Here is a 72,089-nt window from a genome sequence, read left to right as displayed (position 1 = left end):
GTTGGGTCGCGGTGAGAACGTGATGGTCGTAGTAAGGTCGTGATAATGTCGCTGTGAGATCGTAGCGCAATATCTCCGAATAGAATCACGCTTTCGCTACGCTCTCGCTACGATTGTACAGCGACCTTTGCGATCTTACTACGATCTTAGTGCGCTCTCACTACGCTTTTACTACGACCTAATTTCGCCACGACCGCACCACGATTGTTTTGAACATGTTCAAAGTTGGCCACGCTCTTCACGATCTTGAAGACCTCATCACGACCGTGATACGACCTTACTGCGACCTACACGATCGTACCACGATCATCAAAATTTGCATTTTTTTCACAGATCGTAGTGCGATCGTGGCCTAGTGGGACTGGGGTATTAAACTCTTGAACCTGTATTTGAAAGATACAAATCTACTGTTTAACGTGAAGCAAGAAATATACTTGTAGGTTTAATATAAAGCATTTTTTTTTGAGAGTTTATATAACAAGCAAATATTATGTTAATATTCGGGAAAACACGAAACTGAGGTTGCTATAGTGACAAAACTAAGTCGGTGACCCCCAATTTTTTTCATCATATTTTGTACCTCAAATCATGCAACACCTTCACACAAAATTTGAAGGAAAATTCACTGATAGAAATGAATAGGCTGTTTGGTCTTTAAGGGCATACGATACAGTTTTGAACCTGTATTTACAAGTTGATGAAAATTTGCATATAATAGGCTATTTTTTACCTGATTAAATCAAATATGTCATAAAAAATATACCTTCATGTGCTACTTTTTGAGTAAAATGAGGTCGAAATTTTGTATATTTGCTCAAAATTCAGATTTGTGTCCGTATTTTCTTTTTAGAAAGAACGACGTAACTGTTTTGCTTTAAAAGATAAACACAAATTGTTTTTGATAAATAATCGATAATTTCTGTATTTTATAAGTATCATTAAAAATTATGCAATTTTAGAAATAACTCTATATTTATCAAATGTTCATGAATAGAGGAAAAAACGTCATTTTTTGCTGCATGTTTATTAAAATTAAAAAAATTGCGCTATTTACAGTTTTATAAAATTTGGGTCACATAATGTCCTTGCAAAATGAAACAAATTGCTGTTTTAAAAAATAGGGGTCCATGCACTCGTTTTCAAATTAAATCAGTTTGAATGATAAAAATCAGTCGAAAAATGCATCTTTTACCGATATGTCATAGTTTGACGTCGCGAAAATAACATTTTACGTTAGCAACGTAATTACCTTCCCTGTAACTGTATCGTATGCCCTTAACGTCGTCGTCATCTTGTTTACATTGGTTACAAAAATTAGTTCGGTCAACGTCGTCTATCGAAAAATAAACAACGTCAAGAGCCACTACCGGAAGCCCTCTCGACCAATCATATAAACGTATTCCCTAATATGAAAAATCATATAAGAGTTATTAGTTCATATTCGCTTTTGGATATACATACATTTGGACGTTATTAATAAATGAAAAATGCATTCCTTTATTTTAAATCAACTTGCATAATACGCGATTGGTATATGTAATTATTTGATATTTATTTGTTATTTTTAACTATCATATTTTACAATTAGAAAGTATGGGTCTAAAAATGCACTAAATAAAAAATAAATACAACAACACAACTTGGAAGTAAATAGCGTCAACAATGTGTATGTAATTCTTGAAACTTGGTAAATATTACTCAAAAAAGGATATACCAAGAGGTTGTCGATATCCGATCAATGAATAATTTAACTGGTTTAGCCAAATAAACAATGTCGCGTCAAATTCCTAATGTTAAAATGGCTCAATATGTTTAAAGTTCAGACTATTTATGGCGTCCTATTAACACGAAATCCGTTGCATGTGTATTGATTTATGCATTAGTTGTTATTGGTGCTGAACTAGCCTTCAGTAACTACAAGAACTCTTATATTGGTGCTTTGTGTCTATAATTGTTTTTTTTTTTTTTTGTTAGTTGGTTTATTTGTGTTTCGTACCAAGTTACTGAGTTGAGCCATGAGCAACTAATTTTTACAGTTTGGTCTTATGTTGTGCTGTAACAACACTGTCCCAGGTTGGGATATAACATACAAATGGGTAGAAATATATATGCCAATAGGTCAGACATATTCATCTTCTGTTAAGTTGTCTGACCGAGTTTGTAGAAGATTATACTCATCAACGGTTCCTTGTTGAACGAAATTGCATTTTTTTTAAAACTATGCACGATAAAACGGTGATAATTTAAAAATAATTGGTCGACTATATCAACCAACACACGGATTAAAAAAAATAATACAGTAATATTGTTGACCTTGGAACATCCCGATCAATGGACACATACTACTCAGATCAGCGAAGTTTTCTCCTAGTATGTTAGTCCGTACAAACGTAGATCAACGGACCGAGTCCTCGATTAACCGAATTACGCCATTGGATTATTTCATGCATGTCTTTTGACAAAATGATTTCAATGACCATTTTACTACATTTTTTAAGTCATTCTCTACATATAACGGTATTATTTACACTTTTTTGAGGTGAAATGACATTGCCATCGTCTCTTTAATAACATGTATATATGCGTTGGTGTTTTAAATGTGTTAAAGTTTTTTTATGTTAAAATGTGCCTTTGTATTTAACATATTAAAGTAGGATTTTGCGATTGTTGACCTTATCACGTACTACTTTAATGAAGTTTTCACGCTCTGGGCTTTTTAGAGCATAAATGTCGGGGTTAATATCTTACTGATAAACACAAATAGTTCAATTACTAGAAACCATTAAGCTATTCACCTTTTCTCTAGAATTACGGAGTAAAGGAATAAAACAAATGAATAATAAGGATTTGAATAAAATATTCAATTGGACACCATTTTACTAAATGTTGTTAAGACGACAACCAATTAACCAATATTTACATTTTTTTGTATTTTTGTATTTTATCTGGAATAATAACATACTAGAACACACCCGCGAAATCGCGGGCATTTAAAGCTTGGTTGAAAGAATGTAAACTGTTGTTGGGAGATTTTTTTGTCAAAGATATTTGTCAAAAAATTTTACATGTCTGGAAAATTTTGGAAAAGGTATCAAAATTCATAGGTATTTGGAAACAGTTTAAGAAGTCTTCTCCCTTGCTTCCAAAGTGCGTTATTATTTTTTCTGTAAAATTCTATAATTTTCGCGTTTCTATATACTATGAACATACATATACTATAATTAAAGTGTATTTGCTATTAACTATTTAATTCAAGTTTCTTCTCCTAGGCGATCACTGCTTTACTAGAGACGACATCAAAAGTGCAACGAATGATAAAAATCTTCATTCACATAGTTTTTTCACTGACCCCACCCCCTCTTAACTTAATTTGGGAAAAAATGATTGACCGATATATGTAAAAATCAATGTCAGACAAACCATGGAAGTATTATATTAACCGTCAATATAATACTTCTATGGACAAACAAAACTTGCAGCAGTTTAACCCCACCCTATCCCCACCCCCAAACTATTTGATTTTATTTTTTATCCTAGTACATTGATCTTTTGATGTCGTCCCTTATATATATAGAGAATCTATATCAAAGCGACTGATGATAATTATTGTCCTGGCCCCGAGTACAGTTATGAAATTTATGTGCAAGTTTAAATCCGGGAGTACTGTTTCACTTAAAAGCGAAAATCGTGGGAATTTTAAGCTTGGTTGAAAGTATGTTAACTATTTTAGGATGATTTTTTGTAAAAGATTTTATGTCTCGAGAAGTTAAGAAATGATATCAAAAGTCATATATGTACATGGAGACAGGACAATATTTTTAAGCCCTCTCTCTTTTTTTCAAAGTCCGTTATTATTTTGTTTTCTGTTATATTCCATTATTTTCGCGTTTCTGTATGCTATGAACATTCGTATCTATATATTAAATATTAAAATGTATTTAATTTTCTATTAACTATTAATTCTAAGTTTCTTCTCCAAGGCGATCACTGCTATATTATATAGACAGTCTCTATATACTTTAGTAGTATATTAATCAGAAACGCTAAAATAATTGTACTGTCCCCGTCCGAGTAATAATGAAAATTATGAGCAAGTTTAAACCGAGGTATAATAGTACACGGCCGACACTCGGCTAACCGAGAGATTGGTCGGTTAATCTATATTGAGTATGCGGCTATATGGGAGATTGGTCTGTTAATCGGGTTGGTTATACGTCTGTTAAGAGTAAAACGTACAATTTAATGTTAAACTGTATCAAATATACAGATTTTTGGCATATAATAAGAACCAAATCAAAAAAAGAAAAGCGTCTGACAAAATGATATCTATCATAGAACATTTTCCACTTGTAAAAACATTTCATAGTCTACGCAGTTTTCAGTAAAATTAAAAGGCGTCGCGCAAGTATGTAGTATTTATGCTTATACGCATAGGAATTTTTTAATAAAAGTCGAAACAAACAATTTTAGATATCATTTAAAGGACACAAAATAGTACTTTGGGTCTATAAAATGAATTTGCATTGGTGAATATTTCATAATTGTAATATAACGTGAATATTACCACGTTTTAATGAAAACTATGGGAATAAAGTCTGTTAATGGGTTGGACAATTGAAATTGTGTCAGTTAAGAGTTATTTAGCCACAGTTATTTTTGATACCTATATATTTTCCCATAGAAAAAGTTAAGAATGAGATGTTCCTAAGTAATAAAAAAAAAATGATAATACGGTGCAACAGTATCCTACGGAAGCGAATTAGCGCCACACATTTTTTTTAAAATTTTTCTTCCTATATTTGCGTTATAACGCAAACCTCAAATATCTTGATTGCAATTGTTCATTAAGTTTTGTAAAAAATGTCGTCTGTCATTCATTTCGGTTGTGATTTACTAGTAAGAGCATTTTTATTTTTACTTTCTTTGCATTTTATTTAAGGGTGTCACATCAATATAGCGTGATATAAATTTGCCGCTGGAATATGCATGAATTTATTATTAATGTTTTCAATCAGCCTCAATTTTTGTGTCTGTTCAAAGTAGCACGTTCTCAAATCCGACTGAAAGTGTCTTTCTAAGGCAACAACCATTTTCTTATCGGGGGGGGGGGGGGGGGGGGGGGGGGCTGGGATTTTTTGAAAAAAATATTTTGATGGCCTAGCTGACCGAAAAAAAATTTATATTTTGCACTGAAGCTGAAAAAAAATTTATGCTGTCACCTGCTTGAAAATTTTTTTTTTGCACTGCTGAATTTGAGAATGGTGAAACTAACAACAGACGAGACATTGAAACAGCAGATTATAAACATCTGTCCAGTATACAGATTAAGCTAAGATTTCTATTTATAGATCTTTATACCTTATCACTTTTTGTATGTTCCTATAATAGTGTTTGATCCAGAAATATTTATAAGAATTCCAAATCATCCGCATATATATGTTACTACGTACTGTAAGACCATACTTAAAACTGCAACTATTATAAACATGAAATGGTCATTTTATAATTGGAATAGATATGGTATCATAAGCAGTCTTTTAAGATAGCCCTGATTGTGTATGACACAAACTTGTATACTGGTAGTATTTTCCGTTTGTATCATTCTTTATACCACTTTTTTCAATGGAATGTCAATTATCATAGTTGGAAACAGTGGATTTTATAAGTTGGAGCTACTCACTATTTGCCATTACATATGGCAATGGTGGCCACTTCAATTGCAGTATTAAAATTTAAGGATACCTGTATGACGGACTCCGAGAATATCATAATGTACATGTAGAAAGTGGGCTAAAAAAAGCAACTGAGACAACAGCCAATGCCAGGATATAGACAGAGCCATGCACTTTACATTTTACATCAATTAAAAAAATTAAAATGAATTTTATGTTAATTTTATGGTTTTGTGAAAAAAAATTGTATTTCTGTTTCACATTATAGGAAAAAAATTTTGCTTTCCTTCTCATAAGAAAAAAAAAATATTTTGTCGGAGGAAGGTTCTGAAAAAAAAATTATGAACACAATAAAAATCCCAGCCCCCCCCCCCCCCCGATAAGAAAATGGTTGTTGCCTAATACAACACAGGGTACCGGTAAAATAAATATAAACTACATCTGTCCAGTGCATATAACGTGTTGTCATTCTCATATGCACATGATATTTGTCACTGGACGAAAAACCCTAATTCGTAAGCATCCTCCAATTGTTTCGTTATTTCTATTATTTAATCATATGTTGTTTACAAAAAAAAGTAAAATCACAAAAATACTGAACTTAGAGGAAAATCAATTCGGAAAGTCCATAATCACATAGCAAAATCAAATAACAAAACATATCAAAAACGAATGGACAAGAACTGTCATATTCCTGACTTGGTACAGGCATTTTCAAATGTAGACAATGGTGGATTAAACCTGGTTCTATAGCGCTAACCCTCTCACTTTAATGACAGTCTCATAAAATCCCGTTATATTTACATTGATGGCGTTAAATAAACAGACACAATAAATAAAATAGTCAAAATATGGGTACATCTGTCATCATCGTATAACAATTTTAAAAGGAACAATTTAACAGAAAACAAAAACATCTACTATCTACGAACACATTCATTGATTTGAGTGTCTGACATCAGAAAATTTTATACGTCACATAAATTTGTCGTTCAATGTGCATACACACGATTTTAAAATTTTACATAGGCAATGTTAGTCATTCTCAAGAAGTAAATGGAAAGGAGCGAATGCAGCTACATTTGGTCATCTTAAGTTTTAATACATTTTATTCCGTTTAGTTCCTTTCTTCATAAGTGTAGAGGAGAACGGCAGTTGTCCGCATGTAAACTTCTAGCATTTGTCACCAATATGAGTACATCGCAATCCGTTACTGTTTCAACACCCAGGGGTGTTTCATGTGTGTATTCTTAAACAATTATTATTTTTTTCTCTCTTTTTTAGCAATGCATCACTCTCTACTGTCCTTATCTATTATTCTATATTCTGCTACTCCATCCAGATTATCGTGTATACCATGAGGGTTCGGATTGGGGGTGTTGTTTGTTTCTGTATTCTTTAAATTGTTATGTCACGTTTCTTCCGTGACGTTTTTTTCCTTTTACCTTTTATTTATCTTACTCATTATTCTTTCTCTATTCTTTATATTTTAGCATCCCAATATATTTTACTTACTGATGTTTAGTTACATTACGACGTTTATCTCTGACTTATATACTGGTTACCAATGTAGATGACAAGTTGGTGTCATGCATGACAATTAAACAGAATCCACATGACATATGCGACCATTCTTGGATGAAATTAACATTACTTTAATATTACACTTTTTGAAACCGTTTTTATCAATTTTCTATTTCCATTGTTTAAATTGTTCATTGTTCACAGTGGCGGATCCAGCCATTTTAAAAAGGGGGGTTCCCAACCCAGAGTTAAAAGGGGGGGGGGTTCCAACTATATGCTCCCATTCAAATGCATTGATCGGCAAAAAAAGGGGGGTTCCAACCCCCGGAACCCCCCTGGATCCGCAACTGGTTCATGTGTTGTTTCCGTATATTTTATGTTTCATTGCTCATGTGTTGTTTCCGTATATTTTAGCCGCTCGTCTTGAGCCTACCCATTTGATCCAATAACACCCCATATAGCAATAAAATTATACTTTTATTGCCATTCATAACTCTTAACAGACCAATTAACAGACTCGGTTTTATACATCCGACCCATTAACAGACCAGGTCTTAATTAAAGATTGATTTATGTCACCAAAATACAGATTTGCGTGAAGATTTTTCACACAATGATTTCAGTATGGTTAACAAACATAATGCCTGTCTTTTTTCGATGTTTAAAATATTGCATGCACGTAAATTCAACCAACGTGTCATTTTGTGTACAGTTTGTGTGTGTAAAATGTGTATAAATTTATTGATGAGTAACCCGCCTTTTCATTTTATAGATCGTACATTGAAGCTAGAAAAATAATAATTACACCACTGGATTCAGTACATTGAATTGTTTTGTTAGACATGAATATTTTTTATGATAAACATATATTTAAAAAGTTATACAGTGAAACATGCTGAACTTTCAATGATTTTCTCGATAACACCCGATTAACAGACTTTAGCCAACCCGATTAACAGACCAACCGCCGATATAGCCGCATACTCAATATAGATTAACCGACCAAACTCTCGGTTAGCCGAGTGTCGGCCGTGTAGTAGTGGTTCTTACGATTTAAAAACCACGATATGAACAACACCCTGATTGGCTTATTTATTTTTCATTTTTATATTCTAGCATACGTTTGGATCTCAATTTTAAAACCAGAAGTCACATCTGACTTAAAAGTCGGTTTTAATACGGAATCAATATCCGGACGCCTTTATTTTCGTTTTTCTCCCAAAATAACCCACATTGAATAGCCATAAGAATGGATGACAAATGCGACTATGCATGGTACCTATATGACACAGAGTTATGGTGATTAATTTATAAGGGAAGAAGAAGAAGCGACACACAAAATGAGGTCTTTTCGATTAACAGTATAGATGACCGGGTTGAAAAAACACCAATTAACGTAAAACGTTGTACTTTCATTGTACGAGATTCACTTGTTGTTCGAGTATCGAGTTGAGAGTAACGAAAGTCGAGTTGCGAGTTATGAAAGTCGAGTTGCGAGTTACAAAAGTCGAGTTGAGAGTTACAAAAATCGAGTTGCAAGTTACGAAAGTCGAGTTGCAAATTACGAAAGTCGAGATGCGAGTTACAAAAGTCGAGTTGCGTGAAAATGGGGAAAACTATTTTAATTTTTTGGTGTATCTCTTTAACATTTTTGAATGATGATTGCTTATTGAATTGTATACAGTATTGTTGATTTTTTGTTGTTGTTTGAACTTCATCTGAGTCTCGTGTAAAAAAATGAATAGCCTTGCTTACATAATCACTATGCAAAGTATGGTTATTTTCTGAATAAACAGACAGCCTTTTGAAAAACAGCCGATGGCTTGTATTTTTATTATTATTAAATTGCATAGCTATTACCGTCATATTAAACGTTAAGGGATATAGCAACTAAACTATCATAGCACATATATGTAAAAGACCCCTTCTGCAGATTTCGTTAAAAGTTGGCTCTTTGGGGCAGCTGCAGAGGCAGATATTGTTAGGGACCCCAAAATTTGTTCTTTGGCAGTGGCCAGGGTTGGCAAAGTATTACCCGCCCGGGTTTTACTGGGCGGGAAAACCCGGGTTTTCCCGGACTGGGCAATACTCCCTGAAACGGGGAATACTGGGCAATACTGGGCAATATGATTTTTTAAGCTTAATTCAACACAAAATAGTAAAGACTTGTTGTAGTTTCATAGTGTTATAGCTATAAAATATACATTAAATATACATTTTATACATATAACCATTGAGAGTCATTTCTAGAAGATTAAAAATTCAATTTCATTCTCTTCTCCACATAAATTCTATGTAGGCAAAATACAAGATTTATATATAGTTGAAAAAATATTTTTTATCAGAGTTGTAAGAATAATTCTTCTCAGATGTATACACTTGTACTTTTGTACATGAATGTATCATAAGACTCTCAAACAAGTAAACTAATTATTTATAAATAAAAATAGGTTTACATATATCTTAAATGTACTGCATTTGTGTTTGATTACTGAATCCTCTATAAAATTCAATCCAGTATCTTATATAACCCGGTATTGCCCAGTATTACCCAGTAAAACCCAGTAAAACCCGGGTTTTCCCAGTATTTCCCACTGGGCTGGGCAATACTCATAAAACCCGGGTTTTTGCCAACCCTGGCAGTGGCAGTCAAATTTGTGGACGTTTAAGTTATATATGTCTACATTGGCTAGAGGTAAAGGGGGAAGGTTGAGCGCTCATTAAACCTGTTTAACTTCGCCGCATTTTGGCGTCTGTCCTAAGTCAGGAACCTCTAGCCTTTGTTGGTCTTGTATATTTTTTAATTTTGGTTCATCTATATGTTTCGGAGCATAGAATGGCGTCCATTTTCTTGATCTAGTGTACATTGGTGTTTCGAAGCCTGCTCGGGGCTGCCTCTGGGTGTGGGATTTCTCGCTGTGTTGAAGAACCATTGGTAGCCTTAGGTTGACTTGTATATTTTGGTTGGGTAGTTGTCTCTTTGACACATTCCCCGTTTCCATTCTTTATTCTATACCTGTAGCTTTCAAACATGCTTTTGTAAAAGAGACAAAAGACGCAGTTTTGGAGTATGTAACTTCTATCATACCAAGTTAATTTAGGAATAACATGATGACAAATAAGTCTTTTAACTTTTTTTACAGTATATACGAAACTCATTGTGCAGTAGGTGCATGGGAAATTGATTAAATAAAGTTTGAATTGTCTTTATACAACGTCAAAACATTTTTACATCAATATGAAAAAAGTGCAGTTTTAAAAAGTTGTTAGTTATTTGAAAAGTATTTGAAAAACAGAACAATTCAGAGAAACTCAACATTGACCAATGAACCATGAAAATATGGTCAAGGTCAGGTGAAACATGCCAGACATATATATACACCTTACAATCATTCCATAAACCAACTATAGTTCACCTATTTCTTATAGTATCTGAAAAACTGTATACAGACCAAACAAGAAACAAATATTTTTGTAACTCGCAACTCGACCTTCGTAACTCGCAACTCGACTTTCGTAACTCGCAACTCGCAACTCGGCCTTTTCAACTCGCAACTTGCAAATCAACGTTACGAAACCCTCCATTTGTAATACAATATAAAAACTGTGAGACAGGAATGCGATTCATTTGTAAAACGTTTAGTGACATGAAGAAGTATAATACATAATTTGTATATTATTATAACGACTGTTATTACAAATACATGATATTTATTGTTTAATTGAAATTGTTTTTAACTAAGCGATATATAAGGGGAGGTAGCTCAGATAATTTATTTTGTCCATGGAATGGGCAGAGATCATATATATTTTGTTTTTCTAGCAAAAAAACTGGTCTGGTGACCCTAATTTTTCTTTTTTCTTTTTTGGATTCACATTATAAGAGCTATCTTTTCCTTTTTTTAGTTTTTCTTCTACTCATACAAAGATGTTTGTTCTATGTTTAATATATACAAAATCTGACAATTTTGCACAACCTGTTGCTAGAAAAATAGCTCTGTGACCGATACTTCTTAGTATAAGGTTATTGCGAAAAACCAGCTTGATTATCGGTTTAATTGTTTTTGTCAATTTATAAATATGTAAATTTCAATTTCATAGTTTTAGTTTAAAGTATACAACATGTGCAAGGTATTAAGGCAGCAACCATTTGATTTTCTGGGGGGGGGGGGGGGGGGGGGGGGGCTATGGTTTTTTTTTCTGTACAAACTTTTTTTTTCGCCTGCCGCGAAAAACAATCTATTTTTTTCGCGACAAGTCGAAAACAATTTTTTTCTTTCAATTTTAGCATTACATATAGTGGCAGCTGAGGGTGAAACAAACAATTTTTTTTTCTCAGAATCAAAAACAAATTATTTTTTTCTTCAAAAACTGGAAACAAACTTTTTTTTCCAAAAAAAACCATAGCCCCCCCAGAAAATCAAATGGTTGCTGCCTAATATATAGACGTTACGCACGATATTCGGTCTATGTTTCATTTGACCATTACTTGATGCATAAGTATGACAAAAACAAATCAAATCTACGCATTATTGAATAGTAAGTTGTCTTGATTTTTCATTTAAATCGAAGTTAAATAAAACCTGATTTTAATAAATTTAATGTTATTTCTCATTATATGATTAAACAATAATTTTGTGTTCATAATTTGCCGTATTTGCCGTGTAAGACGTAACAACAAGCGCCAACCATCCAAATATAAACCGTTAGCCAGAAATTAGTAGTGGTTTTGCTAATTAATATTCATAATATGTAAATGAGAATTGTACCACGTGATAGTAGTTTGAACTGGACTGGCTTGATATCATTAAAATCATTAAAATCTTTAAAACACGGATATTATAAGTTGCCCGTCACAGAGTCCTTATTTACAATCACTTTGATATTTCCGTAAAGTTGTCAGGCGGTCAAAATCAAAACAATGAACGCGAATTTAGTGAATTTTTCGTGCTTTCGTGAGTTTATTCTTCTTGAAATAGTGACATTTTAACTTTACGTGGGAACCTAGAGTTCAAGGACTACACATACAAGGTTTGGACTTGCTTATTCTTTGGAAATTCAAGTTTCAAATTTCACCCCGGCAACCTGTTTTTGTAATGACCTTAGTTGCCAATTTTCAACGCGAAGTCTGCAAATTTGACGTTTCAGCCATTTTAGCCTGTATTTTACACTGCAATATTAAAAGCCTCTCGCTTCGATTTTTAAAATAGCTCAGGAACCTGTATTGTCATTATGTTTCGTTTAAATGGTGTATATTGTTGTGTATATTCATTTTCTGCCCGGCAACCTGTCTATCACTTAAATTAAAATTAAAACAGACATTTTTTCAAAATTCTCTATCATTTTAATGTAATTTCCGCGACCCGTATCCGATTTCTTTAGTATAATATTCAAATAAGCAAAGTGGCGTTGATTTCTGGATATGCGAAGAAAAAATACTAACTACTGAATGGATTTCGATAAAATTTGTACAGATGGGATATGATATGATCATATTTATTATGTTAAACGGTCACAATAAATATCCTGTCAGTTCGCAATCTAGCAGCCATTTTCGAAATTCCATATAGCTGTAAGATTTGAAAATTCGAGTACACAAAAATGAAAGCTAACACTTCAATATTATAATATTTTTTATAAATAATAGGAAAGGTTCGCCACCTCTACATAAAAATGTGATTTTATTGAATTTTACAAAAACATTTTTATTTTTAACATAGCTTCTCCCATTTTGACACGTTCTATGTGATGATATTATTTTGGGAGATATTTTTTTTTTAATAGCTATTTAAATCAACAAGAAAATTTGACTTCCATCAAAATTTTTAAGCCATTTGCTGATCGTAAAAGCGTCGGATAAATAAAAGTATCATGCAAAAGATTAGGTATTTTAATGCAAAAGAATTGCATTTTAAACCAAATCACATAGAAATTAACAACTGCATGTAGGTCACCGTACGGCCTTCAACAATGAGCAAAGCCCGTACCGCATAGACATAGATTCAATCATGATTTTCTTGATATGATTCAGCGATTTTCATGTGTTAATTTACATGTAAATTTATCAAAATATTACTCTAAATTTTCGGAAGAATATATATATAGCACAAGCTTTAACATGCCGAAGCTTTCGTTTTTGGATTCTAGTAACATAGATGCGTCTGCTAGAACGATTGTATATGTTGTATACACTAAAAGTCATTCCCACGCATCCGACAAACAGACGCATTTGAAATTACTCATTATATTTCAAGGACTGTAGATGACTTTTTAATTTAAAATAAAATCAACAATTCTAAACTGCCGTTTTCATTTTAAAATCTGAGGATGAAACTAGAATTATAGATAAAGCAAACAGAGGATAAATAGTAGCTGTTGCTATGATTGACTTGAAAAAGGATTATTTTTCATTATAATCTTCTTGAAAGACACATATTTAAGATGCTGATACATGTAATACGAATAAAAAGGCCCTGAAATTATATTCGCGAACTGTAGTTAGAAAACTAGTTGAAGGTGAGTTAATAACATTTACACTCTTGAAGCACTAAAAGCTTTGGTACTGGCTGTTTCCAATCGATATAAATGCCTAGTCCTAGATACTTGTGATGACGGAATTCTGAGAATCATGGAGGATATATAAATGCATTTTGCAACAATTGACATGCTTGGGCAGTGACAAGTATTTGAAATATACACTTTCATTTTGTTAAGAATATGATGTCAAAAATATATACTAGTAATCAGTCATGTTAACATGTTGGTTTTTTTAAAATAAATTATAGTTAAACATCAAAATGCAAGCCGTTTTATAAAAAGCTGCAAAGCTTTGACGTTTGGTACATATCTAGAAGTAGGATGAAATAATTGAAAAACGACGTCAACTAACGTTACCATTACTTAACCGAACACCGTGCGTAACATCATAACAATATTATACAAATGCAAATTATAATCAATGTTTTTTCTGATTAGTTGAAATATGATTATATTAATATCGAAAATTGCATGACCTTTGTGTTCATGTGCTTCATTTTCTTTGATATTTTCTACATACAGAATAGCTTTTTATATTGTTAAAGGGGATTTTATATTGATTAGCAATATTCAAATTTTAAAATAACTCATTTTATATAGTGAAAATTACGCATGCCCATTCTGTTACTGTAAAAATGTCTTCGGAAAACCTCTTCTTTCTTAAAATTAAACGCTCTTTTGATGATGTCAATCAAGTAGAATTAGGGAAACATAATAGGGGCGAACTTGAAAAAGTTTAATAATTAACATATACTTCAAGAATAGTAGAAACGTTGCTGAAATAATCGACAAAAACGTAAAAAATCTACAGTTTAAAATAAAGTATAACCTTACGTTACAACGTAAACAGTTGAAAAAAAGTTCGTATTGAAAAATATATTTTGATAATGGAATTTTAACTTGATTGGTAACAGGGTGGACATAACTGGTACCATTACTGTAAATGTTCGTTCTTGTTATAGCAAATTTTAGTTCCTGTTACTGCGAATGTTCGTTCTTGTTACTGTTAATGTTCGTTTCAATTTCTGCGAATGTTCGTTACATTTACTGTGAATGTTAGTTAATATTACTGTGAATGTTTGTTTTCGTTACGTTGAATGTTCGTTCCTGTTACTGTGAATGGTCGTTCCTGTTACTATGAATGTTCGTTCTTGTTACTGCGAATGTTCGTTCTTGTTACTGTTAATGTTCGTTTCTGTTTCTGCGAATGTTCGTCCCTTTAACTGGGAATGTTAGTTAATATTACTGTGAATGTTTGTTTTCGTTACTGTGAATGTTCGTTTCTATTACTGTGATTGTTCGTTTGTAATACTGTGAATGATCGTTCCTGTTAATGCAAATGTTCGTTCGTATTTCTGTGAATGTTCGCTTCTTTTACTGTAAATGTTCGTTCCTGTTACTACGAATGTTCGTTCTTTGTTCCTGTTTCTGTGAATGTTCGCTCCTGTTACGGGGATTGTTTGTTCCTGTTACTGCAAATTGTCATTCCTCGTTCCTGTTACTGCAAATGTTGGTTCCTCGTTCCTGTAACTGCTTTGTGAATGTTCGTTCCTTTTAATTTGAATGTTCGTTCCTATTACTGTGAATGTTCATTCTTGTTACCTTGAATGTTCGTTCCTGTTAATGTGAATGTTCGTTCCTATAACTGTGAATGTTCGTTCCTATAACTGTGAATGTTCGTTCCTGTTACCGTGAATGTTCGTTCCTGTTAATGTGAATGTTCGTTCCTGTTAATGTGGATGTCCGTTCCTGTGATTGCTAATGTTGGTTATCGTTACTGCGGATGTTCGTTCCAGTTGCTGTGAATGTTGGTTCCTGTTATTGCGAATGTGGGTTCCTGTTTTTGCGAATTATGGTTCCTGTTACCGTGAATGTTCGTTCCTATTACTGCGAATATTCGTTCCTGTTACCGTGAATGTTGGTTCCTGTTATTGCGGATGTCCGTTCCTGTTATTGCGAATGTTGGTTCATGTTACCTTGCATGTTGATTCCTATTACTGCGAATATTCGTTCCAGTTGTTGTGAATGTTGGTTCCTGTTATTGCGAATGTGGGTTTCTGTTATTGCGAATGTTGGTTCCTGTTACTGCGAATGTTAGTTCCTGTTATTGCGAATGTGGGTTCCTGTTATTGTGAATGTGGGTTCCTGTTACTGTGAATGTTGGTTCCTGTTATTGCGAATGTTGGTTCCTGTTATTGCGAATGTTGGATCCTGTTATTGTGAATGTTGGTTCCTGTTACTGTTGCGAATGTTGGTTCATGTTACCTTGAATGTTGGTTCCTATTACTGCGAATATTTGTTCCAGTTGCTGTGAATGTTGGTTCCTGTTATTGCGAATGTGGGTTCCAGTTATTGCGAATGTTGATTCCTGTTACTGCGAATGTTGGTTCCTGTTATTGCGAATGTGGGTTCCTGTTATTGCGAATGTTGGTTCCTGTTACTGCTAATGTTGGTTCCTGTTACTGCGAGTGTTGGTTCCTGTTATTACGAATGTGGGTTCCTGTTATTGCAAATGTGGGTTCCTGTTATTTTGACTGTTGGTTCCTGTTACCGTGAATGTTGGTTCCTGTTATTGCGAATGTTGGTTCCTGTTATTGCGAATGTTGGATCATGTTACTGTGAATGTTGGTTCCTGTTATTGCGAATGTTGGTTCTTGTTACTGTGAATGTTGGTTCCTGTTATTGCAAATGTTGGTTCCTGTTACTATCAATGTTTGTTCCTGTTACTGTGAATATTCGTTCGACTATTACGAGTTTTCGTTCATGTTACTATTGTTTCATCAATACAAAAAACATAATTTTTATATTCACTTTTTTTCCCACTGTACTTGTTATCACATAAAAGAAACATAAAAGTAACAGGATAGGCAAAGTTTAACAACATTGGCTTAAAAGCATTAACTTAAAAATCATTTTAAGTGTCGTTAAGATTGTAGACTTGTATTTGGCAATTTAGTGCTTCGATTTCAAAGTAAATTTCTTTTCTTATAAAATCAGTTCCAAAATTTGTACATTTTATACTATAAAAAAACGGGAATTCATACTTTTTTTTATTTTGCATAATACAAACTAGATTTTGGCAGAGTATTAAATTTTTAAAAAGACCTCCCCTTCCATTTACAGTAAAAAAAAAACGGAACTAAACAAAACTCGATAAGTGTAATGAATACTGTGCAAAATTTGTATTAGCTTGAGTCTACCAAAATTGTATTTTGTCTTTGTTTATTTCATTGCTTATCATGTTATGAATCGTGTTATATATTTTACCATACAAGTAGACTTATAATTAGAATGATTCCCCAAACGAAATGCTAACGTGGTACTAAACATCTGTATTCTCTAAAACATTATACATCGTCCAATTTTGTAGCTTTTACTAACTTAGATAACGTTGTATCAGATAATACAATCAGAAAAATTTAATTACTAGGTAAGTACATTTTTGTAGTTACATTATTTTAATTAATATATTCCTACATTATGATTACAATGTAAGAAAACTGTCACAGTGCCAATACGAGCAGCATTTCAAAGTCTAAAAGTCGGTGCATGTGATAAGTTTTATAAAACTTATAAAACTTCCAATAACATGACTTTCTTTCCACAAATCATGTGTTCGGGGAAAACATTGGGCGCTGTCATGATCAGGAATCGCATCTTAAGCTAGGTTTTAGATTTGATGACTCCAACATATTGTTTTGCAGTAAACTGATCAGAGAAATTCCTTGCCTGCACGTCCTCATCATTATTCATTTTCTACTGTAATAGAGACCTCGCATAACTACGGATTCACGTCTGTTATCCCGAAATCCTCATTCAGAAACGTGCATTCAGCCTTTAGGATATCATATTTATCTGCACTGCTCACAACGTTGCTGTATTACATTATTATGTCTTCAATCTGATTAAAATACTGATACTGTGTCCTTACTTTGCGTTATTCAAAATGTTTAAACAAATACAAATATTTCTGTTTTTAGAATCAATTTTTCAACTTGGCCGTTTAAGGAGAGATAACTCTTATAGTAAAAATTGTATACTGGAATGATAGTGATTTTTTTTTTGTTTTACTTGCAGTAAGAAAAGAAGTTAAGTGACACCGTTTTTTCTTTTTATTTTCGTAAAGCATTTTATAAGACCTGTCTTCTCATATTTTATTTCAAAATTCAATCTCATAGATTTCTTTTTATTCACAAAAATTTGTTTTTTCATGAATAATCTATTCAAATTTGGGCTATTTTGAACTACTTGTAGCTTGAAAAATAGCACGGGGACCCATACTTTTTATTATATTTTTGAAAAAAAGCATAGTAAAAGCTTCATTTTCCCAAAGTACATGTGTCAGAAAATTCTATCTGAGGAAATATATACCGATGATCCACCTTTTTCTTTAAAGCATTATCCGACTAATATTAACTTATTATACTCAGCCATTCGCGAGAATGACCGAGTAGTAACATTTGATTCCTGAACACACAAAAGTTTGTATGTTCGATCTTGATTGGGTTAATGTATATAATCAATTCTTCCATGTAGTAGGACTAGTACTCCGAAATGACTACGTTTGTATTTCAAAAATGGTTAATATTTATTAGTAGATTAAATGGGTTCAACAAGAAATAGGCCATGTCAGAGTACCAAGAACTGTGGATACAGAATGGAGTAATCTTTGGTATTTGGTAGGTTCTTAGATTACAAATGTTGCAGAAGAGCTTATCACAGGCAAACTGTTCGTGCAAAACCATTTTTTAAATTAAGATATAAATGCATTTTTGTTTTCTTTTGAAAAAAGTGCAAAAGCCAAACAGTCTTGGCAATGGCATATATACATATTATCATCAAATTTGTATTTGGTACAATGTAGGTTGTAAAACTGTAATTGAATATTTGCCTGTCATGTAAAAAGTCTTTAATAAAAATAAAACAAAGTCTTTCTAAAGTGTAATGACTGTCTCTGGTAATTTGGCCCAACCAATGGTAAGACATCACGTTAAAGGAGATATACAATTACTGTTTTCGAATTATGTGTATCAAAACGATGCAATAACAATTACATTTAAAGTCCTTTCAATAAAAATGAAAGGTGAAAAATATATTAATATACCCTCTGTGTGTCCACAATCATCAATGGGGTATCTTAGCGGTATCTAGAAAAAAAATGTGATCGATGACCCGCTTAAAATAGAACATAGGGATAAAATGCAAGTGTTATAAAAAAGAAGATGTGGTATGATTGCCAATGAGACAACTATCCACAAAAGACCAAAATGACACAGACATTAACAACTATAGGTCACCGTGCGGCCTTCAACAATGAGCAAAGCCCATACCACATAGTTAGCTATAAAAGGCCCCGATAAGACAATGTAAAACAATTCAAACGAGAAAACTAACGGCCTTATTTATGTAAAAAAAAAATGAACGAAAAACAAATATGTAACACATAAACAAACGTGTTGTCTATTATCTTTAAAAATGTCTATAAGCATGATAAGATAAAAAATATATGACAAGGCTAAACATATTCAGATTGTTGAGATCTACCAAATCTTTATTTTAAACATTAAAATTGTCAGACGACTTCTTACAGTAGTCATTGCCCTTAAATGACGAATTTTACTAATTAAAAAAAAAAAAAAAAACACACATGCCTATTGTCTTGAATACTTTTAAAGATAGAGGGAAACCTTGAACACAACACTGATAAACACGGCAAGATCTTCTAATACGATTTATGACAAAAATTGTGTGAAGACTCTTTATTGTTGTTGTCCTTTGTTTTTTTTACCAATTATTTAGCGTTTATGCATTATATTTTGAAACCTACATGTATAATAGTCGATAGACATTTTAAATAGCAAAAATGATAAGCAAGACAAAATCTACCAATAGGCCAACATTGCCGTAATCATCCGACGACTCCTTATTGGAGTTATTGCCTTTTAATGACGACTTATACCATTTTTTGGCGGTTTTGCTTGAAATCTTTAAATCCAGATAATAGATAGATTATTTAATTTAATACTTGAATAAGCAGAACTAAACCCGTTAAATTGAAATCGTGTGGTTTCGATGGCTGTTAATCAATGCCATAAAACCATACAAAAAGACACAGTCTTGCAAACTCTGTACACAAAACAAGTCTAATGGCCAGTTAATCGTCAGTCGACTTCTTATAGGGATCATTGCTCTTTAATGACGATTTCTATCCATTTTTATTGTTTTGATACCTATCATCTTGAAAAACTATAATAGGAAGTTGGACACTTTTGATAGCAAAACATGATCAGCAAGATCTGCACATGTCAAATTTTGCTTAAAGCGATAGAAGACACTTTACAAGGGTGATTGTTCTTAAATGACGATTATTTTACCCTTTAGTGTGTTTTTGGCAGAAACTTAACTAGGTGAGCCTAAACATAGATTCTATCACACTTAATTGTAAAATTTTCAATTTAGATAGTTACATTTTCAAAATTTTATATGTGAAGTTTGCCGAGTATTTTAGAGAATTCATGTATCGAACTATCATTATTATTGAAAGAAAGTGGTTAAAGCACTGTAATCTTATAATTTATTGAAAGCCCCTGAATAATATTCCGAAATTATTTTTCGGAAAATCATATCCGAAATTTAATGAACGTTGACACGTTCTTAAAAAAGATTCCCAAATGTCATCAATAGATAGGCGGGGCTTAAGCTTGTATATACTATACTTAAATGTTGTTGGCTGTTAAGTATAATGCAGAGTATAATGTATACAGGCTGAAGCACCGCCTATCTATTGGTTGCAGATGTCAATCTTAATAACAATGCTTGAGCAAACATTTATACAGACAAAGCAAGCAAGACAACCAAACCTTTAAACAACAAGCTGAAGCATAAAAAAATAGCTCTAAATGCACGAAAAGTTGAAGAAATAAGAATCACAATTATCATTTTTAGAATGACGATGTTACTCCAACAATGAAAGTCGGTAACGCCTGGTCAGCAGGTTACACTGGTGCTGGTATCGTCATTGCAGTATTGGACGATGGATTACAAACAGACCATCCTGATCTTGCTGCAAATGTTGTAAGTATCAAATATGACATTTATTATAACAAAACCAAAAGTCAGTAACGCCTGGTCATCAGGTTACACTGGTTCTGGTATCGTCATTGCAGTATTGGACGACGGATTACAAACAGACCATCCTGATCTAGCTGCAAATGTTGTAAGTATCAAATATGACATTTCTGAATAAAAAAAGTAATAGCTTAGGGCAAAAAATTGAAAAAATATAAATGGAGAATATCAGATATCTTTTTCTATATCACACCAAACCGCAATTTAATACCCGAGAGATCTGCTCGAGGCATTACAGTGGTCGAGGGCTGATACGGGGTGTTTTTGAAAAAAAAAAAGTAATTCTATAAACCTTTATAATACTTGAAACAGACATATTTCTGTTTCGGTGTGATAAAGCCTTTTGAGACCGTGACTGATATCGAGACCGTGACTGATATCGATATCATCACGGATGGCTGATACAGAACGATTGCCATTAATTTTATTAAATATTCAATTAATTTACTTGAATGTATTTACTGCATTGTAATAGGTATATATGAATAATGTATTTCATCCTCAACATTCTCGTGAATTATTAGCCAAGTAAGGGGAAACAATGAAAATTGAATAATTATTGGCGTGCTCGCCCTTTGCTTTTGCTGTAAAAGTAAAGAGAACGATATACATGTACTTATTTAGTTCGGTCATGTGTTAACAACTACAAGTTCATTTACTAATCGCTTTCTTGAACAATGTATTGCAACCAGCACTTTATCATTCATAAGGAGACCAATATTACTCGAACTGAACAATGCCGAAATTCTTATAATATCTTCACCCTCAATAATACACAAACCATTCGATCGTAATAAACTGCATGAAAATCCTTCCCATAATGCAGTGTTTCCTTCACAATTCTACAAAGTCCTGTTCGATCCCGGATTTGTTTTAAAAGAGTCACCCATGAGTTTGCCCTGCAACGCCGGTTTCACGTGGAAAATGAAAGGTCTTTTGAAAAAAAAAACAATTTTGTTACCCTCACTGTTTAGGACTGCAGAATATAACTTAAAAAGTTGGTTAAAAAAATTATTCGAACAATGCCTTTTCCGTAGAAAGAAAGAGAGTACTCAGAATTTTGCTACTCACAAGGTACCCTAGATTTAAACGCTAAAGGGCAACAAATGGTCTTCCACAATAAACAGGTGTTTAAACCGATTAAAACGTTATGATCCTCTGACAGTACTGTCAACAAATTTGTTACATAATAAGTAGAAACATGCCAGATGTTATGAGTATGATGCTTTTCTGAATTAAATACCAGAAAAGTTGTCTGACATGAGAGTCGATGTTTTTTCATATCAATTGGAGATCATGCCAAGAAATTTTCGCTCAAAACTCCGGTCGACCTCCTACGGCACCCATTAGTAGTTAAATATTTGATTTCATTCAACAAATTAATTTATGACCTGCAAGTACAAAAATGTACGTGTCGCTTAGAACACAGCCATATACCAAATGGTCAATATTAATCATCCGTGTAATTTGCTTTATGGGATGTTTGCAAAATTTCAACGAAGGCAATTTCTTGGCATGGGAGAAAGGAAGAAAGACCATTCACAATTTGTCTAACATTTTGTTTCTCTTTAAATTAAATAAAACAAAAATTAAACCTTTCAAATGTAGAGTTCATAAGATAATAATATCCCCCGTGGAACACCCCGATTTTATTTTTGCGCTTTCCATTTTCAAACCTCGAATTAAGCTTTCTAATCCAATTAAAATTAAAACCTTGCATTCTAACCGATCTATTCATGTACAGGACCGGCAACTCTCTTTATTTAAAAAGAAAATATACAGTTCCGTAATACACATGCATGTTGTCTGCTTGAAGTCCCCGACCGAAAAGAAAGATTTAGCCCAAACTCCAAGATAATATATTTCTACATCACGTGATTTTTACCACGTGGAGCTTACATTCGAATAATACAGAACATGGAAAGTGAAACTACAACTAAAAACTAAAAATTCTGAGGCACATAGAAGAAAAAGGAGGGTTTTTTTGGCAAAGGGTGCTGGGGTAACCCTCTCTGTGTCCAAAATATCCATGAAATATTTGCCACTGCACCTTGTCTGTTCCATAAATTCTAACCCTGATGTTCTATCTGTAACATGCTAAGAAATCCTCGCTCAAAACTCCGGTTGACCTCCTACGGCACCCATTAGTAGTTAAAGATTTGATTTCATTCAACAAATTAATTTATGACCTGCAAGTACAAAAATGTACGTGTCGCTTAGAACACAGCCATATACCAAATGGTCAATATTAATCATCCGTGTAATTTGCTCTATGGGATGTTTGCAAAATTTCAACGGAAGTAATTTCTTGGCATGTGTTAAATTAAACATGTTATATTCATTAATAAATACTTTTGTGTTTCAGGATACAGCCAATGACAAAGACATTTATGGTTTCGATAATGATCCCAAACCAACTGCAGGCAAAAGGTAAGCATTAACCTTCCAGTATACTAAACAATATCCAGAAGAGCACTTTCAACGTACAAAATTGAAAAAGTGCTAATTACTATTTTTGATGTCGCAGTACTCTGTTGAAAAATATATGAATACCGAAGATTACTGCAACATCAATAGTTGACACCGTTTGGATGCTTGTTAGGAAAAGCACGGAAGCCGTACTTTTAAATAACATAAAAAATTTGGTGCACACTGAATAACACGCGTAGCGGGTTATTTAACAGTGTGCACCACACATTTTTTTATGTTATTTCGAATAGACAGAAAAAATATTACAGTCATTTCTTATAATTTAATTCTAAATTCCATTTTAATCCGTAGAAAACCATGAAAAAACGTTGATGACGTCACGGTCACATGACTTAATTATGTCCATGGGCTCATAACAAAATAACGTCAGCCAATCAGAAGACGCGTTACATCCAAAATTAAATTATAACAAAATAACCTATCCCAAAGGTAAATTCAAAAATGAGGAAGTCCATACAAACTGACAATATCAAATGGTATCAACCAACAGAACGAGTGAAAAATAAGTAGCTTATATGAAATTAACCGGTCTGTAAAGTTCTAACGACCATCGTTAGTCCTTAATAAAGACTTTTGATAGATTACACTTAAAAGCTTTTATATCCCTATGATTATGCCTAATTACTATGGATTACAAAAATTGGGGCGGAACGGCACGGTGCGACCCCTAATTAGTGCAAAACTTCACTGGGTGAACGTGAATTAGAGACTCCGGTTGAGATGAAGTAGCGGGTCAAAACGTATTTTGTACAACCGAACTTCCGGGAATCATTCGACTCTTATATGTAATTCACAGTATGTTTATTTTTCCATCACAAGTCACCAGAAGGTTTGTAATTGAACAATTTTCACTTAACTTGAAGGTAAGACATAACTTAAGAGCCATATATGTCTCAAATTGCAGAATTTAACACAAAAATCAATTAGATCATGATAAGTGCATTCTGCAATGTAAGTTAACGACCCGGAAGCACTGTCCATCAATAAAATTACAATTTAATCGTATCAAAAAGAAGCTGGAATTTGTAAGATATCAGTATTTTTCAATTACAGGGAATACAAAAGGAACTGACAAGGGACTTGTGTGTATAAGATATGATTTAATCAATATTTTGTCAATGTTACGGAATTAATCCTCACAATGTGGAGTGTGTTATTTTATTAGTATATATGTGAGGGAATTCTACCGAATATTTGATACAGTTTCAAGGGAGGTAACTTTTAGATCGACTATTAACGTTCAATGTCCTGCTGTGACCAGGTTTATAATGATAAAATCTGTATGATGAAATCTTGTCACAAGACACTGGACAAAACATGTCAATTAATAAAACATATAATATTGAGTAAACTTCCCATCTCATTAGACTGGTTCCCTGTTCTTTATCTGTTTGGCTCTGAGAGACCCGTATGTTGCAAGGGAGAGGACCAGCCTACCAATCTCATCAGTTACAAACACATGTTTTGTTCTGTTCGTGTGAAATCAGAAGACAACATTGTGTATTGTGCCAAACTTGTTGCTTACATGTATTATGCATGTTGTATTTGGAGGGGAGATATATATTTTTTTTCTGAACGAAGGAAAGTTAATTACCCGTAAAATATGAAGGGACAAGTAGGACATACATTTTTGTATTTTTGTAGGAACTTCTTTCAATGTTTTCAGTAAAAAAGCACGGTAAAACTTTTCATAATATAATATAAAATTAATCAAATTCTCAAATAAAACGCACATGTTATAGTATTACATTTTTCTATATGCATATTTATTAAAGCGATTTATACTAATATAACTGGATATTTCGCTGTTATGAATATCAGTTCTAAAACGTTTCATAGTATACTGACATTAGACAACATTGTCTATTGTGCCAGACTTGTTGCTTACATGTATTATGCATTTTGTATTTGACGGGGAGATATATATATTATTTTTTTCGAACGAAGAAAAGTGAAATAACGGAATTAGATGCAACTGTCATAAAAGTGAAAGGTTTAGCGCTATAAAACCAGGTTCAATCCACCATTTTCTACATTTGAAAATGCCTGTACCAAGTCAGGAATATGACAGTTGTTGTCCATTCGTTTTTGATGCGTTTTGTCATATGATTTTGCCATGTGATTAGGGACTTTCCGATTGAATTTTCGTCGGAGTTCAGTATTTTTGTGATTTTACTTTTTACCCGTAAAATATGAGGCGACAAATAGAACATACGTTTTTGTAGGAACTTCTTTCGATGTTTTCTGTGAAAAGGAAACCGTAAAACTTTCATATAATATGAAATTAATCAAATTCTCAAATGAAATGCAAATGTTATAGTATTACATTTTTCTATATGCATATTTATTAAAACGATTAATTTTAATATAACTTGATATTTCGCTCTTATCAATACAAGTTCTAAAACTTTTCATAGTATACTGACGGACCTTAGAAACGCAACAGTAGATTCTTTTTAAAAAGTAAAAAAAAAAAAAAAAAAAAATACCGAACTCCAAGGAAAAACTAAACCTATCACGTTTACCTATTATGTCTGTTTGTTTTGTTCACACATTGTTGTCAATATAATGGAATATTATGCGACTGTCATACAAGTGAGAAGTTTAGCTAGCTTTAAAACCAGGTTTAATCCACCATTTTCTACATAAGGACATGCATGTACCAAGTCAGGAATATGACACTTGTTTTCCATTCGTTTGATGTGTTTGAGCTTTTGATTTTGCAAATTGTTAAGGGACTTTCCGTTTTGAATTTTCCTTGGAGTTCGTTTTTTTTTGTTGTTTTACTTTTTTTTTTGTATGACTATCGCATAGAATTCTATCATATTGACAACAATGTGTGGGAAAAACAAACAGACATGATAGGTAAAAATGGCAAAAATTGGGTTACAGCAGTCAACATTGTTGACGTTAAGTTTTGTCGAGCCTGCGACTTTTGTCGCAGAAAGCTCGATATAGGGATAGTGATTCGGCGGCGGCGTTAGCTAACTTCTTAAAAGCTTTATATTTTAGAAGCTGGAAGACCTGGATGCTTCATACTTTGTATATGGATGCCTCATGTTACGAAGTTTCCGTCAGTCACATGTCCAATGTCCTTGACCTCATTTTCATGGTTCAGTGACTACTTGGAAAAAAAGTTAAGATTTTTTGTAATGTTAAATTCTCTCTTATTATGAGTAATTAAATGATAACTATATTTGATATGTGCGTACCTTGCAAGGTCCTCATGCCCATCAGAAAATTTTCACTTGACCTCGACCTCATTTCATGGATCAGTGAACAAGGTTAAGTTTTGGTGGTCAAGTCCATATCTCAGATACTATAAACAATAGGTCTAGTATATTCGGTGTATGGAAGCACTGTAATGTGTACATGTCCAACTGGCAGGTGTCATCTGAACTTGACCTCATTTTCATGGTTCAGTGGTTAAAGTTAAGTTTTTGTGTTTTGGTCTGTTTTTCTCATACGGTATGCAATAGGTTTACTATATTATGTGTATGGAATGATTGTAAGGTGTACATGTCTAGCTGGCATGTGTCATCTGACCTTGACCTCATTTTCATGGTTCAGTAGTCAAAGTTAGGTTTTTAGTTTTGGTCTTTTTTTCTAGTACTATATGCAAAAGGTCAACTATATTTCGTGTATGGAAATATTTTATGATCTATATGTCAGTCGCGCAGGTTTTATTTGACCTTGACCTCATTTTCACGGTTCATTTCTCAGTGTCAAGTTTTTGTGTTTTGGTCTGTTTTTCTAAAACTATAAGCAATAAGTCAACTATATTTGTTGTATTGAAGAATTGTTAGCTGTACATGTCTTCCTAGCATGGTTCATCTGACCTTGACCTCATTTTCATGGTTTGTTGGTCAATGTTTAGTTTTCTTGGTTAATGTTTAGTTTATGTGACAGTTGTAAGTAAGTTTTATATTTAGGACTATCAACATAATATCAATGATGAGTATAGAAGGCGAGACATTTCAGCGTGTGCACTCTTGTTATTTTTAAATATGCAATTCTTGTAAAATACTTTTAAACGTAAAAACATAAATTTCATTCATTACTTCATTGTCTAAAAAAGTTTGCATTTCGAGAGATGAATTACTAACGTCATGTTAAATTTTCAAATCAATTAGTATGCACTGAAACCCTGGTTTTTCCCTTATCAATTGATATATCACCGTCAAAGACAATGACTCATTGTAACCAACATCCAAATGATTGACAAAAAAATCAACTAGTTCTGTTGAACATGTTTTGAATTAAGTGTGGGTATGGATTGAAAGAATTGTTTCACGAAGTAAAAAACCCACAAAAAATCATTGATGGGTTTCAAATATCGCTTTATGAAATTCGTTTGACTTCAATTATTCGTTATGTTCTAGTACCTTAGGTAAGTATTGGTATTTTTCTAACCACAAAGAAGTATGGTTTCCATGAATAGTAGTTACATGAGAATCAATCAGGATTTGGTAAAACATAAATCTAAAAAATGTGTGTTACATATATAAGGTCCGTCATTATATATTTCAACGAAATTGCAAAAATTCCCTATTGTGAACCTCATTTTTCTCGAAAACAAGCACCGTAACATATATATTGTAATACGATTTTTGAAAGGTCGCATCTTTACTTAAATAATATACAAACAATTTCAAGAGGAATTTTGGTAACTTGCTGTCTTAATACGAAAAGTAAGCTTGATAATCAAAATATATTTAAAAAGACCACCGGAGAAAAGCTACAAACAAACCATCATAGTCTGTCAGTATCAGTTAGTAGTGGTAAAATTAAAGTTATGTATAAATACAGATCGAGCCAAAAAGACTTCTCGGTAACGTATTATCTGCGGAATGAAAGATATCAAATTGACATTCCGTTCCTCTGTTCCTCCATAAAATGTTGGCAGAATCTGCATCCATGGGTTGCCTTACTTTCCATCGAATAATGTTATATGTATGAAATATAAATGCATATCAGAAGCAGCTGCAGATTGTACCATCTGCCGATTGATTGTGACTGTATCTATGTCGTCGGTCACTTTATGCTCAATTTAATGACCAGGACGGCTCAACAAGTATTTAAATGCTGCCATGACCTTTTATTGCCTTTTCAATTTTGAATACGAAACTGGTCTTTTTAGTCCTCTTTACATATCACAGACTGCAAGTTGCTTGGAAATCGTTTTGATGGGACATTCATCTTTGACATTTTCTTTGAGAAAGATGCGATAGATCTTCAGACTCTGTTGATCTTTTAAAGTTCGAATATCAAACTGACTATTTGCCGTACGATCCAAAGATTGTACTAATATGAGTTGCCAGAAATTCCCTTGCAAGGATCTGTATCTATTTTTCCTTAATCGTTGATCAATTCATAAAAATTGAAGGAATAATTGAAGGATCAGAAATGGCCTTTAAGTTTTTTGACGATATCTTGAACCACTCGCCCTATTTTACACACTTTTAAATATCCAGACCTATATTCAACTGGCTTTTGGAGACTCTGTTTATACCACCAATAGAAATTTGCTCGAAAATAGTTTTGCACGAGGACTCCAAAAGCATACCAGGAATTTATTAATTAGATCTTTACCAATTACCCTGGACCTTTTTTCTCCATTTATACATCTGGTGTATAACAATTGTTACCGTTATAATCTTGTTTTTAAACGTATATGGAATTATGCTATGTATAAAATTATCAATAACAAGAAATAAAATGTAGATGTCTAACAGAATCGGTATTTTATATATAAAAAGAAAACTCTTTGGTGCGTCCAACATGCCCAACGTTCCTGATTAAACTTTATTCACTTCATGATGTTCATTGAACACAGCACAGCAAAAATAATTTAGTATTTTAAAATCTAATGTATTTCATACAATGTTGTAAAAGCGTTCGCAACGATACTGTGAACGTGTTTTTTTTTTTATTAAATATAGACAATTCTATTATGAAATGAAATCTGATTTCATATCATGACATCTTATATTTCAGTCATGGTACACAAGTTATCATGACATATACTATTTCAGTCATGGTACACAAGTAAGTGGATTAATTGCAGCGGTGAAAGATAACAACCTCTGTGTAGTTGGTGTCGCATATAGTTCCACTCTCATAGGTGAGTGTGATAATATAAGTTAACACAAATTTCAAGAATTATATAGTCCTGGACAGATAAGGAGGAACTGAGACTTAAATGATATAGTATGACATATTTTAATACAATACTTTACCATTACAATTTGATTTTAAAGCTTAGCAAAAGGCACTTTCTTCTTCTATCATTCAAAATTTCTTTTAATTGACGGTAAAAACCAAAACTAGTACAGAATTTATCCGGAAAAGTTATCCGAACAACTGGAGCATGAAAATAAGATCATACTATTATTATAACAGCTTATAGGCTAGCAGGAAGTGATTTCACGCAACTCCTCTTAGAGGTTAAACAAACGAAGCATATAGTTTTAACATATATCACGTGTTTTATTGGAACACGATGTATCTTCCAGACCGACAGTCTGGACATTTCAGTAGCAACACATTTAATAATTGAAAAGCCATAGACAAAATGTATCATTTAGATACTGGCTAACAAATAACAAATACAAATATAGAAACAAAGTTAAAACGAGAAATATTAGAAAATGATGGAATTGTTCATTTGTTTAGAAAATCAATGCAAAAGTTACTTTTATAAAATTCTTCGTTATTGAATTGAAAATTATTTAAAAAACTAAGTCTCCAACTTTCTCAGGCAAAGTTGACGTTAGATGAATTAAGGTACACTTCTTAGGTTCCTTTTTTATATAGCTCGAAACGTGTATATTTATTTTCACCCCTGGCTTTCAAATGGATAAGTTTGAGTGTTCCTTGTGAAGGTAAATCAGGAAAAGTGCTTCGGTTACAAGAAGTGTATAATGTGTTATTCTCATTTAGCGATACATTTGAAGATACGAAGCTGTTCTTATTGATGACCTTGGTGATAATAGAAAAAAAAATAACATCCAGGAGCAAAGGATTATGTTAAAATAATTTAATTTTGGATGTAACGCGTCTTCTGATTGGCTGACGTTATTTTGTTATCAGCCCATAGACATAATTCCGTCCTGATGCCCGTGATGATGCTCTTTAGAAGATAAATCTGTAGATAAGATGTTATCAAAGAGGAAAGGAGGCTAAATATCAAACATATTGATGATATCGTCCGTACAACTTTCGAAGTTGTGATTTCGATTTTGCTATAAAAAGCCCATTTTTCTTTATTTTCTTGAAAACAGCAACTTCTTCAGTGTTCCAAAGTTTTATTCGTCACTCGGAAATATCGTTGCATAGTAAATTGCAAGATTTATTATACACCTTTAGTCAAAAGCGAATGGTATAAAGTGATGGGAAGTTAGACGAACTGTCCGTCTGTCCCTTCGTTCGTCCGTCCGTTTGCATGTTCGTTCGTTCCTTTGCTTCTCCTATAACCTTATCATATTTAAATGAAAATTTTTCAGAATCATAACCATATAATTTCAATCTGCAACTCCTATTGTGTTTTTTGTCCAAATTATTTTTGGGGTTCCCATACAAAAACACGAACTTTGTAATTGTTTGATTTAGGGTGTACTCATTTTGAATCTGCAATTCCTCCTAAACCCCTTACCAAATGCATTGAAACCTTTTCACAATCTTAAACTCTATAATTTTGCTTTTTGAAGAAAATCATTTTGAATTTCTCTTACCAAAGCACTTTGCCATTGCTTTATTTAGGGGGTACCATATCTCCTCCTTTGCCCCGTAGTACAATTAATGCTATTGTGCGCCTCCTATCTTTTTATCAGACTCATTTTTGGGATTTCCCTAACCAAAGCATTGACTTTGCCATTGCTTTTTTATGGTACCCATTTTGTATCCGAACCTCCTTAACCCCGTGTTATAGAATATGGAAACTTTCTCACAATAATAACCATATAATTCTATTGTGGAATTTCTGTAATTGTTTTAAATAAAGGCAGCAGTAGTATGCCGCTGTTCAAAAGTCATAATTCGATTAAGCGAAAACAACTAACTAAAACCGAGGAAACACGTCAACTATCAGAGAAAATCAACGAAACAAAAGAAACAGAATTATTATCAGTGTAGCGAATCATGTGCACATTATAGTAAAGATGTGAATCTCCTTTTCCTAAACTCTTACACAGAATTTGATGAAATTTTCTCAGAATTTTAACCATTGTGCACCTTCTTTTTAGTTTTGATCTCAATTATTTTTCGGGTTCTTCTTACCAAAGCATGAACATCGACTTTTCAATGGGCGGGGTATAACTGTGTGAGCTTAAGTCACAGTACATATAGTTTTCATTAAAGAAGTTTTAATAAAAGTAATTTATATTGATGATCAGATGAGCATTTTGATAAACAATGTTTCGTCTCGAAGGCCCTTTGTTCAATCGTAAGGCAACCCTTAAATGTAACACATACATTGATGAATGAATTGAAAGAATAGAAAAGGATTTAAAAGTAGAGTCACATCCACCGTATGCAAACTATGTACATTTATTTCTCCTTTTTTATTTTTTTAGCAATATCTGTATTTAAAATTGCTAATATCGTACATAGGTTTATGTTTATAAATAAGATGTTGAAAATGTGTGACAGCACAACTAAGTATGTATAAATCACCTTTATTGAGTCTTTCTACATTTGTACAACATACCGGCATCGGAAGAAGTTAAAAATGACGTCAGTGTCCAATAACGAAGAACTTATATCTGGTTTGTATAGTTGGACGTGATAATATAGGGTCGGCGGTAGTATTCACAAAAACCGGGAGATCTACTTGACATTAAGATTAAAATAAAACAAAATATCTAGTATTAAAGTATTTCATAAATTCCAACTAAAACTCTACGATTCTCCTGCAAAAACATCATAACACTTCAAAGAGAAAACCTTCATGCATGATCATTGAATTTGAAGTTTTGCCATTACAACCCATTCCATAGATTTCCGTATGTGTCATCATACAGGTGATGAAAGTTTTAATCAAATTTTTATTAAGGTGTAGGTTCAGAATTTGAATTGCATTTTCCATTGTGTGGGTCGTGAGTCTGAATTTAAAAGACCTGTTTTTATTGGTCTGACAGAGAAGTCATTTTTGTTTTATTTACCATATAAACCGAATTGAGGACAATCTTTGATAGACCTGTCTGGTGTGTCCTGAAGATTGGACGACAATCTGTTTGTGTACAATTTCATGACATATTTTTATATATACATTAGCGATTGTTTGTTGGAAAAAACAATCACCAACATATGTTGTTAATTAAGAAATCAAGCATCTTGACAATTTGAGATATTTTTTTGTTTGAATCAGAGTGATTTTTTTAGGAAGTACGATTTATCCCTCTCTAAGACAAGATACCAGTATCTACGTTGACCATTCTTTTTAATAATGCAAAGCAGGACCAACTCTTTCAATTTATTTTTTAGTTTGAAATTGGGAATACCTGTGTTACTTAATGTTTTAATACTATTGTATTTTTGATGTTTCTGTTATGGTTTCGGTTGGATAATCTAATATGTCTTAATTTGTAGTCCAAATAATTATAAAATTGCCTTTCAATAACATCACTGGCATGAAAATTGTTTGGACGAATATTGTGAAAATAATTGTTTAAAGTTCGAGATTGCATATTAGTTACGTAAGCGCGTCACTGTTTTTTGTATATCCAGTGGTGTTTGTCGTTGATAGAATATGTTCGTTGTTGGTCTGCGGTTTGCATGTTGTGTCGACTATTATATTATTTGATTGTGCGTTTCTCTGTTATGAGTGTGTGTGTTGTATTTCTGTCACATAGTGTTGTCATTTTAGCGATATTTTTTTAACGTTGTCATTAAGCGGGAGGGTTTGCTAGCCATTAAACCAGGTTCTTAAAATGTTCTGTATCAAGTCAGGAATATGGCAGTTGTTATCAAATAGTTCGTTTCTATGTGTGTTGGCATTTGTTTTTGTTGCACTCCGTGTTCCTGTGGTTCATTTTTTTCCCTTTTATAGTTGTTGTGTTTCCCGCGGTTTTGGTTTGTAACCCGATTTTGTTTTCCCTCAATCGATTTATGGCTTTTGAAACACCGGTATACTACTGTTGCCTTTATTTAGATTGTATGAACTCTAAAAGATCTTGGAATTGTTTTAGTATTCACGCCACATCTAGAATATGTAGTTTCACAATAAGTTTCAAGCCCGGGTTTGATTGCTGATAACATTGATGTTTATAATTTTGAAAGAGGTTTCTTGGAGTTCTTGGAAGACCCAGCAATATAACGTTGTTTGTAAGGACACTTATGTAATTAAGGTATCCAATATAATGAAGGAAGTAGATATAGGAGGATGTGGTGTGAGTGCCAATGAGACAACTCTCCATCCAAATAACAATTTAAAAAAAAGTAAATCATCATAGGTCAATGTACGGCCTTCAACACGGAGCCTTGGCTCACACCGAACAAGCTATAAAGGGCCCCAAAATTACTAGTGTAAAACCATTCAAACGGGAAAACCAACGGTCTTATCTATATAAAATAAAAAAAAACGAGAAACTAGAAACACGTATAAATTACATAAACAATCGACAACTACTGTACATCAGATTCCTGACTTATTCCAAAGGAATAAAAACCAGACCTATGATTATCCAGGATCTCCTCCTTAGTAAGTTTCGTGCTGGTATATGTTGAGTTTCTAAGTGAATTGTCAATACCTAATTCATTTTGCAAGTAGTTTATGTAATGTGACTTACACACCACAACGATGTTGTTTGAGGCTTTATCTGTAGGGATAACAACATACTTTTCATGGAGGTAGGACAAGTGCTTCCTACATAAAGAAATGCCTATACCAAGTCAGGAATATCACAGTAGTTTTCCATTCCTTTCATGTGTTTAAGATTTTGATTTTGCAACATCTTGGTCTTTAAAGACTGATAGCATGCATGTTGATAGACCTGTTCATCAGTTTCTGAATTGAATCAATATTCACAGCCGTTATCCATTCTGAAAGAGTATATACGGATTCTTTCTCGTGTTTAACCCATTGCCTGGTATAATCCTCGACTGAATCCATCAGTATTTTATATCTAGCAGGTCATCAATCTATGTCATGTATTTACAAAAATGTACGATGTACTGGTGTTCTGTGTCCAGAACTACTTTGACCGGTTTTCACAATGAACTAAAACGTTCCTAGTTTTGTTTATCGATTCATGACTTTTGAACAGCGGTAAACTTTTTTCGCCTTTATTTAATCTATTTATTTAAACTAGGTATATTCCATTTAGTAGTTACAATCTTTGATATGAAGTACTGTAAAACAACTTAATTTCGCGCATACTTTATTTCGTGTAAATTTATCTCTTGCCAACTTCGCGGCGGTTTATTTTCGCGATCATTTTCTTTCCTTGATTTATTTATGTAAGGGAAGATCAAATTCCACATATTCATGACAACTGAAATTCGTGTTATTTTTCTACTCGCGAAAGTCGCGGAAATTAGTTGGTTTACAGGAGTTATACATCAATTTTGAATGAATCCAAAGCTACAACAGAAGTAGCAATATTGATTTAGGAACATGTCTGATATTGTTCAAATATGACAGCTTGGTGGTCGACCATGTCATTTTCATCTTTTGTGTTTCTAATCAGGTTTACATTTGTGATAAAACAGAAATTATGAATGATGAATTTTTCCTTGTGATGATGCTTAGGACCGTTAATGGTTAATTGTAACAGTATGTTTTATGTATGCAGTTTTTGTTACGTAGTTCTCTCTTCATCCATTTGATGACTCTATTTAAATATTTTGTCAGCATAATATTTGGTAATGTATTGCCGTAAATGATTAAATTCAATGATTGATATAGGTGTTCTTAGGTCTCTAAATTCCTGTATCGTGGACCATAAAATCAATCTGTGTACAATAGCTTACTGCCTTCAACTTACATATTTGTCCATGCTATTTCACACAGTTTATTTCGAACTTTGTTTCTCTTGATGTCACAAGGTCTTTATGTACAACATACAGTGATCTTCTTCAGAGCTTTGAAAGGAGAATTTCCATATTACCTCTGTACTCTATAGACGTTTTAAAAGACTGACAAATTCAGAACTTTGCACAACTGTCAAACAATGTTTAGGTTGCTATAACACCTTGTTAAACCAACAAATGTGTCTGTACCAAATCATGAATATGACAGTTGTTTTACATTCGTTCCGTTGTTTGATATTATCGAGCGTTTGATTTTGTTAGGGTTTATGGACATTCCCCTTTTTTAAATTTCATTTTAAGTTCGGTATAATGTTTATATTTTTTTGCACACAAATGCGTCTAGCTAACTCCTTTTGACGTTATGCAAAAGATAAATCAGTATCAGTTCAAATACGAATTTTATTTTAGTCCAAAGATGCAGCGAATGAAATGCAGGATTAAAGTCGTAACATCAAGTAGTTGCTTCCTTATTATGGAAAAATTGTATGATAATTCAGATAGATCATAATTATAACTTTAGAGTATAACATTATGAATAAGTTGTAAATTGACGTGACTACTGACTCTTGAGTGGAAAGTGGTGTTAATGTCCGGAAACGCTGTCCTTGATGTGTTGATGCCAGTAACATAATATAATATCATATCACAAATAGTGCAAAACCCTGATTTGATATCAATTTACGTCTAACAAAGATGTTATATCAAACAATCGCTCATCCTAACACGTTTGCAAGCCCCGCATGCATGACGTTTGGTAGTTACCTTTATGCACCAAATATTGGAAGTATCTCATTAGAAACCCACAGATATACCTATTAAATCTTGATCTCAATTCCATTTACCCTCTATCAAAAGTATTTCCCTGTATACAATAAAGGTGTTATGCTTTACAGAAACTGTACAGCATATGAGACATGATTTATTTCTTTTAAAGGAATTCGGATATTGGGTAGCTTTGCTATATCAGATTCAGAGGAAGCTGAAGGTCTTTCTCACTATCTGTCAAATGTTGATATATACAGCAATAGCTGGGGACCTCCTGATAAAACTGGTTTTACTGGTCCTGGTTCAGTGACAAAGGCAGCATTGCTGAATGGAGTGACTAATGTAAGTTCTTTTTTGTGTCGTTGGGTTAATATCTAATTGACATATTGTTCTAGTTTTTCACGAATGAAATATTATTAGTTTATTATTTGAAATGGTGTTGTCCCGGTTTACATGAAGTATAGAATTATGAATCTACAATATTTTACTCGCTGGCGTTGGACATATACTTATCACATTGACACATTTAGCCTCATTTTTCTATCTTCTGCATCTCTTCAGGTATCACTACAAACCAGTAAAAGGCCTACATCTGTACTCGACTGTACTGGTTTTTACTCAACAAGTCTGAATTGGACTGAAATTTACTTGATAATAACCGACTGTAGTCTGAACCATACTAAACTGTACTCACCAGAACTTAACCATTTGATACGCGTCTGAACCATGCTCGGCCTAGACTGAACCATGCTCTACTTAGTCTGAACCATACTCGACCTAGTCTGAACCATACTCGACCAAGTCTTAACCAACCTAGCTCTATTTTTGGTATCTATGTATTGTATTTCAGCAATTTCGAAACCGTTTTAATATCAGCTATTTCCCCTGGCTAGAAATTTGAACAACAATTTGAAATTAAAAATATTCAACATAGCATTTAAACCAAAATTTCACAATAAACATTATATAATTTCAACACCATATTCATCAAAACATACATGTGTATATCACCTTTAAAAATAAAAATAAAACAAGCTGATCAAATAATCTCAAAACTGAATTGTGACTAATATTTTCAATGTTATTCAAAATTTTTTGAATGTTTCAGATATATTTTATGGTTACTGAACCATTTTCACCATTAACTTTAAACCTAGTAGAGATTTATGGTGTCAGTTGAGTTTAGTTAAAAATGCAGTGAATTTTTTTTTATTTATTAAAATATATATATAAAATAGTTATAAACTTGATAAATTTAAAAAATGACACCTTTTTTTTGTAAAACCAAGAATTTAATGTAATCATGATAATAGAACTTCCATATCAATCATTGATAACCTTTTAAAAAAGGAAATGTGTTCCAAAGGTTCAGTAAAAAAAATCAATTAGATTTAAATAATTTTTTTTCAAAATTAAAGACGTGGCATATAAGAAGCACTTTAATAAGGTTTACTTACCTCAGTACATGTGTTTTTTACAAGTAAAAGGAAAGCCCGATTTTTCTTAAACTCGTGTATTATTTATCTAGTGAATTCAAAAGGCCTTGCGATTTAAGTTGAACAGAATGTTGCAATTTTGAATGCATGTTATTTAGAATTTAATACTCTCTGACCATGTGTGATCTGTTTAATGAGTTTGCCCCAAGCAGGAGGTATTACTTTATACTTCATCACCAATCATTAGAACAATTTTATTAATTTCTTTAATTTTTTATCACTTTTTGATATATATTATAATATGATATATCCCAAATTATAATAATAGATAAATTTCTAATATAAGGTTAAACAATTTCAGTGATTTTGTTGGCTGTTGTTATCTCATTGCAAAGATAATTATATAACTAGTGTGTGTAACCATAAAACCTGTGTAGTTTTTATTTAAAAATTTAGAAAAATTAAGTTTAAAAAAAACACATGCCAAACAAGAAGCACCTTAATAAGTTTTTATTACCCTCAGTATAGGTGTGGTTTTTAGGTAAAAGAAAATCTATTTTTAACAAAACTTTTAAACTTTTAAAATTAATATGATTTAATTATTATATAAGATAATTTGATTTAACTATCTCTATTTGATAAATCTGTGAATCATGTAAGGATGTAAGAATCTGTTTTTATATGTATTTTTATTTTATTGTGGCTGTTGTCATGTCAGTTAAAAAGAAATTTATTTTAACAGTTAAAATTAAAAAAAGGTAGAGGTTATTTGGTCAAGTATGGTTCAGACTGGTTGAGTATTGTTCAGACCTTTGGTTGCGTATGGTTTAGACTGAAAAAATAGGTCCAGTACAGGTCGAGAATGGGTTAAGACTGTTTCAGACTGGTCGAGTAATAGTTCAGACTATTTTCAATGGCTAAGATAAGGGTCAAGTAAAAATCAGTACAGTCAAGTATGGTTAAGACTGGGGTCGAGTAATGTCCAGTAAAATTCAGACCAATTCAGACTGGTCGAGTAAAAATTAGTACAATCGAGTACAAATATAGGCCATTTTAGACTTTTACTGGTTTGTAGTGGATATGTAGATCCTTATCATTTGAACTGTTCGTCTATCAAATTAAAATTTCGAGGTATTGCGCGAAATAGGAAAGCAGGAGAAGGTATTTACGGTAAACGTCGATTATACAACAACACAGCTACAAAAATAACCAAACGACATCCAGGGGCAACACATAGCCTTCAAAATAGAAAGGTGTAAATAAATTTGACGGAAACAATTAAATTTCTGTCATCAACACCCATGTTCCAAATAACGAAAAAAAAAAAAGATACGATATGCATTTTAATAAATTTAAAATTTGCATGTTTAATTAAAAAACGCACTATATTTTACATTAGTTCGGAATTTGCAGATCCATTTCCTTAGAAGAAATATAGCTGACTCAATCTTAAGATCTTTCCTAAAACATACCTTTCTTAAACATAAGAATGCTAGCTTATGATACTTCTGGTCAACTCTAAATGCAATGGAATGTTTTTTTGAAAATCCAGTATTAGACCGACTATTTACCCGAAAATTTAAGCTGATTGAACCTATTTTATAAAATTTGAGTTTGGTCATTGTTATCCGTGAAAATAGAATAGTTGTTGAGCGATAAAAACGTTTTAGCGCTTCTTGTTATATAAGGTATCTGCATATTGCAGGGAAGGAACGGTAAAGGTGCTATTTACATTTGGGCAGCAGGTAATGGAGAGTCAATAGATAACTGTAATGCTGACGGCTATGTAAATAGTATTTATACTGTAGCCATTTCTAGTGCAATGATTGGTCAAAATGCATGGTACTCTGAAGTATGTGCTCCTGTCTTAGCTGTAGCATATGGTGGCAGCGAGGATGACAGATACCTGGTAAGTCTAGAATTTTACCATGATAAAACCTTTGGAGGGAGTTACAGGGACGGTAATCAATATTTATCAAGCCATTTGTCATGCGCATATATTTTTGTGGTGTTTTTTGTGGAGAGAAAGACAAGTATTATGTAGATCAATAAACTGATTAAAACAGTTATTGGTAGAAATGGAGTAAATTTTAAAAATGAAAAACATGTACTATTTTGTTTTTCAAAATTCCTGTTTCCAATGGTTATTTATATTGTTACAGAATTGTTTTGTATTAGGTATTTGATTTTATGGATTTTATGGATTTATTGGAACTCCTGATTATATTCCATTTGTAATTGATTTTAATATCCATTATTATGACTATACCCACTGCAAATTCAGTACTGATCTGTGTTGACAGACACGTTATTCTCATGTCAATAATTGATTGTTATTTTTGTTTAAATTTCAGTTCCAAACATTTCTGACTCAACACGGGATTTAACGTTCTTCTTCCAACGAGACTATGTATTCATATCCCCTCCCTTCATCATTGCTGTCAGCCAAGCTGACCCCATTTCTATATACTAGTCAACCTTTATATGTACTTATGTTATTATGCACGACACATTTTCCGGGAATAACCTTCACTAAGCACCCTTCAGACAAAAACTGTTAGAAACCAAATATACAAAGCATTTGGTAGCAATAAAAAAGATCTTGCGTATCTCAGCATGGAATGGCATTTATTCAAACAATATCTGCATTAATCTTAGTCTTCATGGAATCCGACTTATGTATGTCTTAATCTTTGCAAAATTTGATCAGTACAAATAAATTAATATTTGTCTAATTTGGTCTGTATGAGACTTGGTGAAATTGATTGCAACGGTTACTGTGGATTAGAGATATGATCACCCGGACTTATTCCATCTTGCATTCAGATCCATGCTGTCGTAGAGTCTGCATTTTGGCGGGATATATAAGTACTCAGTCACGTCCTTGTAGAAAGGGAACGTATAATACTAGACCAGTCATGGGAGAGTGTCGATCCTTTTGATCCAGGAGACCCACTTTGAAATATTTGCCACTGGACATAAAGTAAACAAAAATCAATATAGGTTCCAATCTATCTCGTGTTTATTTGATCATTTTAAACGGTTTCTAGAACTATTACATGTATTACGAATAATTATAAAAATATAGTCACAAAGAATTAAATTTCATTCACCGTTATTTATATATATATCCTCGAAGAAAATTGATGTTAGTGATATCTGAATGTAAAATCCCACGTGAATCATTTTATACCTGATTTCTAAAGATATTTTTAAAAGATACATAACAGACAATAATAACCTTGATAAACCTCACGTTATAACGTTAACTAAGATGTCTAATGATATATCAACAACGAAATTGTCATTTGTAACAAAGACATCAAAGGAAAATCAAATTAAAATATATTAAGGATGTAGTCAGGTCAGGTTTGTGAATTTAAGCAGATTCTAGATTTTTTTCTTACGATATGAGACCCAAATAATGCCAATGCTAAATATAAGGTAAAATTCCGAGTCAGCTTACTTTTCCCGCCATTTAAAAAATCAAATACCTTAAAAAGGAGTTCCATAACCTATTAATATTTTTAGCTGATTTTGTTCCTTTACTAAAGCTTTTCTGACTTATATTATCAAATCTTAATTTTCGATTTTTTTTTAATTTCACGTAACTACATCCTTTATTTCAGACAACTACTACAACGTCATCAGGATGTAAAAGTGATGGTATCCAGGGGACGTCGTACGCAGCACCTTTAGCGTCTGGTATAGTTGCCCTGACACTGGAGGCGAAGTAAGTTCTTTAAGCCACTATTGATTTCTTTAACACACGAGGCAAGGTAAATATCATAACGTTTAGTCACTTTTATTTTGCTCAAAATTTGATGCAATCAATTCTGAATTTTTCCTCCTGCTTGAAATAGATAAAAATGCTGCTGAAACTGCTGACTCGTTTCACAAAAACATACGCATTAGAACATTTTGTAGCTTTCTGTCCTGTTGATGACGTTGCTACAGGGATCTTTTACAGCCACAGATATTAGAGTGAAGGGAGGCATGATTTCATGTAGCAGGTTAAAAACTTTGTGCTTGGTTATAGTAAAATGTAACTGCAAGCATAATTTAATACAACATAATACTATTCATTATCGGTGTGTTTATACTAGAGGATTTGTTATCAATTATATGATTGAATATCGTTAATCTATAGCCAAATCTTTTATGTCCCCGCCGCAGCGGAGGACGCATTAAGTGTTACCCCTTGTCCGTCCGTCCGTCCGTACGTACGTACGTACGTCCCACAATTTGTTTTCGTTCTTTAACTTTAGTTTGCATCAAACAAATGTTATGAAATTTATACACAATGCTTATTACCACAAAACACAGATCAAGTTCTAATTTGGGTGGCGGCACTTTTACCGTTCTTGAGTTATGCCCCTATATAACGTTATATGCAAGCGAGGGAGTCATATGTGTCCGATGGACACATTTTCAATTTATTTTATCTACTGGTTATAAGTGTATGGTATTTAATGTGTAACCTCTTTAAGCCAATTGATCGAGATTGAAAGAAGAAGGACATACTTACCCTGCCACATGTTTATGTGATTTTCCGAAATATGTAACTTCTTATTGGGTTTTCTTTTGTCATATCTTTATGTCTTTTTATTACTTTAAAGGAATCTGGTGTTGATGACAAATATGTGTTACCTCGTGGTAAATGTTTTCACTACTTTTCAGCACTTCTGTGTTGGCAAAAAATATCATTGTTCACAAAACTTTGAACATTCTTTGAATTGTTCGAAATTCGTTGGATTTTCTAACCCCAGCTAAAGATAACCTGAGCGATAAGTGCGCATCTGTTGCAGTAAGATTGGTACCTTTAATCTTATTAGATGTATTTGGCCAAACTTTTTGGGATTTTTGGTCCTCAATGCTTTTCAACTTCAAACTTGATTTGGTCCTTTAATTATATGATTAGAGCGTCGCTAATACTAGAAAGTATTGGTTTTCGACACTCGCTTTCTGGCGTACAGAAAACCTGGTATCTTTGATTTTTTTTCTAGGCTGGAGGCGATTCCGAGATTAGAAATTGTACAGACATCTGTCCATTGTTGAAGTCTGTATGATGATCTCTAGATTTTTTTGGTATTTCGTCCCCCACCGCGAGCGCATCCGTTGGACATAATAATATTCTTCGCGTCCCGTCTGCCGTTCGTCCGACTATTTCACAGAACGCTTTTATACTTGGTAGAATTATTTTTCATCATATTCGTTAAACCAATTTGAATGTATCTCATTTTTACAAAGTTTATGGACTTTAATAGATTTTTACTACAAACTTGTGAACGCAATTTCTAAGGATTATTTGCCTAATGAATATCTAATGAGTTTTATTTTCAATGTTGATATCTGTCTTTTTTTCAGTAACCTTTAAGGTGACTTTTTGATAATGTTATTTAATATACTCGGTGATACATATCATATACAATTGTGTACTGAAACGTTTACATTGCATGTTAAGAGTTTATTTCATTTTATTGATATATTTTATTTACTTTTCCAATTTATTCCCCATTATAGTTCCGATCTAACTTGGAGAGACATCCAACATCTGATAGTTTTCACATCAAACAGGAATGGTTTGAATGACACCTACTCTGATTGGTCAATGAATGGGGCAAATAAAGAATGTGAGTTTTTTTTTAAGTAATTACGATTTCAAAACTGATCTTGGATGATCTATGCGAGTAAAACTTTGCATTCAAAAACAAATCTAGATAACCACTTTTTTGGTCCTGAATTTAGCATTTAGCATTTAGGCCATTAACACCAATATAAACACGTTAGTGTTAATTGGTAAACATTCTTTTGTCATCAAACACTATTTCTCTTCATCTGAAAATATCTGTTTTGGTTTATTAATTGATTGAAAACTCAATTATTAGTATCAGCCACATTATAACGGATTGACCTTTTCGAGATTTCAGATAAACCACCACAGTTACACTCATAGTCTTTCACAACATCAAAGATACTGTGTGTGTGTGTGTTAATGGAAAATCTTTGATGATGTTTGTTGAATTTATTTACAGCTTTTTAAGATTGGGACGATTTACATATTAAGTAGAACCGGATATATTTTGTAAACATTTGTGTATTGTTATATTGACCTCTACATGTCTTTTTTAAACGTTGGGTTGATTTTATAACGGCGTAGACCTTATATCATTGTTTCTCTAATGCTTTGTCAATTTAACCTTTTCTGGACCCATTGTATGAGAATATTTAATCAGCATATGGTTGCCACTGATCTCAGTAGATAATTGGCTTAGTTAGAGGGTCATAACCATTATCAAGTCACTGAATGGATGGAATGGTGTTAGAGAAATTGACAACTTTGTGGAATGTAGAAGGCACTCGAAGGGGATTTTCGTTTATCAAAAATGAAAATTTGTTTGAAAATCATAGAGAAACAGATTTTTACAAAGTTACTCGTGGATTATCGAAATTATCCAATCTCGATAGTTATATAATCAAATTTTAACTATCTCTATTGGATAAATCCGATAATTCACTGGTACTAATGTAAGAATCTATAAATCTATCATGTTTTACAAAATAATTAAGTACATACTGAAGGCAATAAGAATTCAAAAGTAAAAGAATGACACGAAAATCTATGCAAACAGAAAAAAATGAAAAACAAACAACGGTCTACAATACGAAAAACGAAAAAAAAAACCCAAACATATATCTAAATATTCAGATGCTCTGGAAGGGTTAGAAATTCCTAGGTAAATTATGGTACTCGTCGTGTTGCCCAGAACAAATAAAAATCATGTGGAAACTCAAATTAGATGAAAAGATTCTTCCAGCAATGACAGGGGAAAGATAATGTAATTATTTAAAAACAGGACATCTTTTTAATTGCGAAAAGTAATATATATTATTCTTCAGAAACCCCCGTTTGGTCGTACACAGGAACAATTCGAGACAACTGGAAAATATCAATTAATCACAGGCATGCCAACTTTAAATTATTCATATTGGTATTACCAATGTCATTTCAACTGATCGGGCGGAGCTTACGTTTTAATTTGCATAAGGACAGTCTATTTAAAGATGTGTGTGATTAGGATGATTGCCGTTATAATTATTACTGATTTCTAATCACCTATCACTGCCATCAAAGGAATTTACAAAAGAATAACTGGACACTTCATTGATGAGTTTATCCTAAAACACCTATCTATAGATGGAATGGTTTATTATGAGCGAAACGGTTAAACTCCGCCCAGTCAAGTGAAATAAATTGAGTAATAATATCAGTTTGAGTCTGTCAAAAAGGGAGAGTTAAATGATGAATACTGATAGCATTATATTTTGTATTTTTAGTCAGTCAGATTCTTGGTTTTGGTTTAATGGACGCTGATGCTATGGTGAGCTATGGTAAAATCTGGGTAACAGTTCCAACACAACAAAATTGCACTACATCTACCAGGTCTCCTTCATTGTAAGTATTTATCTTAGATTATTATGATAAATGGGCCTAAACAATTATATTAAAAGTCTGTATTGCCCTTTAAAATGAGTATACACCGATGTTTCATATCTCAAAAGTCCAGATAGAAAAAATGGAAATGAGAATTATAGGAATCGCATAAACCCTCATCGCATATCCAGGCACATGGTTTTAATATCATATTCAGAAGTATGTATCAAAGCCTTGACAATACCATAAACTGTGGTAATAAGATGTTTATATTTCCACTGCAAACATGTTGGATAAAAGACCATTGCGCATTGTGGGTAGTTAGTTGTACCGGAAATGCACAATTTCATTATTCCGAAATTTGTATTGATTAAGAATTAGACCAGGCAAACTCGCACATGCTGTCATTGAAGCCAAATGAATGTAAACATATTAATTTTCAAATAACAAATACACCAATCTATTGTGGATGATTTCAAATTAATTAGATAGTATCCAAATATTCTAAGAAATACATTGACGTACGTTTATCGTGTTTTATATAAAACAGACACGAATCAAGACTCGAGGCGTGCAATGACATCTCACATTTACAGCTGTTGACAAATATTTAAAAACAAAAATAAAAACTACTTAGATAACATTTATACGGATGTAATTTGGTGGAAATAAAAACAGCTTATTCCTTTCAGCTTGTTTGAAAGTTTGAGTTTAAATATTTAGTGCAATAATTAAAAAAAAATATCCTATAAAGTCTGCAAATGTCCCCAAATTGCCAGCCGCCTTGTAGAAACAGAGAGAGCTAATATCTTTGCAAAAGATAGGCGAAAGATACTAAAGTGATATTCAAACCTTTTTAACAGAGAAAAATATAAATCCACTTTTATATTTGCACGATTTGGAGTTTGTCATGTTAGATATTGATTCAAAACTACAAAGCTGGCAGTTGGACTTTTAAAGTCTTTGAAAACAGATATAAAAAGGCGGCAAAACCCGGCTTTTATAATGCAGTAGATCGCAATCCTTTCATTCATACTACCAAAACGCAATTAAATTACCTCGATTTTAAAGCTATAAATAGCTGAAATTTACATACAATTTGCTAAGAGGTTATTTCGTTAGAAAATAAGTGTCGGTTGACTATACAATCAGCTGACTTAAGGATCAGCAATGATCATACTCCGATTGATTTATAAAACAAACATTTCAGAATCTCAAATGTTAAATTCGTCTCCGATTTTTCAAACTTATGAAAAACCACCTTTGAACGTACACTTCAATCTGTATGAAGATATATAGCTAGACTGAAAAAAAAAGTTCGATCGTCTCCATTTGTAAACAAGTAAAAACTATGACGTAAGTTTGACCAACTCTTTTGCTGTTGATCTATTCTATAGATTTTCTAAAGAAACACAATGAAAAGTGCAAGTGGTCTATACATGTAATGTTTGTCCTTTTTATAATCATCTAGAGTCATCAAATGACAAATGACTATTTATACATTCTTTCTGTATATTTATGATAGCCTACGTCCATTAGTTCGTCCAGTATGAGGTAACAGTTTTAGAATTGTAGTTTTTACCATACAGGTGTGGTCACATCAACTTGAAACTTAGTACACATGTTTCATTCTGATGTGAAATTTGCAAATTATACGCCAAAAAACAGGTTTCATCAATAACACATGATTCACTGAACACACAAATGTGATAATTGTAAATAAGTATACTCTCAGGTAAAAGTTTTTGGTTAAGATAGTTTACCTGGAACTGTTGGTCTCGTCTGTTTTGTACATTTTGTCATGTCGGGGTCTTTTATAGCTTACTATGCAATAGGGATTTTGCTAACTGTTCAAGGCCGTACGATAGTTTGTAACATCAACGTTATTTGGTCACTGGTGGAAAGCTGTCTCATTATCAAGCATACCACATCTTCTTATTCTAATCTAAGAAGTCACATTTTGATATGCAAATGACAGTTTTAAATAAAAACATCAAATAGAACACGTCAACAACTCTAATTTTGTTTTACTTTAGAAGTATACCTGCGACTTGAGAAAAAAAAACAACTTACACAAGTGTTTGTGTTTGTCAATTGGAATGTATTTTTTTAGCATTTTATGAATTTTTCTATTGAATCATAACTAGACCAAAACATAATTCGTGTTTCAAACAATAATTAACTATAAAATATATCTATTAATTTGATATTAACAATTGATTTTACTATATCCTAAATCTACCATATTTTGATAAATGATATGCTATTTTCCACAATGGAAATCGCACTTAGAGAACATATCTTAAAAGAAAAATTAGACTTTTTAAAGTGAACATATTGTCGGAAAAAAAAACAGGTTCGAACCAGTTTATACAATAAAACATAGTATTTATTGATTTTCCTTACGAAATCAAGCAATCTGGCAAAAAAAACGTTCATCAGTTCATCAAACGTGAGCTGTTTTGATAGCAACTACAATTTCATAGATCTTATAAATATGGGTAGAATTTTTACCGCTATTAGATGAAAAAAATTGACAAAATAGTCAACACAAATAAACCAAGCTAGTGAATATACAATAACCTGAACACATAAAAACTCACATTTTTGCACAAGAAGCATTTTTCTGTATAATCAGTTAAAAGATCATTTAAGGATTTGCTCATGGTTATCACTTTTCCTTAAACTAACTTTTAAAATGTTTCACAATGCGTTCTTTTCTAGGCATTACACATTTTGCTAGATAATTCTATAGCCTTACTTAAAAAAAACAATTCTTGCAAAATATTTTGAGATTTATATAAAAATAGGAAGATGTGGCATGATTGCAATTTAGACAACTATCGACAAGAGACCACTTTATGCAGGTGTAAGCAACAATAAGTCACCGGCGTGTATTTCAAAATTTTGTAAAAGTATCGTGTGTACCTTACAGGAGCACCAGTACTTCGGCCTCTGATTCTATTGCTGTAACATCTGGTGATTGTTCATCGGTAAACTATCTTGAGCACGTGGTAGCTGACATTACATTCTCCTACACAAACTTCAGAGGTGTTACGGAGATGTACTTGGTATCTCCATCTGGTACCAAAAGTCATCTGTTGCACTACAGAAATCAGGACGCTAACGATAATTCTGCAGCAGGGAGTCTAACCTGGAATTTTATGTCAGTTCATTTTTGGAATGAAAATCCTATTGGAAGCTGGACCCTGGAAATAAGACCAAACTTGGCGTTCTCAAATGTCGTAACTGGTAAAGCAATATAATTTTAACTTTTGTAGTTTTGATGTCAAAGCATAATAAAACATTCTCATAAACATAACAGCGATAAACTTGGTAAGCTAGATGGGCGTTTTGTCTACATAAAACTCGTCAATGGCGTTCGAAACAAAACAGTTGGAAGGTCAAATCAAATACGAATTTGAAGAGTATTAAAAGCCATAAAAGTCCTATATCCTTGTAGATAAAGCGAAAGGCTAATCCTACTTGGACATTTTGAGAACCTAACATTGAATAATTACAAAATTCTAGTTTTATGTTCCATAAACTTGAGACAATAGATTTTTGTTTATCCCTGGTCGATTTTTTAATCTAGGTGTAATAATTTAAAACGTTAAATAATTTGCCTGTAAGGGACATGTTTCTTTAAGCAGATATAAGTCAATGCAAGCCTAGGCAATATAGCAGAAGATTAGTTGCAATTGGTCCCCTACACAAGAGTAAAATAAAATTATGTCTCGTACAGGAGGGGGGCTTTCGTAAACGGACATGTATATAAATGAAAAGTTGTGTTTGAAATGATTTTTTTGAAAATTTTGTTTTATGTTATAACATAAATGGAAAGACCATCACTACAAACCAGTAAAAGTCTGAAATGGCCTATATCTGTACTCGATTAAACTGATTTTTACTCGACCAGTCTGAATTTGTCTGAAATTTACTTGATAATACTCGACTGTAGTCTGAACCATACTTATCAGTCTGAACTTGTACTCGACCTTTACTCGACCAGTACTTAACCATTTTATACGTGTCTGAACCATGCTCGACCTAGTCTGAACCATGCTCGACCCAGTCTGAACCATACTCGACCTAGTCTGAACCATACTCGACCAAGTCTTAACCAACCTAGACCTATTTTTATACGCCCGTCAAAATTTTGACGGGACGTATTATGGTATACAAATGTCCGGTGTCCGTCCGTCCGTCCGTTCGTCCGTCTGTCGGTCTGTCTGTCCGTCCGTCTGTCTGTCCGGCGTAAACATGTCGCACCGTAACTTGAGAACGACTTATCCAAATTTCATGAAACTTAACATAGTTGTTTCTTATGATGGTCAAATGATCTGTATACTTTTTGGTGAAAATAAGATTAAAACTTTTTGAGAAACGGCACTTTGTAACTAAAACAGGGGTGTGTTTTTACACATGTCGCACCGTATCTCAAAAACGATTCTTGATTATGGCTTAAAACTTCAAACACTTCTTAGTTATATTAATCTTAATATCTGTATACTTTTTGGTGATGATTCAAAATTTTATTTTTGAGTTATTGAGTATTTTGTAAAAAAGGGGGAGGGTTTTTTTTACATGTCGCACCATATCTCAAAAACGATTTATGATTATTACTTAAAACTTTACACATGTCTTTGTTATATTAATCTAAAGATCTGTATACTTTTTGGAGATGATTCAAAATTTCATTTTTGAGTTATTGAGTATTTTGTAAAAAAGGGGGAGGTTTTTTTTACATGTTGTGCCGTATCTCAAAAACAATGTATGATTATTGCTTAAAACTTTACACACTTCTTTGTTATATTAATCTAAAGATCTGTATACTTTTTGGTGATGATTCAAAACTTTATTTTGGAGTTATTGAGTATTTTGTTAAACAGGGGAGGGTTTTTTTTACATGTTGCACCGTATCTCAAAAATAATTTATGATTATTGCTTAAAACTTTACACACTTCTTTGTTATATTAATCTAAAGATCTGTATACTTTTTGGTTTTGATTCAAAATATAATTTTAGTGATATTTAGTTTTTTGTAAAAAAAAAAATAGGGTTGGGGGTTTCACATGTCTCGCCGTGTCTCAAAAACAATATATGGTTATGGCTTAAAACTTTCTCAGAAACTATTTATGATTATCGCATAAAACTTCCACACAAGACGTCGGGCGTATCATGTGCTCATGGCGCAGCTGTTTATTTGAATCTATCTATTGTATTTCATCAATTTAGGAACTGTTTTAACAACAGCTATTTCCCCTAGCTTGAAATTTGAACAACTATTTGAAATTAAAAATGTATTCAATATATATATATAGCATTGAAACCAAAATTTCACAATAAACATAATATAACTTCAACACCATATTCATCAACACTTACATATATATATATTACCTCTAAAATTAAAATTAAACAAGCTGATCAAGTAATCTCAAAACTGAATTGTGATTAATATTTTCAATGTTATTAAAATATTTTTGAATGTTTCAGATATGTTTTATGGTGATTGGACAATTTTCACCATTAACTTAAGCCTAGTATAAATTTCTGGTGTCAGTTGAGTATAGTTAATAATGCAGTGAACATTTTTTTTTTATTGAAATATATATAAAATAGTAGATAAAGCAACTTAATAAATTTAAAAAATGACACCTTTGTTTTGTAAAACCAAGAATTTGATATAATCATGATAATAGAACTTCCATAGCAATCCTTGATAACCTTTTAAAAAAGGAAATGTGTTCCAAAGTTGCAGTAAAAATCTATTTCAATTAAATTTAAATAATTTTTGTCAAAATTAAAGACATGGTACACAAGACGCACTTTAATAAGGTTTAATTACCTCAGTACATGTGCGTTTTACAGGTAAAAAGAAAGCCATATTTTTCTTAAACTCGTGTATTACTTATCTAGTGAATTCAAAAGGCCTTGCGATTTAAGTTAAACAGGATGTTGCAATTTTGAATGCGTGAATTTAATACTCTCTGATATGTCTGACCAGGTGTGATCTTTTTACTGAGTTTGCCTCAAGCAGGAGGTATTACTTTAACTTCACCACTAATCAGAAGAACAATTTTATTAATTTCTTTATTGTTCTATACCTTTTTGATTATAATAATAGATCTATTTCTAATATAAGGTTAAACAATTTCACTGATTTTGTTGGCTGTTGTTACATCATTAAAAGATAATTACATAACTATTGTATGTAACCATGAAACCTATGTAGTTTTTTTTTAGGAATTTTGGAAAATTAAGTTAAAAAAAAACAATTTGCCAAACAAGAGGCACCTTAATAAGGTTTTATTACCCTCAGTATAGGTGTGGTTTTAGGTAAAAGATATCTTTTTTTTAACAAAACGCTAAACCTTTAAAATTAATATAAATAAATTATTATAAGATTATTTGATTAATCTGAGAATCATGTAGATGTAAAAATCTGTTTTTATATATTTTTTATTCTATTGTGGCTGAATTGTCATGTCAGTTAAAAAGAAATTTATTTTAATAGTTAAATTTTGAAAAAAAAAGAAGAGGTTATTTGGTCAAGTATAGTTCAGACTGGTCGAGTAATGTTCATACCTTTGGTCGAGTATAGTTTAGACTGAAAAATAGGTCTAGTACAGGTCGAGAATGGGTTACGACTGTTTCAGACTAGTCAAGTAATAGGTCAGACTATTTCCAATGGCAAAGATAAGGGTCAAGTACAAATCAGTACAGTCGAGTATGGTTAAGACTGGAGTGGAGTAATGTCGAGTAAAATTCAGACCAATTCAGACTGGTCGAGTACAAATCAGTACAGTCGATGACAGATATTGGCCATTTCAGACTTTTACTGGGTTGTAGTGCATGGAACGTAGATAAGGAAAGTAAACTGTCAATAGTGTTTAGAAATATATTTTGATTAAAATTCTTGAACTCTAAGCCTGCATACACAATACTCACATGAATCTTTGTCTTGTCTAACCAAATCCTAAATTCCAAGAAATTTGAAACATAAAGAAGGCTCTTACACCATTTGTCTGATCTTAATACATAGCAAAAGAAGTAGTTTCTAACATTCCACTCATGGAATTTAAAACTACATCTTGTCAAACTATACGCACGATGTTTTGAAGCATGAAAGGTCATGGATATAGGTGGCACGGTAGTATTTCCTGGCCCATAAGGATAATGGTAGCCTTTTTATAATTTTTACCACTTTCTAACACTGCCCAAAAATCTATTAACACAGTTAACTGAAGTACTTTCATTATAATATTCAGAAATAGATATGAATATGTAATATGACCGTTACTTTTTCTGCTATCTTTATAAACCTAAGACCACTAGTATGTTTAGGTCTTTTCTTATGCAGTAAATACAAAATTAAAAAATAATCTCAAAAATCATTTTCACCTGTTTGTAAAATTATTTCATATTTTTCTACACCTGGTTTATCCCTCAGCTTGAGAAAGTATGTTCAGTAGATCCTGTTTTTTATGTCCAATTACAGTCTTCAGATACATTGACCTAAGTAAGGCACACAAAAGAGCAACTAAATTCCGGATTGTAAATACTACCGTGCAACCTATACTGGTCAGTGGATTACACCTAAAGTTCATTATACTAGTTTTTTCGCATCACGGTGCGGAGATATTATTTTCAGTCGACATACACGCCATCTTGAATTAAATATTTATCACATTTAGATTCTGATTGGTTGCATTATAATGCGTCTGAGATGCAGCACTAGCTATTGGCCTAAATGAGATAAAGAATTACAGACTTTTCTCGTCCTGGATGAGACATCAAATGCCGGAAAATTAACTATGTGTATTTCAGTTCCGATCAACTGTCATTAATTCATGTTTGTTTTGTTATGCATATATTTCACAGATAAATTCAATATTGAAATATCAATTATTAATATGTGTTTATTTGCTTTGTTACTCTGCAATATGCATGATTTGGTTTGCTAAACAATGTTCCTATACAATGTTTACAAAAATGCATTATCTGTATTTTATAACTTCTGACAATCTAGGCACACCTCCAGAGAGGCACACAACAAGAGTCGTGTCAATTTATAATTGTTTTAATTTTCAACAAGTAATTTAAAATTTTTAAAAGCATGGGTGTATAACGTAAACTCTTAAAGTACATCCATTTTATATCAGCCAATATCTAAAAATACCACATTTCCAATACTAAATCAACAACCATATGCAGACATATTACCTTAAATTAGGATAGAGCGAAGCAGTCCATAGCTTTTTAGAAAGCCCAAACTTGTAATTCATTTGTGTTCACAATCCGGAAGTATTCCGGAAATAGCTTTTTGATTTGACCGTATACTAGTAGAGGGGCTTTATGTTTTCTGGTCTGTGCGTCCGTTCGTTCGTCCGTCCGTTCGTCCGTCTGTTCCGCTTCAGGTTAAAGTTTTTGGTCAAGTTTGATGAAGTTGAAGTCCAATCAACTTGAAACTTAGTACACATGTGCACTATGATATGATCTTTCTAATTTTAACGCCAAATTAGAGTTTTTACCCCACTTTCATGGTCCACTAAACATAGAAAATGATAGTGCGAGTGGGGCATCCGTCTACTATGAACACATTCTTGTTCATAATGGTTTGAACTGTTCAGTTTATTGACGACAACCTGTCTAGTGTCTGCTCATCTTCTGTCACCAGGAAATTAAGGATAATCACAACTGTTAAATAACTATATTGCAAAAAATTAACCATACGCATTCTGATGACAAAGACAAAACGATACACATACTTATACACCAAATGTAACTGACCTTAGTTACAACGCACTCAAGTTTGTGCCACCTGTTGACTTGCAAACTCCTTTTGTCTTCCTCAACTCTCATTTTGGAATAATTCATATTTTATAAACAGTAAATCTACAGAAAATAAATTTTATCTCAACAAAATAGTGCTGACTACTGGACTAGCAATACCCTCGTGGGCGTCCACTAAAAGTGGCATCGACCTAGTGATTGTAAAAAATCACCAGATACCAGACGCGTTTCGTCTAAATAAGACTCATCAGGGCCGTTTTTATAAAAAAAAATTGAGCGCTTAGCTGATCATGTCATTGAGATTAATATAAGTCGGTATGAGTGTGTGTGTGATTGGTTTTTTTTATGGTGTCTCGGTTCCTAATTGTCCCTTGATTTTTTAAACATTTAACTTTAGTTGTTAATAATATTGATGCTACTAATAGACTATCTATTTTAGTCTTAGATGCATTATTATTTGTTTTATTAGTTTTTATTGGCTTTGAACTAGCTGTAACTGTGAGTACTCTCAGATCTGTACGTAGTGTCTTTTTGTTATGTGGACGTTTAAGTACCCTGGCATGTCCAATCTGTGTTTTTGTTAGATTTATTTCTGCTTTGTATCCATTTGATGTCAGATTTTAGCCCTTTTCGACTGATTTTTATAGTTTGTTCTTGTGTTGAACTGTTGCACCACTGTCCCAGGTGAGTGGGGATTGGCACCTTCAAACTAACCTAACCCCGCCACATTTTGTATGTGCCTGTCCCAACACAGGAGCCTGTAATTCAGTGGTTGTCGCTTGTTTCTGTATATCATATTTGCTTTCTGTTCATTATTTTGTACATAAATCAGGCCGTTAGTTTTCTCGTTTGAATTGTTTTACATTTATCATTTCGGGGCCTTTTATAGCTGACTATGCGGTATGAATTTTACTCATCTTGTTGAAAGCTGTACGGTGACCTATAGCTGTTAATTTCTGTGTCATTTGGTCTCTTGTGGAGAGTTGTCTCATTGGCAATCATACCACACCTTCTTATTTTTATATCTATATACCACATAATGTACCTTCAAACGGGTTGAAGCATGAATGGACATGCTAGGGAGCTACCATTTGATTTTTAGGGGGGGGGGGGGGCTAGGATGAAAACTCAAAACTCCTGTGCTGCCTATTTTTTTCAAATTTCATCCTAGCCCCCCCCCCCCATAAAAAAATCAAATGGTAGCACCCCTAGAGGACTTTAGGTTCCCGGAGTACAATCCGTTCAGTCGCCAGTGCTTTTGTGTTTGCATAATTCTAATGATACCTTAGTCTGGTTAATTTTTTAATTCATTACATTATGTAATTGTCCTCAAGATGATGTTGCAGCCCCTGAGTCAAAGTTCATCTTTGCTATTTCTGGATGCTCTTTTAAGACATTTTCAGCTCCAACTCACACTCTTTTATATACGTTTAATTAATGTATTTGGTAATGTTTATCTTTTTAATATGACTTAATTTATATATGGATAACTCATAAAAATAGAACATTATATATCTTATTGGATTAACATTGTATTTCCAGTAACCCTAGACAGTTGGTCCCTTACATTTTACGGAACTACAGCAGACCCATGGCCAGGTGAGTATTACTTGATTCAAAATCACCGGCAGTTCAAGCTCCGAACAGCATGCTACTCGACGCTAAGATGTGATATAACTTTAATTTTGTTTAACTAACCAAACACTACTTTTTCACTGAGTTACAATATTTTAAGTACATTTATTTGATATATATATTAATAACTATATGTGATATATGTGTACATATAATTATGTAAAATTTACATAAAAAGGATTAAAAAAACCACATAATACGGGGTTCACACAGTGCCGATTATGGCTCCCGATTGAGATTAGACAGCGCTAAGATACGAAAATTTAAAAAGTATGATTATTACTATCCTCATTGATCTGGAATGTCCTAACGTGGTCTACGTTCGTTACAAATTCCTATGGATCAGGAATGGTCCAAAGAGGTCGGCAATCACCCCGACAGTTAGGTGTGTCCCGTAACATTCGGGGAAATTCAGCCGATTGTGTCTAGTCGGAATACAATCGTGACTATGTCGTGACAGATTCTGATGTATCGGATTAAAATCGTAACAAAATTCTGCATTTTCTGGACGTTGTCCTCTTGAACGTGCATGATCGTGAGATTTATTATTGCTGGTTTTTTTTTACGATTGAGTCCAGATTTCATACAGGTCTGGCCGAAGGCGAACAGTATTTGCCGAAACCGTTCCGGAATAGTCCCGTTATCAATACGAAATTCGGCAATGATATACACGTCAAAGTCCCGACAATAACAGATGACAATACGACGGAGTCCAGACAAAATCATTTGCAATGCGGTACAGCAGACTGTAATAGAATTGCATTCCGACTATACCGATCATACCTAATTTAGCGAAAGTTTTCTAACGGGTATCTTCTGTCAACATCGGTTCACTGTCTGGTCTCTGTCTGATCACATTTGGTAGAATCGGGACGCTGTAGGGACAGATTTTGTCGTTTTGTACCATGCGAAAGATACAAATCGGATTAGAATCGAATCGAAAACGGGATGATCGGGACAAATTCGGTTGGAAACGGCTGAATGCGGGCGCTTCCTGAACAATATCTGATTGTTTTCGTGAATCAATAAATGTTTTTACAGATTTTAATTAAAGTTTGAATTTCCAGCCACGATTCATAGGATCTTGATCAGACTTTTGACACATTTTAATCAGTAATGGTCTTGTCAAGGACGGCAACAAAAATCGTGAATGTGTGACCCCAGCTTTTATAAGGTCAAATATAAAAAAAAATAATTGTCGAAAATTCAGAAATTACCTACATTTTATATAACTGCTTACAGCGTATAACAATGACGATGATATGGGGCAGGTGGGGTTTCTGATGAGGACCAACAATACCCCATTCTTCTCATCAGTTCATTCTGTATTTTCCGATTATTTAAACAAAGTTATCAGAAAATATTGATGTCATAGATCAAAATTTTCACAAGGAAACCCAAACTATGATTTTAAATTTTGTGTGCTGCACTAATGATGACTAGTATAAGTAAAGATGACTAATGTTTTAAATGGTTATATTTGATTGGACGAAAAGTTATTAACAAATGTATTGCAATTGACTAGTAGTTTAGTATGAACGCTTTGTAAACTTCTATTGTCTAACTCATACATGTATAAAGAAAGTTTTTTAGAATATCAAAATCTATATTTGGAAATGTCGGCTCCCTTGTTATTACGTATAATTATATGTTAAGCAATAATCAATCATTCAGTCTTTTATTTTTACAGCACAAGAAAATAACGTTGTAACAACAGAAACAACTGCTGACGCTGTAACAACACGAGAAATAACTACTGACAGCCTAACAACAACAGCAACAACTACTGACGCTGTAACAACACAAAAAATAACTACTGACAGCCTAACAACAACAGCAACAACTACTGCTGACATACCAACAACCAAACCAACTACTGACGCTGTAACAACACGAAAAATAACTACTGACAGCCTAACAACAACAGCAACAACTACTGCAGACGTACCAACAACAAAAACAACTACTGACGCTGTAACAACACGAAAAATAACTACTGACAGCATAACAACAAAAGCAACAACTAATGCTGACATACCAACAACAAAAACCACTACAGACACCAAAATTACATCACCGAATATTGTAGAAACTACAGTTATAACAACACAAGATACTCTGGTAACATCTCCAGTTACATCTGTTACTCAGGGTAAGTAGTGAAGTTTGTATCATAATTTAGTTACATGTAGCATACCAATAAATGACTTTAGAATAACCTGTACCACGTACGTTTGACACCGACATTTTTACAAGCCAAATGAGTAATAGTGTACGGACATACATAGTGACAAATTAATGTAAATAACTCGAACGCATATTCTCCCTAAAAGACTTGTAACTTTAGTTTTTAGTACAATTATATCATTGATGAACTGATCATTTTCCGTTTAAATGTATCATTTGAATCATTCCACCGTCGGTGACTCGACAATGAATATACAGTCAAATAAACAAAGGTACTAACCAAGATGTAGTAAAATAAATGAATCTTTTGTTGCTGTTTTGCATCTCAAAGATGTTAAGAATGGTTATCTAGTAGCCTAACTCTAACTTTAAGATTTTCCATTTGAAACGAATCTTGAATTTTTGAAAATTCCAAATAAATAGACTAAATTTAACGATAAAATCGCGCATAAATCACGGATTCGCATTGATTAGGCACTATTCAGTTGTCTGATTGTTTGGTTAATAAAAAAAGTCATCTAAATTCTGGAGTAAACCTCCTCGCATAATTTCAGATAAAATAGAACTAATAACTAGATATCAGTCTGATAATTGAGACAGGGGGGGGGGGGGGGACTAGGATGAAAAAGTTTGTCCTGCATTTTTTTTAGTTGTAATATCTGTCCTGCATTTTTATATTTCACTCTGTTCGGTCCTGCATTTTTTTTTTATTAGTTTATTCTGACTTTCTTTTACACAAATTGTCATCCTGCTTTTTTTTTGGCAAAGAATCCCATCATGCCTTTTCTTTTTTACTCAAAACTCCTGTTCTGCCTATTTTTTTCAAATTTCATCCTAGCTCCCCCCCCCCCCCTCCATAAAAATAAATTGGTAGCTCCCTGAAAACAGAGTTATTAGTTCTATCTATGTATTTTGTGTATGAAAACAATGAAAACAGAGTTATTAGTTCTATCGATGTAGTTTGTGTATGAAAACAGAGTTATTAGTTCTATTGATGTATCTGTTTATTTTGGTCGTTGTCTGTCGCATTGACGTGTGTACCCAAAATATCCTTACATACATAATTATTGCGGACGCATTACATTCCTTTCTCTTATTTATATATAATTGATATAATACACTTTTTTTTTATTGCAACAGAAACATACACCATGAATACTACCAATAGCATGAGCAATGTCAGATCAATATCTGGTGAGTACACTATGTACACATTAGGGTACAGTACAAAACAAAACCAAACTTGTTAACGTAATTGAAAGATTATTCCATGATTATACTAGTAATATGTTTTTTTTTTCTCAAATATCCAAATTTTCATCTATACAACAGCAAAATGAAGGATGAATCACCCCTGTTTGTAAATTATGTATAGGCTAGACGTCTCTGTGTCACCAGTTTATTCGCAATATTGACGTTGTACAGATCCTCTCCCCAATTATAGGTCACCGTACGGCCTTCAACAGTGAGCAAAAGCAATACCGCTTGGAAATTTATAAAAGGCCTCGAAATGACAAATGTAAAACCATTTAAACAACACAAACTAACGAACTAAACAAAAAACAAATATGAGAAACAGCAACAAACTACAACCACTAAATTACAGGCTTTTGACTTGGGACAGATATAAAAAATATACAAAATGTGGCGGGGTTAAACACGATTGTTGGCACCCAACCCTGCGCTAACCTGTGACAGTGGTGTAACATCAATCAGTACACATCCAACATCCAATGGATTTAGTGTAATTTAAAAGACGTCATAAACAATCAGAGAAAAAGATGACCTTGTGCAATGTCAAAATATATGTATCGACATAATTTAGGGCTTGTTTTCTATGTATATTTCATTCGAAAACTTGCTGGTTAATGTAGTATTTTAAACTGTCAAATATTTTCGAAAATTAATGCGCCAAGATTATTCATGAAATTTGACGGTATTTTAGTTTATTCTTATTACATTTGTCTAAGCTCTAATTTATCAATTGTTCTTGTTATGCATAAGAAGACGAAAAACAGTTCTGTTTTTTATTTAATTTAAATTTTCACACAGCAAAATTGACATAGTGTTTGTACATAGGTTACGATACATGGCGAAGTCGACAGAGTGCTTGTACATAGGTTGCGATACATGCCGAAATCGACATAGTACAAACGTTACGATACTAGTAGTACGTGAATTTACGATGAAGTTTATAAATATATCAATCTGTGAGTTTTTAGCTGCGTATAGATATATCTAGATTTTTATTACGCTGTTGTTTACCAAGCGAAAACAGCACATCAAAAAAATATTTTTGAAAATTCCTGTCATAATTTTCACATACATATCATGAAACGATACTTAATCCTCAAATGTTGAAAACCAAATGTATAAATACTTGATTAAAAGAGAGACGAAAGACATCAAAGAGATATTCAAAGTAATAAGTCGGAAACAAACTGACTATACCATGGCAAAAAAAACGACTAGAGGCTCTAAAGAGCCTGTGTCGCTCACCTTGGTCTATGTGCATATTAAACAAAGGACACAAATGGATTCATGACAAAATTGTATTTTGGTGATGGTGATGTGTTTGAAGTTCTTACTTTACTGAACGATTTTGCTTCTTACAATTATATCTATAATGAACTTTGCCCATTAGTAACAGAGAACTATATTTGGTAAAAATTTACATAAATTTACCAAATTAATGAAAACTGTTAAAAATTGACTATAAAGGGCAATAACTCCTTAAGGGGTCAATTGACCATTTAGGTCATGTTCACTTATTTGTAGATCTTACTTTGCTGAACATTATTGCTGTTTACAGTTTATCGCTATCTATAATAGTATTCAAGATAACCAAAAACGGCAAAATTTCTTTTAAAATTACCAATTGGAGGGCAGCAACCCAACAACCAGTTGTCCAATTCATCTGAAAAATTCAGGGCAGATAGATATTGACTTGATTAACAATTTAACTTCTTGTCAGATTTGCTCTAGATGCTTTGGTTTCATAGTTATAAGCCAAAAACTGCATTTTACCCCTATGTTCTATTTTTAGCCGTGGCGGCCATCTTGGTTGAATGGCCAGGTCATCGGACACATTTTTCAAACTAGATACCCCAAAGATGATTGTGGCCTAGTAGTTTCAGTGGAGATTTTGTAAAAGATTACTTAGATGTATGAAAAATGGTTAAAGATTGACTATAAAGGGCAATAACTCCTAAAGGGGTCAACTGACCATTTTGGTCATGTTGACTTATTTGTAGATCTTACTTTGCTGAACATTATTGCTGTTTACAGTTTATCTCTATCTATAATAATATTCAAGATAATAACCAAAAACAGCAAAATTTCCTCAAATTTACCAATTCAGGGGCAGCAACCCAACAACCGATTGACCGATTCATCTGCAAATTTCAGGGCAGATAGATCTTGACCTGATAAACATTTTTATCCCATGTCAGATTTCCTCAAAATGCTTTGGTTTTTGAGTTATAAGCCAAAAACTGCATTTTACCCCTATGTTCTATTTTTAGCGGTGGCGGCCATCTTGGTTGGATGACCAGGTCACGCCACACATTTTTTAAACTAGATACCCCAAAGATGATTGTGGCCAAGTTTGGATTAATTTGGCCCAGTAGTTTCAGAGGAGAAGATTTTTGTAAAAGATTACTTTAATTTACGAAAAATGGTTAAAAATCGACTATAAAGGGCAATAACTCCTAAACGGGTCAACTGACCATTTTGGTCATGTTGACTTATTTGTAGATCTTACTTTGCTGAACATTATTGCTGTTTACAGTTTATCTCTATCTATAATAATATTCAAGATAATAACCAAAAACAGCAAAATTTCCTCAAAATTACCAATTCAGGGGCAGCAACCCAACAACCGATTGACCGATTCATCTGAAAATTTCAGGGCAGATAGATCTTGACCTGATAAACATTTTAATCCCGTCAGATTTCCTCAAAATGCTTTGGTTTTTGAGTTATAAGCCAAAAACTGCATTTTACCCCTTTGTTCTATTTTTAGCCGTGGCGGCCATCTTGGTTGGTTGACCAGGTCACGCCACACATTTTTTAAACTAGATACCCCAAAGATGATTGTGGACAAGTTTGGATTAATTTGGCCCAGTAGTTTCAGAGGAGAAGATTTTTGTAAAAGATTACTTTAATTAACGAAAAATGGTTAAAAATTGACTATAAAGGGCAATAACTCCTAAACGGGTCAACTGACCATTTTGGTCATGTTGACTTATTTGTAGATCTTACTTTGCTGAACATTATTGCTGTTTACAGTTTATCTCTATCTATAATAGTATTCAAGATAATAACCAAAAACAGCAAAATTTCCTCAAAATTACCAATTCAGGGGCAGCAACCCAACAACCGATTGACCGATTCATCTGAAAATTTCAGGGCAGATAGATCTTGACCTGATAAACATTTTTACCCCATGTCAGATTTGCTCTAAATGCTTTGGTTTTTGAGTTATAAGCCAAAAACTGCATTTTACCCCTATGTTCTATTTTTAGCCGTGGCGGCCATCTTGGTTGGTTGACCGGGTCACGCCACACATTTTTTAAACTAGATACCCCAATGATGATTGTAGCCAAGTTTGGTTTGATTTGGCCCAGTAGTTTCAGAGGAGAAGATTTTTGTAAAAGCTAACGCCGGACGACGACGGACGACGGACGACGGACGACGGACGACGGACGACGGACGCCGGACGCAAAGTGATGAGAAAAGCTCACTTGGCCCTTTGGGCCAGGTGAGCTAAAAAACGACCAAAAGTCAAACAACAGTATACAAAACAAAACAATCATAGAAAACTAAAGACTGAGCAATACGAACCCCACCAAAAAACGGGGATGATCACAGGTGAATAAGTGAGGAACCAAAGGGAACCTAAAACCAATCATGAATAATGAGCTGAAAATATGATACCCTCGGGGATTAAAAATTTACCAACAGCGGTATTGACAAGATGCTGGTAAATGAGAAATAGCGAGCGATAAATTGATTGAGTGCTTTTCTGGATTAAAAAATGAAATAATTGAAAACCAAGGATTTTAAAAATTCTAAAAAAAAATTTACACTTACTACACGACAGATAATACCTTCGGGAACCAGCAGTCCACAAGCCTCGAGAAATTAAAATAACACTTCGTATGGTTAGTTCGTCCGAAGTGCCTTCATGGTCTTCATGGCTTATCCTTCATCAGGACGGTCAAGCACAAAATTGTGAAATGCAAAAGACATCCATAAGAAGCCTAATTACATTTGATGTTCTTGATTATTTAGCATAAAATAGATCTTAGTTTGGCATTAAAAAACGAAAATGCATTGATAAAAGTGACCCTACGGGCAGTTTCGGTTAAGCGTTGGCATTCAATGGAACTCTTGGTCGCCTAAAATTATTTTCGTATGTTGGTTACAAATTATGTCAGGGGTGTATAGGCGCGCGACAGTATGAGTCAAATGGTAATGACATTTAAGCTTAGGGTTCTTTAATCATTCAATCCTATGGAATCAAAGCTTCGAAATGGTTTGGTTAACAAGTAACTTTTTAAACCATTAAGCCGTAGTCACATAGAAAGATTTGACCAATCTGTTCCGTTCGGATGATTTTGTGCAGAGTTATGGTCCTTGAACTTCTACACCGTTCATACTATGCCTTTTTAAACCGGGTTCAACCCGAATTAGTTAATCTGGGTTAAATTTAGGTAGTGTGAACGCCTTAACCAGGGGCAAACCCGGATTACAATGACCTCTCATTTTAGGTGGAGTTAATGTGTGATGAACCCGGGTTAATTACCTTGCTTCTATATGTGAACGCAAAGTGGAGTTTATGCGAGGTTGTTGCTATGGTGAAACATGCAGTTTTGATAAAATAGTACCGTGTACACACTATAAAAACTGCACAGGTCGAACCCGGGTTAATTAACCCGAATTAATTACCCCAGTTCACACTTGATAAAAAATTAGCCCGGTTTGGGATTTTCCCTCTCAACAAAAACATTAAATGTTAGCGCCAAAATTGTAACCCGCATCTGTCCATTGTACATATTTACATTTTTTTTTTCATCACAGATGCATTATTTTATAGTCTGAAATTTTATCCAAATTGCTCCCATTTTTCGCCCAAAAAAGCGACGGAAATGATATAAGTTTCATCGTTTGTCATATGCAGGTTTTTCAACATAGATTAATATATATACACATAACAACACGCGAAGCGATGAATGTGGTTTTTAAATTTTATAGATACTTTTTTTTAAATATTTGTTTGTTTTGAGATTGTGACACAGTGATGACTGCTATACCCATATTGTGACTATTTTACCTATTAGGGTCCGACCATTTGATATTCGGGGGGGGGGGGGGGGGGGGGGCAGGAGGATTTTGAAAATAAATAACTCAGCCTTGATAATCACAAAAATAAATGGTTTATTCTGTGGTAGTTTGAAAATAAATAACCTGACTTGCAATGTATTAAAAATAAATAACTCGGCAGGTCTATTCGAAAACATGAGATGGCACCAGATTCTTCATAAAATTCTACTTATAAAAATAAATAAATCAGGAAACACTTCCCAAATCTTTGAATAATAAAAGTATAAATATTATTTAAAATACTTGAAATGTCTAAAATAGGAACACTTACCTCACTTTTATTACAGGACAGTAACAACATTCAGACAAAAGCCTCATGTAGGAAATTTCAAAACCAAAAGCTTGTCTTCATATCTAATTGTTTTCCCAGCGAGTTCAATCTGTTCTCCCTCAGACGTAGCTCCTGTTTTTTCGGGATTAATGTTTTTTTATTTATTTGTCTGTTGTTCATTGATTGCCCTTCTGTATTCTGTTAGTGTTGCATTCCTTTTGAAATTTAGCAATTTTGTTATTAACTTGATCATGAGTTTAAAAAGAAAAAACAGCAGCCACATACTTAACTATGTGAATTAAATGTTTGCTTTATCCTACATCTACATATTGGTCTATAGATGTTGTCCCTAAAAACTTAAGTCTTACACTGAATCTATACATGTTGCTTTGAGACCAAAATATTGTCAAAAAATGATTTAAAAAGAACTTCCATTTTCAGGTTAAGAAAGGGTCTGGGAAACAACCAAAGAGCATGATTTTGCATCATTAGTTCTATAGCTTCTTGGGGCTTTCAGCGGCTCCACAACCCTTCATAAAATTTTGCAATACTTTTAAAAGAGGCTAATTACAGCAAAATTTTAATATCTTGTATGTATGCATTACATGTATATGCAGTTGGGAATTCAGAAGATTCATTTCCACAGATGATGATGATTTATTCTGATTAAATGGTACATAATGACTTGACTATACATGTATTATTTATAATAAAAAATGAATTTAAAAATTGTATGTTTTCAAATATTATAAATATAGTTGTGAAAATAAATAATCAGTCCCTTGTTTTAATGAAAATGAAAAATCTTGCTTCAACAGTGCAGAAAATAAATAATCTGTCCTCTTAGTTAACAAAAATAAATAACCGATACAAAAAAAATCCTCCTAATAGTTACGTCACATTGAAGACTTATTTAAGCAAATGTCATATATGTCACTATAGCAACAACCTCACATTAACTTCACTCTGCGTTCACATTTAGAAGTGAAGTAGTTAACCCGGGTTCGCCCCACATTAACTTCACCTCAAATAAGGGGTAATTTTAATCCGGGTTCGCCGCGGGATAATGCGTTCACACTACCTAAATTTAACCCGGATTAACTAATTCGTGCCGACCCCGGTTTAAAAAGGCATAGTGTGAACGGGTTATAGGTCTTTAATGTAACGTAATTATTGAATGACGTCACATATTGAATGACGTTATATTCTGACGTTTTATGTCACAGACGTCCAGCTCCTATATTTTCTAGCACACGAAATATAACCGTATCAAATAAGCGGCAGCAAGAGGGATAAGAGTATTTAGCTATGTTGAAAGACCTGCATAATGACAAATGATGAGAATACGAATTGTTCAAAACCTTTAAGAATTCCGTCGCTTCTTTGGGGGCAAATGGGTGCAATTTGGATAAAATGACGTTCTTTGAAAATACGGAAAGTGGTTCATGTGGAGTTCCTCCGAAGCAGTCGATCAGGATTGCGGTGAAGAATTTCAGACTTATGAAATAATGCAACTGTCAGAATAATAAGAATGTAAATATATACAGTGGACAGATGTGGGTTACAATTTTGGCGCTTGCATTTCTATTTTTGTTGACGGAAAATCCCAAACTGGGTTAATTTTTCATCAAATGTGAAATGGGGTAATTAATTCGGATTAATTATCCCGGGTTTGACCCAGAGCAGATTTCGTAGTGTGAACACGGTATTAGAAAATCCAAGCAAGTAATCAGTTTTAGGCATGTTTTTAATCATGATAGACGATATTAATTTGATATTATGTATACATGTACAATTTTAAAATGACGAGTTATAGATCAAGTTCGAATTTTGTTAAGTTTGAATGATTTTTTTGCAGAGTTATGATCCTTGGACTTGGAAAATTAACTCAAATAATCAGTTTTCCACTCTTTTCTTCGTCATGATTGAAGATACTGATTTGATATTTGTTTTGTAGTTTTACATCATGACAAGTTATAAATCAAATTAGCATTTTGTTCCAGTACAATGATCTTTTAACCGGAAGGGGGCTATGTATTGCCTGCAAATTACTCTCAGAATGCTCGTTTATTTTTTTTTATTTTTTTTTATAGCAAACTACAAATAGGTTTTTATTACAAACCACCTAATAATCAAAAACAAAGTTTTACAAAGTAACCACTAAAGTTAAAAACTTCCATAAAAATTACAATTTTCATAAATTTCTATATATGAACAAACGTTTAAGTTAACGATACTGCAACGTAAATATAATAACAACAAGACATCTAAAGGCAATATATTTTAGAAATAGTTTTCAACAAAAGACAGCCATAATCTATATAATAAGTCAAGCTTTGAATCACCCCGAGTCTCTAAAAATGAATATATTAATCAGAAAAAAAATCAAAGATTATTAATTTACTGATTGAGGTATTTTTTGTTTATCTTTATACCTTGGATAAAGAAATCTACAACTTTAGTTATTTTATCGTCTCTTTTACGATTTATGACTTTTGAACACCGGTATACTACTATTGCCTCTATTTACCGTGTTTACGGAACATGGAGGCAGGTTTTTTTTCGTCTCTTTTACCATCTTTACAGAACATGGAGGTAGTTATTTTATCGTCTCTTTTACCATGTTTACGGAACATGGAGGTAGTTATTTTATTGTATCTTTTACCATGTTTACGAAACACTGATGTAGTGCCAACTACCTCCAAATTTATTGCACAGTTGGGCCAATTTTAATAAACTTTACTTTAGGATTGGAACTATATAAATTCCTTTATTTTTTAACAGATCACCAAATTGAAGGTTCCTGAAAATAGCCCAATCCCGCAATTATGACAGATGTTATTTGAAATTTTGAGGATTTATTATATAATACATAGTTAACCATAGCAGAAATTCTGCTGGAAGTAAAATTAATTATTGTAATGCTGATACAAAATACATTCGCTTCGGTTAGCAACGTCATTTGATGCAAATCTTTACAAAATTGGTCTGGTTGTGCAGCTATGTTCTGATTTTCATAACTTTTCATGAAGCTTAGATTGTTTTATTTTGGAATAGTCGGAATCCGATTTTTCAAATCATTTTACTTCTGTCGGTAAAATACAAAGCTAAGACGCTTGACTCCGAATACCCACATACAACATCTAAAAATTACAACTTTCTTAAAACCATCTTTCGGCAAATAAAAATATTCGTGAAAGGTGTCTTCCCTACAAATTTCTGTTAACACCGTTCAATACTGTTTGATATTTAAAAGTTATATTTGAGAATATAAGAATAAGGAGATGTGGTATGATTCAACCAGAGTTCAAACGATGTAAATATAAGCAATAAACAATGAGAAAAACCCATACCATATAGGCGACTATAAAAGGCCACGAATGAAAAATGTGAAACAATTGAAACTAGAAATAAACGACCTAATTTATAACAAAATAATGTACAAAATACAAACATGACAGACATGAACCAACGACAACCTCTGAACTTGAGCAAGGCGCGTAAAGAATGTGACGGGGTTCAACATGTTTATGAGCGCTCACCCCAACACCTTAATCGTAAGCTTTCGATTACTGATGATTAATGAATTTATAACTGTTTGGAAAAAATCCCATTTTCAAAATTCTGTAAACAACAAATTTGATACGGATTGTCCTCGCGACCGGAACAAAACTAAATCTAAATGGTCTTTTACAACATGTGCAATGTATAAGTAAAGGGGTACGTTGTCTTTGTTGTTATTTTTTTCTGACGATGAAGCGACAATGGCGGAAATTAACATTTTTATTTTGATCCACCAGTAGACCAATCTAATTGGATCATCTTCGAAATAAATTTAGCGCCTTTTGTGTGGATAGAGAAACTCTTATTGAAACTGACATAACGTCAAGCAGTGGAATTAAATAATTCTTTATTCAAAACATTTTTTAATTGTATCTTTTTTTTTTTCAGCGAGCAAATATTCAGCTATTATAGCCGGGACAGTTACAAGTGCTGTTGTAGTGGTTGCTGTTGTCGCATTCTTTGTATTACGAAATGTTTGTGGTTGTACATCTCCTGGAAAACCTGCCGTGCATCCATCGATCTAGGATGAAGATGACACTTGACAATGATATAAGTATACACATAATCAAAAACAACATGGAAAGCCAGACATTTTCAAACGGATACTTGTTTTTATATTATAAGAGAATTCATAACTGTATCTTTAAATTGATTTAACACTACAAAAGTGTCAAGATTCAAATGTAAAGGTTAAAGTCGTAATTATTCTGTGATTTGGGACCATAATTTGTAGTTATTTGCTGTCCGAAAACGAGTGTTACATGTTCTTACATTTTTTTTTCACGTTAAAAAAAGTTAAATGTGAATCAGTTATATGTGTACACATACTTTTCAGAGTGAATGCAAGAAAGTGCACACATAATTTTCAGAATGATAGTTCGTGTACACATAATTTTCAGAGTGATATATCTGTTTTTAAAAACAAAAATGCTTAATCCTTTAGGTTTTGTTTCCAATATTGAGATGTGAAATTGTTGCCGATTGTTTTTGTAGATTTTGTTATGAAAATAAGAGAAATATTTAATAATGAGCTATTTATAGCCTTGTCTTATTGTTTTTATTGCATGTTAGCTGCTGTCTCCTTTTTTCAATCGTTTATTAGATATCCTTGCTTTATACATGTAGTGTTACTGTAATTTCATATTTTTCTACTTTTTGTTTATTTTTTCATTGATTTATTTGAAATGTTATTGTTAGAAAACATGTGTAAACAATATATTAATTCTCCTAATTGTTAAACTTTACTATGGCCAGCTAGGTCAATTAATATAAAACGTACTTTATGTAACTATGTTGTATATATCGTTCATCCTATCAAATACATTTAAATCTGATATAATGTTTTTTTGAAATGAAAAATTTAGATTTTTTTTGGAGTGATAGCTGAACAAGAAATCAGACTCAGATCCGTTTCGAATTGATCCCTTCAGGAGAAAATAAATTCCCTGTCCAGCTTTAACAAGGGGAAATCAAAATTTACACATTGAAAATTTTGGAACTGCCTTACATTTGCATTATTTTACCTACGTTTTTATATGTCTTTATCGATATAATTCATATATAGAGTTACAATGTAAACATTTGCATTCCCATGGCATACAAATGAAAATCATTGTTAAAAATTGTAACTTCCTTTTATTTTTCACTGAACCATGTTAGAAACATTTGAAGAAACATTGGAGATTTCTAACATGCCGTAATCTCAATCGGTCTTTTGCAAAAGATTTATCGGAACATGTCACTGTTTCCTTACAGGCCGGAATCACAATCGGTCTTCTGCAAAAAATCATCGGAGAATGTCACTGTGTCTTTACATGCTGGAATCACAATCGGTCTTCAGCAAACGATTTATCGGAGAATGTCACTGTGTCCTTATATGCTGGAATCACAATCGGTCTTCAACAGACGTTTTATCGGAAAATGTCACTGTGTCCTTACATGCTGGAATCACAATCGGTCTTCAGGAAACGATTTATCCGAGAATGTCACTGTGTCATTACATGCTGGAATCACAATCGGTCTGCAGCAAACGATTTATCGGAGAATGTCACTGTGTCCCAACATGCTAAATCAAAATCGGTCTTCAGCAAACGATTTATTGCAGAATGTCACTGTGTTGCTCGCTTCGTTTTAGATATTTCACATTTTCAAATAATGTTTCAAAATTTGTTTAACACTACTCGGTCAGTTTTATCCTAAGCTCAACCATTTTCCACGAATTTGCTTTTGATAAGACGTTTAAAAAAACATGATTCCATATTTGGTTATACCGAACATTTCTGTGATATTTTTTGTAGTTTACTATATCTGGTGATATTTACAAATATTATCAATTATAATTTTTATATCTTGATATGTGTGTATGATTTAATACTGTATTGTTTATAACCTTTTTTGTGGTGTCCAGAGTGTACATTTGTTATTCCATCTGCTGGAATTTCATTTATATATTAAGTTGTTCTTTTCATAAGTAAACAAGGAAAATGCGTATATTATGTAAATGCAGCATACAAAAATTTAAAGGTACAGAGTATTCATTTTATCAAGTAGCTATTCGGAAAAATAGGAAGTAGTTTAACCATTTAACTGATACATATGTAATGCGCAGAACCGACACTCATTTGCTTTGATAATGTCTAGGCACAAACGTAAAATATTAAACTCTGAAACAGCGGTGACGTTGCTTTGCTAAACTGTCACTGTTTCGGAGTTTGGTAAAGTATAACATTTTACTAAATGTAGGAAAACACAAGAAAAGATCCAATCTTTATAATCGCAAACAAATATGACCTGATCTAGTTAAGGTAAACAGCTATTTTGCACATGACAATCATGATTGAGGCAAAGACTGGTCGGCTCGGAAAAGGAAAACTATGTCCCAGTACGGTGATATGCTCTCTTGAGGACTATTACATTATACTGGCATCTTATAATCATGCAACATGAAAAATCCTATTAGTTTAGGTCCACATGATTATGGTACAATGTATATTCTTATATATCAGCAAAACGTTATTGTCATGTATGTGCTTGTAATATTCGCAGCTGTACGTTAAGTAGCTATTAATAGTATGCAGGTGCAAATATATTTACAATCTTTCCAGCCAACACCATTTCAATTGTAAGTACAAGACTTAGTATGCAAAGTTTTCAAATTTACCAAAAAAACTACTGATTGTACATTATTTATACTTCACAAGAAAAGAAAAGCACCACATCTAGTAATTTCTTTGGAGTATAAATTTCTATTTTATGTAACTTAAAAAAATATTTCAAAGGAATCAACATTTTGACACAACGTTTCTGAAGTCATAAATACCAAATTCTGTGAAGATTAGAATTTTATTTTTTTGCCTGACATATCAAAAGCACATTATTAACCAAAAACAAACATATGTTGCCCAAATTTGTGAAAATTAAAGTCGTGAGTATCTTTCAACCTACAAAACGGAAATGACTTTAATTTTCAGTGTTTTTATCCAATTCTAATCAGTGACCAATTTGAAATTGGCTTATCTCAAGACTTTTGATTTTTGTCTTTATGGTTGAAATCTTCTTTGTCACCACTAAAATAATTTTTTTTACTGTAAAGTCTGCATTAATTTCAAGGTTATATACTTAAATTATTTTTGTTGCAAAAACAAGATAGTGTGAAGCTACTACATATGGTAAGATGTGGTGCGTTATTTGTGTTGTTAAGTATATAATAGCATTGACATGCATGAAATTATAATGCATAGATTTTTACACATATATTTTTTGTTTTTATAAAACATTACGTGGGTAATTGTAAAGTAGATATTTTGATATTTATATACGTACGTGACGATTGTCTTTTTAAAAGCATGATCAAACAAACAAAACCAGCAGCAATAAAAGAGTATCAAAGAGAATTTTTCGTCGTGAATAAATTCTAAAATTTAATTGTAAAATAAACTCATATAATATATATATTTTTATATACACTACTTACTCTAACTGTGATATGTTTTTTTTTTTACATTTTTGTTAATAAAACAGTTGAATTATGCAACTTCCTAAGCAATTGTTTGTGCTATAAATCCAAAATAAAACATGACTACATGTAGCCGATGACTTCATGCAATTGCCAAAAAAGGCATTTTTGTCCGATTGAAAAAAAAGACAGAACCCTTCAATTTATGTGTATAAGACTTATCATCCGTTCAGGATGTTTACTCGTGATTAGTACCAAAACGTGCGCAAATAGT

At 32.9% G+C, this 72,089-nt stretch overlaps 1 protein-coding gene across 1 annotated transcript; it reads left to right on the top strand.

Moving 5' to 3' along the window:
• Positions 1 to 33,709: 33,709 nt before the first annotated feature.
• On the top strand, positions 33,710 to 68,753 carry LOC143066819 (furin-like). The gene is made up of 11 exons (XM_076239629.1): positions 33,710 to 33,737; positions 36,316 to 36,488; positions 39,288 to 39,491; positions 41,212 to 41,315; positions 43,106 to 43,215; positions 44,921 to 45,038; positions 47,953 to 48,269; positions 55,359 to 55,415; positions 57,142 to 57,603; positions 58,779 to 58,832; positions 68,248 to 68,753. Exons 1-11 carry the CDS (start codon positions 33,710 to 33,712, stop codon positions 68,382 to 68,384), a joined length of 1,764 nt encoding a protein of 587 aa, XP_076095744.1. The 3' UTR covers positions 68,385 to 68,753.
• The last annotated feature ends 3,336 nt before the right edge of the window (positions 68,754 to 72,089 follow it).

The sequence above is a fragment of the Mytilus galloprovincialis genome, chromosome 3, assembly GCF_965363235.1.
Source record: "Mytilus galloprovincialis chromosome 3, xbMytGall1.hap1.1, whole genome shotgun sequence".
Taxonomy (NCBI): domain Eukaryota; kingdom Metazoa; phylum Mollusca; class Bivalvia; order Mytilida; family Mytilidae; genus Mytilus; species Mytilus galloprovincialis.
The sequence above is the reverse complement of the archived record's forward strand: the minus strand, read 5'-3'. Positions and strand labels throughout refer to the sequence as shown.

Bases quoted from the DNA above. Each gene is read 5' to 3' on its own strand.
- LOC143066819 (XM_076239629.1), top strand. From the start codon at position 33,710: ATGAAGGAAGTAGATATAGGAGGATGTG. The intron at 39,492-41,211 runs GTAAGTCTAGAA...CCTTTATTTCAG, and splicing joins GCGAGGATGACAGATACCTG to ACAACTACTACAACGTCATC. The intron at 58,833-68,247 runs GTGAGTACACTA...TTTTTTTTTCAG, and splicing joins CAATGTCAGATCAATATCTG to CGAGCAAATATTCAGCTATT.